General features: G+C 36.1%; 1 protein-coding gene and 2 pseudogenes across 2 annotated transcripts; 2 read left to right on the forward strand and 1 right to left on the reverse strand.

Moving 5' to 3' along the window:
* Positions 1-20,123: 20,123 nt before the first annotated feature.
* Positions 20,124-20,717, forward strand: LOC149151855 (berberine bridge enzyme-like D-1 pseudogene; annotated as a pseudogene).
* Positions 20,718-20,857: 140 nt separating this feature from the next.
* LOC149151856 (12-oxophytodienoate reductase 1-like) lies at positions 20,858-22,619 on the forward strand (annotated as a pseudogene). Its single transcript, XR_016262400.1, has 3 exons — positions 20,858-21,267; positions 21,559-21,738; positions 21,938-22,619. The product of XR_016262400.1 is annotated as a 12-oxophytodienoate reductase 1-like (transcript).
* An 8,277-nt stretch (positions 22,620-30,896) lies between these two features.
* LOC149151857 (uncharacterized) lies at positions 30,897-34,351 on the reverse strand. Its single transcript, XM_089438087.1, has 4 exons — positions 34,089-34,351; positions 33,579-33,932; positions 32,718-32,942; positions 30,897-32,623 (listed from the first exon to the last, which is right to left on the reverse strand). Exons 1-4 carry the CDS (start codon positions 34,150-34,152, stop codon positions 31,200-31,202), a joined length of 2,067 nt encoding a protein of 688 aa, XP_089294213.1. The 5' UTR covers positions 34,153-34,351; the 3' UTR covers positions 30,897-31,199.
* Positions 34,352-72,089: the final 37,738 nt, after the last annotated feature.

Consider the following 72,089-nt stretch of genomic DNA (forward strand, 5'->3'; position numbering starts at 1 on the left):
TATTTTCTTCATTTTCCATTATTTTCTTTCAATTTCCTTTTCACATGCAACCTTTGACCTTTCATCTCCCTTTTCTCCTAATTTCCATTATTTTCATAAATAAATGTGTCAAAAATGTCATTTTGTCTTTCCAAAGCCTTAGTCATTGCCTTTGTCAATTTCCTTAGCCATAATAAACCAAATGAACACCCCCTAGGATGTCTTGCCCAACATTCAACTTGGAATAAGTGTCCCATCAATGGTGGTTATTATTTTTGTCTTTATTAACTTTTATTACATTGAATCTTCACTAGAGTTGTTACAACAAGAAGGCCGACAAGACAAATTCCTTATGCTCCAATTAGTGATAGGCCAGAGCTTGGAACAATTCCTTGGGATTTGTTGACAAAAGGTTACCAATTGATCCTCGGAACCCCTCAGAACCCTTTTTATGAATGAGGCCTCTATTTTTTTTCATTTTCCATTATTTTTCTTCAATTTCCTCCTCACATGCAACGTGTGGCCTTTCACCTCCCTTTTCTCCTAATTTCCATTATTTTCATAAATAAATGTGCCAAAAATATCATTTTGTCTTTCCAAAGTCTTAGCTATTGCTTTTGTCAATTTCCCCATAATAAACCAAATGAACACCCTCTAAGATGTCTTGCCCAACATTCAGCTTGGGATACATGTCGCATCAACCATGGTTATTATTTTTGTCTTTATTAACTTTTATTACATTGAATTTTCACGAGAGTTGTTAAGAGCAAAAAGGCCCAACAAGACAAATTCCTTCTACTCAAACCAGTGAAGAGCCAGAGCTTGGAACAATTCCTTAGGATTTGCTCGAACTAGTGATGCGGCAGAGCTTGGAACAATTCCTCGGGATTTGTTGAAACAATTATGAACCCATTCCTTGGAATTTGTTGAAACAATTATGTAAAATATACCAGTGATGGGCCGGATCTTGGAACAATTCCTTACCATCTGCTCGAACTAGTGATGGGCCAGAGCTTGGAACAATTCCTTGGAATTTGTTGAAACAATTATGGAACCATTCCTTGGAATTTGTTGAAACAATTATGTAAAATATGAGGATGGACTAAATATTTTCAGTACCCCTCTGTAAAGAGTGAAGCTGGATTATTGAATATTTTCAGGAACTGTGGTTTTTCATATACTCTTCTCTTCTTTTTCCTAAAGACTAGACGAACACCATGGAGGGTGAAGCCGGAATAATATTTAGAGGAACTCCGTTGAGAGGGTGAAACTGGAATAATATTTCGAACACTCTGGAGGGTGAAGCTGGAATAATATCCGGGGGAACTCCGTTGAAAAGGTGAAACAGGAATAATATTAAGAACTCCGTTGAGGGTAAAGAGACTACAAAGGTGGTTGGAGTATCTTAAAAATACTTCGTGGAGGCCAATCGAAGGTCAGACACATATTCTTCGTGGTGAAAATGCTAAAAAATTCCAGCCAAAATTATCACAAGTCATCAGAAAATTAAAATTCAAGACAAATATCTATGCATTTTATTTTCATAGAGAAGATATTTAATGTGGTTAATCTTTAAATTAGTGATTCATCTTTAAATTATTCAAATTAATTGTTAAATTTTAAAACTGTTAATTAATTAATTAATAGGGTTGATCTTTAAATTAGTTAAATTAACAACTAGTTTAAATTAGTTATTAAATTTATTAACAATTAATTTTTAATGGTTACCTCTGGATAGATGTATTATTGCTATTTTTTATTGTTATTTTTTTAGGATTGATTGATTTTTTTACCTTTGTTCTAAGGAATTCTTCAATATTGATTGATTTTTTTTAACCTTTGTCCTGAGGAGTTGGTTCGAAACGTCGACCAAATCCTAATGATGTGATTAATCCGAAAAACATTGTTGCGTCATTTTTAAATTAGTTATTGAAGCATCGACCAAATCATAAGGATGTGATTAATCCGAAAGACATTGATGTGTCATTTTTTAAATTAGTTATTAAATTTAAAAATGGTTAATTAATCAACTAATATGGTTCATCTTTAAATTAGTTATTAAATTTATTAACAACTAATTCTTAACAGCTAGTTCAAATTAGTTATTAAATTTATTAACAGCTAATTCTTAATGGCTACTTGGGGACCTGATGCATTATATTCTTCAAGATTGATTGATTTTTCATTGCTATTTTCTTTAGGATTTATTAGGAGTTGGTTTGAAACATCAACCAAATACTTTGGCCTGAGGAGTTGGTTCGAAAGATTAACCAAATCCTAATGATGTGATTAATCAAAAGACATTGACGCATCATTGCTATTTATTATTTAAGATTGATTGATTTTTCATTGCTATTTTATTTTACGATTCACTGATTTTTCACTTTTGAGGATGAACCACATTAGTTGGTTCGAAACATCAACCAAATCTTAATATGTGATTAATTCAAAAAACATTATTGTTTACATGATAGATCACAAAAATCTACAATGACAAAAATCTACAAACTAATATATATGTATATAAAATAAGTGGTATCATACCCTTTCACAAGTATATTTACTTTCACTTACACTTTATATTCATTTTCACTTTAAAACGAGAAATGAGAATAAAAATTCATTTTCACTTTAAAACGAGAAATGAGAATAAAATGGCTGGTACCGTACCATTTCACAAAGTATATTCACTTTCACTTTAAAAATGTGAATGAAAGTAAAATATTCACTTTAGAAATGAAAATGAGAGTGAAATATTCCTTTTACTTTAAAAATGAAAACAATTGAAATAGTTAGTACATTTTAAAATGAAATAGTTGGTACCATATACATTCACTTTCACTTGAAGGTACACTCACACTTTCACTCGAAAGTACATTCACTTTTCACTCTCATTTTTACGAAATATATGAATGTGATCGGTAGAATGATGGGACTGATCAAACAATTCCATGTACACCTGTGCCAAAGGACGAAGGATAGGCCGGCTGTTCATAAAAGTGACGACTTTACGCATGAACCGCAGGGCATTACACCTGTCCTATCTATTAATAGAATAGAGGGATATTTCATTGCCCTACAAGCAAGCACTCTTAGTGTATACATTAAAGAGACATTATCTCTTAGACCACTTCTACTTTAGAGCTATACTATAATAAATTCCCATCTCTTGTTGTATACATTAAAGAGGCATTATCTCTTAGACCACTTCTACTTTAGAGCTCTTTTATAATAAATTCCCATCCCTTATTGTATACATTAAAGAGGCATTATCTCTTAGACCACTTTTACTTTAGAGCTATTCTATAAAAAAAAATTCCAGAGTACATTCACTTTATATTCACTCACTTTAAAAATAAGAGAGAATGAGAGTGAAATTTCACTCTCATTTTTAAAGTACATTCACTTTATATTCACTTTTTTTCACTTCCATTTTTAAGGTATTTTCACTTAAAAAATAAGAAATGAGATATTCAATTTCGCTTTAAAAATAAAAATTGTCTCATTTCAAAGTACATTCAATTTCATTTTAAAAATGAGAATAAAAGTGAAATTCATTTTATATTCATTTCATTTTAGAGAAACAAGAATGAGAGTGAAATAGTTGGTACAATATACCATTTTACAAAGTAAATTCAGTTTCACTCTCCATTTACTCTCATTTTTAAAATACATTCATTTTATATTCAATTTCACTTTAAAAATGAAACTGAGAATGAGAGTGAAATTCACTTCTATTCAATTTCATTTTAAAAATGAAAAATGAGAAGGAGAGTGAGATAGATGGTATCATATACCATTTCACAAAGTACATTCCCTTTCACTCTCCATTTACTCTCATTTTTAAATTACATTCACTTTCACTCACTCACTTAAAAATGAGAGTGAAATAGCTGGTACCAAGTACATTCACTTCCACTTAAGTGGGTTCAAACCATTTCACAAGTACACTTACATTCACTTTCACTTAAGCGGGTTCAAACCATTTCACAAGTACATTGGAGTTCATACCATTTCACAAGTACATTCACTTTCTTCACTTTCACTTGAGGAGTTCAGGAAGAGGAAGTACATTCACTTTCTCAAGAGACAAGTACTTTCACTTTCACTTAAAAATGAAAATGAAAATGAAATAGGGTAGGGCCACCAGTGCTTGAACGGGTCCACGTCAAGTGGCCCTCTTGCCACGCTGGCACTTCACCCTTCGTACGACACATGCCAAACGCATGTGGTGGCCGGTTGACATCATATATTCACCAATGCGACAGGTGGAGGTGAGGTTTAGGGTTTGTAATGCGTACAACTGTGCACCTTGTTTTGTGTTGCGTTCATTTCTATTTAGGTCTTGTTATTTTCTGTTCGCTCTATCGGGTAATTCCGCATCGGTGCTCCAATGGTGCTCACTGCCATTACAGTTGTTAGTGATGCAGGTAGTGGTTTCGGTTTTGGTGATGCAAGTGGTGATTTATGGACCAACAGAGATGGTCATGTTGGAGGTTGGAGGTTGTTTTCGTCTGTTTTGTCTTGTCTTTTCGACTAGTTTTTCTTCCTCGTCTGGTGGTATGGGCTCGTTATTCGTTTGCGTTTCTCCCTGTGGCGGATTTAGTTTGGCTTGGTATTGGACATGATTGTTTCGCGCTCTGAATGGATTTTTCAGGTTTGTAGTTAAATTTATGAGCTTCAATTTCACATTTTCTCTGCATTTTTGGGGATATGGTATTGGACATGATTGTTTCGCGCTCTGAATGGATTTTTCAGGTTTGTAGTTAAATTTATGAGCTTCAATTTCACATTTTCTCTGCATTTTTGGGGATATCTAACCATTTTGATGTTGTCTTGCAGGTTGTTGCAGGTTGATGTAGTCTGAGCTACTATTTTGGGAGCATCTGGGGTTCATATGGCTTTCTGGCATGGAAAAAAAACAACAACTGGACATAGAAGGTAGGACATTGTCCTACTAGCCTGAATACTGTGTTTTTTAACACATTTAGCCGAAATTGGATTATTGTGCCTTTGTTATGCTTGTGCATGTGTTTTTAAACACTTTCACCTGTGTGGGTTTTGGCTAATTTATGGGTTTTTAGTTTTGTGGGTTTTGGGTTTTGGGTTTTGGGTTGTGGGTTTTCAGTTTTGTGGCGTTTTGTGTTTGGGGCCATATCTTGTGGTTCTTTGTCTAGGGACGTGCCTCAGTGGTTTTCGCTTTCGACATGAGTGGCTTTTTCTTTCGACATGATTGTTTTCGCTTTCGGCATGAAGGTTCGAGTCCAAAAGGTGGGTTAATTTTGTTTTGGGAATGTTTGATGGAAGTTTTGCAAATTTTTAAGGGCGTATGTTTTTTTAGATATTTTTTTATCACTAATTTAAACTATAAACAAAATAACGAGGAAAAACAAAAAGAGAATTTTAAAAACATCTTTAGAGGTTGTGAAATTATTTTCGGCTAGAGGTCAAAAGATAACGATAACAAGCCATGAAGATAACTAAGCTATACAATCAAAATTGTTAGCTATCTAAGTTGCCTTCTGAGAATGGGATATGTTGGAGTGGCATCGATGGGCTCTGGTCTTGTGTGAGTATTGGTTTCTATGTGAGTTAATGAAGTGATATATTTCAGCGTTCAAGATGGAGCTTAAAAACATCTTTAGAGGTTGTGAAATTATTTTCGGCTAGAAGTCAAAAGATGACAAGCTATGAAGATAACCAACCACAGTCAAAATTGTTAGTTATCTAGGTTGCCTTCTGAGAATGGGATATGCTGGAGTGGAATCGATGGGCTCTGGTCTTGTGTCAGTATTGGTTTCTATGTGAGTTAGTGGAAGTGTTATATCTCAGTGTTCAGGTTGGAGCTTGTCCAATTGAAAAAGGATATCTTTTTGGCTTCTGTTTGTTTATATTATGATTTTTTGTTTGTTTATATTATGACTTAGTGGAAGTGTTGTATATCTCATGACTTAGTGGAAGTGTTGTATATCTCAATGTTCAAGTTGGATCTTGTCCTTTTGAAAAATATATTTTTCTTTTTGGGTTTGGTTTGTTTAGGGTTTTGGGTTCTATTTGTTTAAGTTATGAGCTAATGGAAGTGTTATATATCTCAGTGTTCAGGTTCAGGTTGGAGCTTGTCCTTTTGAAAAAGATATATTTTTGGGTTATGTTTGGTTATTGAGGGGAGAGCTCATTCTACCTTCTAGTATGAGCTCATGCTTGGTTCATCTCTTTTTATTTAGTGTTTCTTTGGAATACTTTTAGAAGCATGTATTATTTTCTATCATAATGGTTGGGTCATAATCTTTCATTGCATTATGGATTTTGTCAAGAAGCTTTGCACTGTTTAGCCCCACTCTCATGGCTTTACTGTACATTAGATGTACATCAGGTTTTCAAGTCTATTAAGATGCACATTTCAGATGCACATTTCAGGTTCATTCATCACTAGAGCTATTTATCTTGCCTTATCAAAGTGCAAACCATTCTTGGTATGGTGTGTTATTTCTTTGTTGGAGACCTGCTTGGTTTATCTATTTTTATTTAGTGTTTCTTTGGAATACTTTTAGAAGCATGTATCATTTTCTCTCATAATGGTTGGTCATAATTCCATTAAGAGCTAAATGTGATAGATTTTAGTGAATTATTCAACAGTGAGTTATTATTCAACAGTGAATGTGTTTGTAATGATCCTAATTACAGTGATAATTTTTTATCTTTATATGTGCAATATATAGCCTCTCTTGAAATAGCAACTATCAATATATAACCTCTCTTGAAATATTAAAACAAATATCTTCCACTGGATAGATATTATAGATCTCTTTGTCTCTTGCTAAATCCCCTCATGCTCTGTTTCTCAATGGTTATTAGCATCTTATATTGGTAACTACTTTTCATTTATGTTCACTTATTTTCCTTCCTTATTATGTTGCCTTTCATCAAGTAATTACCAAATTAAGTAATTACTACTTTTTCCTTTGCAATGTTGTTTCAAACTGGATTCAATTGATCTTTACTTTCTATTATTTTTTCTTGAATTTCCTTTAGTGAGAATAAAGATATTCTTTTGTTTACTACCTCTGTGAGCAGACATAGGGTTGGTTTCTATTGCACTTCTCAAGCACATGCTCTTAGGCAGATCTTTCCTTTGAAAATGAAAATGGTCCATAAAGCTGATGGGGTCCCCATGGTGGAAAGAGTTACAGTGAAGCTTCTACCTATTATTCAACAGTGAATATGTTTGTAATGATCCTAATTACAGTGAATATCTTCTATTGGTAACTACTTTTGATTCATGTTCACTTCGTTTCTTTCTTCATTATGTTGCCTTTCATCATAATTCCATATCATAATTCCAATTCGAATTCAATATAGTTTATAGTTTAGCTTCTACTATAAAACCAATCAACATATTGCATCCTTACAAAATTCACATTACGATGTGGTTACAAAAATTAATTCATGCCACCCCTATGCCTGAAGGCCTCCATTTCTTGCATTGACCAGAATTGTTGAGTCTCTTGCCTGACCCAAGTATGGTGGACTACCCAAGATTGGCTCATTAGGATGTGCTTGAATGTTACCATATCCTTGACTCCAATTTGCTCCTTGTAGCCATGGAGGGACTGAGTAACCCAAGTGTCCACTTGTGTTACTAACCCCAGCACCGAGTGCAGGTGTCATAGAAACACAGTTAGGATTTAAACCTACACTAGTAGGAGTATATTAGGTGGGCGCAACCCCTGGCTAATAGTGGAGGACTTGGATGTTAATCAACACTTGGCATGATGGTGTGTGCTTTGCAATGTGGTCTAGCATCTTGGACATCATCCTATTTGCCTCAAACTGGCTTGGACCATAGAATTCCCCACTTGTCACCGCTCCTCCTCTTTCCAACACTTCTTGAACCTTTCTTGCCTCCCTCTCTTGCCTTGCCAATTGTTTTTTATGTTCCTTATCTTCCCTTGCTTTTTGTCTTTCCATCCTTTCCTTTGATCGAGCTTCTGCTGCTACAATCCTTGCAACTCTCTTGTCCTTGGCCAACTCCTTATTTCTCTTTTTAGTTTCCTAAATTTCCTTTTTTTTTACGTTCAGACTCAAACAATAAATTCATATAATCTTCAGATGTGAGCAATTGTGAAATCATCCCCAAATGAAAACAATCTACAGTTGAGTTCCTTGTGGAGGCCTTCACTCTCTCTACTAGTAGCTTTAGGAATGCACCAAATAATCTCTGATTTATCCCATGCTCCCTAGGATCTAACACTTGGATTTCAACCTCCGGTACAACTGATTGGCCCCCATTATTGTCTTCTTCGGGTACTTCATGCTAAATAGACTCCTCTTCCAGTGAACCATTGTCCACAAAATAATGAACAAGTTCAGTGTTCAACTCTGATGGTTGTGAAGGCATGTCCATGATTTCCTTATTGGTGGTAGACACATTATGTGTGTTGATATTCATCATGGCCTCTACCAACCATGAGGGTGGGCTTACTTGGGTTGGCATGCTCAATTGTTCATTGCTTAATCTTGTTGCATTATCATTTGATATAAAGTTTGCATTTTCATTCGCTTCATCAACTGCCTCATATGGAATATCACATGCAGAATTGGCATGTGGTTAGTGGGTGTGACAACCTCCATGACATTGACAGTTGATTCATGACTGAACTGTGTCTCACTCACATGTTCATCATCATCACCACATAAGTGCCCTTCATAAAGGGATATTATACCTTCAGCAGTAGCAACATCTTCTTGGGCATCAACATGGTCTTGTAAGTTCTTTTCTTCTTGACTTTCCACATAAAATGCTTGGCTACAACAAGTATCATGCCTGAGAGCATCAACATTAAGTAGCCATATACCAATCCTCCTAAATCCAGCCTTTATATTAGAAGGTGTTAGAGCCCTTTTAAATGTTTTACTTGCAAGCTCAACTAGCTCAAACCTCTTTACTTCCATGATCCAGGTCCAGGTGTGACAAAGGACCCTTCCAAGACCTTTTACTTTGGTTATGCGTAAAATTTCATTTTTAAAAGATCCTAGATGAATACATTTTCACGTTGTAAAGAAGAGGAACATGACATTCATCAACACATGAAAACATAAGTCATTGATAGCGGAGATCGTCTAGGAGGGACTACGTCTCTGGGCCCTAGTGTCAAGATGGTGTAGGCCACTGCGTTAAGTGCTATCAAGAGTGATGATGTACATAAGAGGTGATTTTGCTATCATACAAGGAAAATGCCCTCACGTAGGAGTGGCTCCAAGAGATGTTCCTCTATAGGAACTCTTAGTCAAAAAGGACTCCTATCAGTATGACATAAAACTCATGCATGATGATAATGAGCATCCCATCGACATGGAATAAAAGGGATCTCAAGGCAAACATACATGGTGATACATGAGAATCCCATCAACATAACGACAAAGGGATCTTAAACAAAACATGATGACTCATGAAAACAAGTACATCTCACAAATGATACCACATCACATCAAGCAAGAATCATGAAAACAAGATCCCTCATCAAACATCAAACAGGGATCTGTGCAACACAATGCATAGCAAAAGAAGTACATGAACACACTGCATATACCTCACATCCAGGGGCCATCTGAAGAAAAGGATGTCAAACTGCTGAAGTTAGTTGTACCATCCATCTCGCAATGCCGAATCTCATGGAATGGTTGCTCGCACATGAATGCCTCACACCTACACTGCACTTAGAAAAGTGGCTGAAAAATGAAATGAGCAAATGGAAAATCTAAATGCACCATCAGATTCATGGCGTCGAATAGTGCAAAATCGACTGTCAAATTTCTGAATTCTGAGAAAGTGAAAATCTGGGGCTCAAGGAATCTTTTAGATTCCCCCTAGATTCCCTCCTCCGAGTCCTCTACAAATCAGCTACTCATATCGAGAAGCTAACTGCACCATCAGGTTCCTGTCGATGAGAGGTGTAATATCGACATAAAATTTATCCAATTTGGACACTGCAAAAATTTCACCCTCTTGAGAATTTCGCCCAATCATGATTCCATGCCTGGGCATATTAAGAAAACTGGGTTTATAAAAAAAAAATTGTAGCGGACTTTTCAGCCTTCCAAGTCAGCAAAATTCAACCAAAACTTTTCTTGACTTTTTCTCCCTCATATGAGCTCGGATTGATGAACCGTTCACACCATTGCAATTAGGATGACGAGATCTACGCTCTGATCCTAGTTCGAAAGCATTATGATCACTTTGATTTTTGAGCTTCCATAAACCCTGTTTGTCTTGTGTGTGTCTCTGGAGTCACCTGGATCAATCCTCCCCACTGAGGAGATTTTGGTCCTCCAAAAGCATGAAAAATAATTTGCATCTTCTCTGTACCTTGTCTGCATCACAAGCGTCCTAAAATGTCTCACTTCCATCTCCTTCACCTTTGTTCTTCAGAGCCTTAAGTGGTGAGCCGACACTTGCAACCTTTGCAACTTGTAGTACATTGTTTTGCAAATTACATGCTTGACTTTCATGACCAACTAATGACCCACGAATCCCATACTTGCCACAAGTTTATAACACATACTCGGTGGTCAAGTTTACATCAAGATGGATGCAATACCCCAACTACGAAAACAAGGCCAACATATCATTGTTGCTTCAACAAGTGATGGAAAACACTTCATCATTGCAACACATGATTTACAAAGATAAGGCCAAACACTATTGTTTCTTTGACAAGTGATGGAAACATGACATCACTTTCACAGTTTAAAATGCAACTCAAAATAAGACCAGACATCATTGTTGCTTAACAAGTGATGGAAAACACATCATCACTTTTACATTTTAAAATGCAACAAATGATTTACAAAAGCACGACCATGACAAGCTAACATATCTAGAAACCATTTTTCACTTATCACTGTGAATGGGTCATCCCCCTGTGGTGGTTTTGCTTGTCGAACAATTGTTTCACCTAGTTCATGCATCGACACTTTGTCTTTAAGGCGTTTCTCTGGATGGAGCCTCCAACATGTGGCTCTTTGATGGCCACTTCTATTGCAATGACTGCAATACATCTTCTTCCCCTAGATCTGCTTAACATGTTTCTTTACTTGTTGTTGAGAGGGTTTTTCATGCCTCCTCCTTGTTTGTGCTGCTATTATTTTCCAGCACTTAGAAAATGTATGGTTATGTAATCCACAAAAGGTACATGTTTTTCGATGCCATGTTTTACGCTCATCATTAACAACATGATTATAATCTAAATGAAAATTCGAATATTGAGAGTGGTTATACCTTTCCTTGTTGTCTCTGGTGTAAGTATGGCGATAAGATCTTGCCTCAGCTCTTTCCCTGCAATGGATACTACCATGGGATGATGGGGATTTGTTCCCATCATTCTCTTTCCTCAACGATTTTGACAATATCTCAGAAGAATCTAACACCTTCGAGCATTCTCCTTCAGTGTATCCCAAGCCTGCAAATCAATGTTTATGCGCAACCTCCAAAGGTTGAGTTATGCCTTGGTTATCAATACCAAGTTATTTTTCCTCCTCGTACCTCTTCCTGGTAAGGAGCCTTATGTTTGTCCCTATAATTGGTATCTCCACATCTCCAACAGAAATCATACTATGTGACGACGAAAGTGAAAGGAAATCAACATCTTTTACCTCCTCTGTCGATTTGAAAAGAACTGATGAGGGCCTCTCATCATCTGTTGTTGGTGGTTTGCTAGCTGTCTCGACGCATTCCCCAACTTCTTTTTTGACATACCCAAGTCCTGCCTGATGGGGTAATTCTTCTACTTTGATGGGATTGACAATGCCTTGGAAATTAATGCCCAAGCCTTTCCCTTCATATCCCATTTTCTTCAATAGTTTGGTGCCAATTCCTGTGGTATGATTTTCAAAAATAGTGAAACATCATCAAGAAACATACATGAATTCAGAGAATACTTTTTACCTCACATGGGTCACGCTGCAACTTTTCCAAGGCATCGTCCTTAGCTTGCAGCTATTGTAGCAAACTCTGTTTTTCCTCTTTCTCTTCATGTAGAAGCATCTTCAATTCAATGTTATATGTTTGAAGACTTTGGTTGTTGTGCTTCAGTTCTTCCAGGGCCTCTTCCGTGTTTTGCAACTGAAGCTGCAATCGCTCCTTTTCCTCTGTCACTTTCTGTAGAGTTTCATACATTATTTCCACCCTTTGGTAAATTTTGAGCATAGTCTCGTACATCGCTTTTTCATCCTCAGTTGTTGCACATTCCATTGTTCATGCTTGAAATTCACATCCATGCAAAGACCTCTCTGATACCACTTGATCCAGGTCCGGGTGTGACAAAGGACCCTTCCAAGACCTTTTACTGTGGTGATGTGTTAAATTGCATTTTTAAAAGAACCTAAATTAATACATCTGCATGTTGTAAAGAAGAGGAACATGACATTCATCAACACATGAAAACATATGCCATTGATAATGGAGTTCGTCCAGGAGGGATTAAGTCTCCGGGCCCCAATGTCAAGATGGTGTATGTCGTTGCATTAAGTTCTCTCAAGAGTGATGATGTACATAAGAGGTGATGTCGCTATCATACAAGGAAAATGCCCTCACACAAGAGTGGCTCCAAGAGATGTTCTGCTACAGGAACTCTCAGTAAAAAAGGACTCCTATCAATATGACAAAACTCATGCATGATGATAATGAGCATCTCGCCAACATGGCATAAAAGGGATCTCAAGGAAAACATACATGGTGACACATGAGTATCCCATCAATATAACAACAAAGGGATCTCAAACAAAACATGATGACTCATGACAACAAGTACATCTCACAAATGATTCCACATCACATCAAGCAGGAATCATGAAAACAAGTAAGAAAACAAGATCCCTCATCAAACATCAAACAGGGATCTGTGCAACACAATGCATAGCAAAAGAAGTACATGAACACACTGCATATACCTCACATCTAGGGGCCATATGAAGAAAAGGATGTTAAACTGCTGAAGCTGGTCGTACCATCCATCTCGCGGCGTCGAATCTCATGGAATGGTTGCTCGCACATGAATCCCTGACACTTGCACTCCACTTAGAAAACTAGCCGAAAAATGAAATGAGTAAATGGAAAATTTGAATGCACCATCATATTTGTGATGTTGAATAGTGCAAAATCGACTGTCAAATTTCTGAATTCTGAGAAAGTGAAAATCTGGGGCTCAAGGAATCTTTTAGATTCCCCTAGTTTCCTCAAAGATTCCCTCCTCTGGGTCCTCTGCAAATCGGCTGCTCAGATCAAGAAATTGGCTGCGCCATCAGGTTCGTGTCGCTAAGAGGTGTAAGATCGACCTAAAATTTGTCCAATTTGGACATTGCAAAAATTTCACCCTCCTGAGACTTTCGCCCAATCATGGTTCCACCTACAATAAATTAATTAAAAATTATTGCCTTGATTTCCGTGCACGCTCCTACTCCTCCATGCCTGGGCACATTAAGAAAACTGGGTTTATAAAAAAAAATTGTGGCAGACTTTTCAACGAGGTTGGTTGGCGCCTTGGTGAGAAATAGAAATTAGTTGAGGAGGGTTCGGGTGGTCAATCCTCGCCGCTCCCATTTTAACACATTACAATTTTTTTTTAAACTGCATATGGTCATTTTGGGGGTCGGTTCCACATTGGGCGGTTCACCCCATAACCTTCGTAGCATGAATTAAATGGCATTGTCGTTGGCGTGTTTAATGGTTTGTTTGACATGGGTTGTACATGGGAAGCTACATGGTGGTAGGCTACTCCACGTGGCTAGCACCGGCTCAATACATCCTCATTAACATGATTAATGTATATCCTTATGGAGAAGTGTGGGGTGGTGGGGGTGGTGGCCCACCACCTCCTTTATATATATATATATATATATATATATATATCTATATATATATATATATATAAATTTTTAATAATAATAAGGCCATTTTGAAAATTCCAAAATTTAACCGAACGAGTCAAATTAAATAGGCCACAAATTCACCTGGAATCTGGCTCTAGTTGGCCGGATTTCGTCTGCCAAAAAACTTCCAAATTGTGTCTCCATTAAGCCTGCCTAGTAAGCAAAAGTTAACCAAAACTTTGACTGGCTCGTTCTCCCTCATACGAGCTCAGATTGACAAACCATTCGCACTGTTGTGATTAGCACGATGAGATCTACGCTCTGGTCCTAGTTCGAAAGCATTTTGATCACTTTGATTTTCGAGCTTCCATAAGCCCTCTTTGTCCTGTGTGTGTCTCTGGAGCCACCTGGATCATTCCACCCCTGGATTATTTTCCATCCACGAAGCTCGCTTGATCCTCAAATAATTCTTGAAAGGCCCAAACACACTGATGTCAAACGGTTGCAATCCGTGAGTGGTATGAGCCGGTAATGTTAACAGGTCAATGCCAAAATTGTTGGCCTCCTCGATTGTCTGCAAAGCCATGTGGCTTCCATGGCAATCTAAAATCAATAGGTGTCCATTTTCAGGCGAGACACCACCTAGTACAGATGCAACAAAGTGACAAAGCCAATTCAAGAATAATTCCTTTGTCATCCATGCATGGGGATGTGCTGCCATGCATGCACCTGGTTCACAGTTCTATATATAATTTTTTAGTTGTGTTTTACTTTGAATAGGTAAAATCCTGGGATTGAAGAACCAATTGCATTGACACAAGAAAGAATAGTGATCCACTCCCTGCTCTTAGGAAAAATCTTAGGCACATTTCTACTCCCTCTTTTGGTAATTACCCGCATACCACAATTCCTTCCTGCCTGTAAGTCTATTTCATCACAGTTCCATATATGGCCTGGGGCATATGAGTGTTGCTTATATGCAGCAGAAAGAGTGTTATAGAACTTGAACACAATTGCAGGGTGTAGATTTAAGGCCTTGTCTCTGTCAAGGCCCTCAATTGTACATAGCACAAGGTTTGGATGCCTTTTTTAAATCCACTCCACCATGATTTACCAGGAAACCCATCTTTGAAGGGGTTTGGCCTTCCCTGACAAATTTGAGCTACTGTAGATTTAAGTTGTATAATCTCTAACCCATGTCCCAATTGGGCCATCTCCTTACACCACTCAACTACCTCAGCCTCCTCCTCTTGAGTCATAACTGTAACAGGCCCTCTACGCTTCGTATTAGTCACCCATTTATCCAATAATGTATGTTAGAGGAAAAAATACCATGTTTTTTTACAGAGGCATAGATTGAATTTCCCTTAAACTCGATTTCATCAATTGCAGCTAGTATGTCTTTCTTTGTCCAGCCTCTAATGGCACTGATTTTCTTTGTTGAACTTGCACCTTGCACTTTGGTTGAACATGACTCTGTGGTTGATGGTGGGATAACATGATCTGCCACCATAGTGTCATTTTCAATGACATTACTGGGTGCATTGGGAGCATTCACATCACCCTCCCTATCATCATCTGATGAATTGGATCACAGTTGGGACCCCCTCGCCTCCTCCTATTCCTTGTACGATCTGCAATAGAAACTCTTGGCATGGCTGCAACAACCTGCAAAGTTGCCACCAAATTCTGATTTTAAAAAACTGTATTAGAAAACAAGGAAATTCATTAGCCTTTGCAATTAGTGAGCAACAACAATCAGTGCTTTATCTATATATTGTAACTGAATACATCTCTGATCTAAAAATGATTATTGGAAGGGTTTAAACTTCTTTATTTGATTCTTAGATGATTTTTATGAGTTGTCAGGAAGAGCTATTCCTTTTTAATTTTGTAACAGGTTTGACATAACACAATTTCTTTAACCCAACTATTTTTCTGTGTCCTCAAATGATTGTTCTTGGCATTGATTTTATTCCTAGTTGGTGAAAATATGGGTTATGAGGAAGAGATATGCCTATCTCTTTTTGTAACATCTTTGACATAATACGGTTTCTTCAACCCAACTAGCTTTCTGTATCCTCAAATTATTGTTCTTGTCATTCATTTTGTTCTTGGCATTCATTTTATTCCTAGTTGGTAAAAATATGAGTTATCAGGAAGAGCTATTCCTTTTTCTTTTTTGTAGCAACTTTGACATAACTGAGTTTCTTCAACCCAACTAACTTTTTGTGTCCTCAAATCATTGTTTCTGGCACTCATTTTGTTCTTGCTATATTTTTTATTCCTAATAAGGGTTAGCATGTTTTTATGTAAGGGTTCTTAGTTGTAGTCTCTTTATGTATTTATGTAGTTATTTTGATTTCAGATTCACCTCAGGCACATATTTTTTTAGTTTTGTCATTCTTCACTCACTGTTATACTGTTGGAGGCATATGATCTCAATGAACATTAATATAGGTCAAAAATTATCCTTGTTGTTCACTGCTTAGGGGCAATAGCTCACATTGAGTTTTCTGTGTGCCAATCAACTTTGATTCTTTACAGATTTATGGGTTTGTTGGCAGCATACAACACCTAGGGGACCTCCTTGAGACTGGAAAATTACCAGTCCAATAGAGAGGCGTAGTCTTGGTAAGTCTAGATGGACTGTAATTATTAGGCAGGTCCACTGATGTATATTTTCATGATAGCACTCTGAAACCTTCACTTTAAGTTTATGCAGAATTTTGACAGACCTTAACGGAGATAATATAACATGTTCTCACAGCTATTACAGTTTGGGTTTTCCACACCTAATGGTGCATATATGCCTTCAATGTTGCCCCCACTGTGGTGTGATTCAACCTCAAATAATATTTGGTTTGGTTCTATTATGCGTTATCTCTAGTTCTTAGAATCTATTGGCTCAATAGTTGTTAGATGTGTTGCAATGTTTGGTTTGTTTGATACTTATTTTGATTTCAGATTCACCTCAGGCACATATCTTTTCAATTTTGTCATTATTCACTCATTTTTATACTGTTGGAGGCATCTGATCTCAACGAGCATTAATATAGTTAAGAAATTATCCTTGTTGTTGACTACTTAGGGGCAACAACTCACATTGATTTTTCTGTGTGCCAATCAACTTTGATTCTTTATAGATTTATGGGTTTGTTGGCAGCATACAACACTTAGGGGACCCCCTTGAGACTGGAAAAGAGAATTTCTAAACCAGTGGGTTTGTTATTCATTTAGAAATGCATAGGTGACCCCAACATAATCTTCATTCTTTGGATAATAGTGTCATGTTAAAGTCTTAAGAAACTAACGCTTATTAGTGTTGTTAGTCCTGCCTAGAGCAACAACACTTACTTGACTTCTTGACCCATAGAAACAAGCTTTCAAAGAGTCTATTGAAGTTTATTTCTTGATTTCACTGAAGAATGATTCTTACATAGCCAAATGAACTAAAGCATTATAAATGCAGAGCAGCCAACACCTAGAGTGTACCTAACCGGGGTAAGATTGCCCAGCTTGTCAAAATCACAGAAGAGGTTTATGTGCATATCAATTTGGATCTATGAATTTCTCTTGAAAACTATGTGGTTTCATTGTATAATGAGTAATATACACACAAAAAGACATATCAAGAATGCCCCTCATAAACCCACTTCAGATCAAAAAGCCATCAAACATCATCAATCATACATAATCCATTAAATCAAAATCACAAAACAAATCTCATATACAACACATACATAATTTAGTCTTATATCAATCAATTACATGCATTATTGAGTCATTGTTAGTTAGACTGTGGAGTCTAATAATATTCCGTGCTTTTATCCTCATTATGTCATGTCGAGGAAGAATCGATTGAAACGAATCTACGTGATATCACCACCCTAACTCACTCTACTAACTGTTGTTAGATGTGTTGCAATGTTTGGTTTGTTAATATTTATTTTCATTTCAGATTCACCTCAGGCAGATATATTTTCAGTTTTTCCATTATTCACTCATTGATATACCATTGGAGGCATTTGATCTCAATGAGCATTAATATAGGTAAGTAATTACCCTTTTTGTTGACTGCTTAGGGGCAACAACTCATGCTGAGTTTTCTGTGTGCCAATCAACTTTGATTCTTTACAGATTTATGGGTTTGTTGGCAGCATACAACACCTAGGGGACCCTCTTGAGACTGGAAAAGAGAATTTCTAAACCAGTGAGTCTGTTATTCATTTAGAAATGCTTCTCTAACCAGAAAATGAATCTACTTGACATCAGAATTTTCTCTTTGAAAGGATGTTCTTTGTTATTATAGTAGTCTAATATTAAGTTGCAGGGGTCAAATTTGAGGTTATAGTGGCAATGAAATTTGTTTCTAAATTAGTAATGAAATGGGTTGTAATGGGTTTAATTTACCCTTGTTTCTCAACAAAAATAACATTATTCATTATTCAACAAAAATGGTAACATTATTCAACAAAAACATACATGTATGTCTCCAGCGACTGATGAATAGAATGAATGTAAAACTGTGCACACACTCTGTTTGTAGGTCTCTGGCAGCTGATGAATATAATGAATGTAACAATCTGCACACACTCATTTTGTATGTTTCCAACAACTTCTAAATTGAATAAATGTAACAATGTCTGGACACTTTGATTGCATGTCTCCAATAGTTGATGAGTATAATGAATGTTTGAAATGAAAATGAGTGAGCGTTGATGCTTTTAGAATTTAATTCGTAGGGAAGATTGACATGGATTGCCATCTCCCAAATTCAAATATGTGACATGGATTGATTTGTACATGATCAAATGGTTGATAATCTTTGATGGTTAATCCATGTGCTTTCCTATTTTTAATTCCTGAATTAAAAAGGCTGATGTGTTTAATACTTGAACTCAAAGGGTTGGTATCATTTATTGCATCCTCTTAACTAATTCTTGAATTGAATGTTGTCATTTATTGTCTTTAATCCTAAATTGAATGTTGTCATTTATTGTCTTTAATCTTGAATTGAATGTTGTCATTTTTGTGACACACATTTCACCTATTCTTGTGCAGGTATGCAATGGGATGTGTTGCTCCAGTAGAAATCTCTAAGTGACTATTTGATAGGATAGGTGTACTCCTGAATAGAATTCAATGGAATGTTTTGTAGTGTGACTTATTTGGTAATTTAGAGCTAGAGATATTTGAGACATAATGTCTTGCCAATGTGTGATATTAAGGTTTGATATTTGACACTTGTTGGCCCAAACGATATGTGAGCCAATTTTAGAATAAATTATATAACTTATATAACTTAATATAAACTATTTATGTGCATATTTATGATGATTTTTTTATGGATGTGTGGGACCAGTACTATAACTAATATTGGTAGAAGCCTCTCCCCTAGTTGGTAACATACCATTTCACAGTGTCACTTTCATTTAAAGAGTTCAATTTGTGAGTCCATTTTAGACTAAATTATATAATTTATATAACTTAATATAGCTTTATTCACGGTGTCACTTTCACTTAAAAGAATTTAATATGTTCATCCATTCTGGACTAAATTATATAACTTATATAACTTAATATAAACTATTAAAGGAGTTCAATATGTAAGCCCATTTTAGACTAAATTATATAATTTATATGAGTTAATATATTAAATTATATAAGTTATATAATTATATTAATTTGATGTGTAATTATATAAAATATATTATTAAATTATATAAGTTAATATATTAAATTATATTAATTATATAATTAATATCATATAACGGTAAATTATATAACTTATATAACTTAATATAATTATATTATTAAATTATATAACTGATATATGTTAATTAGGCCGATAGGCCTTCCTTTGAAAGGGACTTTCGTCGTCCCTTTGTTTCTCAGGCTAACACGTGTCGTCGAGAATCGAGCGGGCATAACCGCAGAGTTCTGAAAGCGAGCGGTCATACTCCTCGTGTATTCATGGATATTCATGAAGGCGGTTCTGCGGCTATTAATTTCAGTTGGAGTTTGAGAGAGTTTCATGGAGAATCAAGCTCGTCAGAGTCCATCTGTCGTCACGGTCTTCAACGTGGACAGGACGGAGCGAGACACAGTGACGAAGCTGGTACACCAATGGGAGTCGATCACGCCCGCATTGGAGGAGAACTGTATTGGGTACCCAATTAAAAGGGGGGCAAACGGATGTTCAGCTGATCTTCAATGGAATGTATCTGGGACCCCTCCATGAACTCCTCGACATAGTGAATAAGAGCTTTCCGAAAATGGGCATGGTCAGCAGCGACTGTAAAGAGACGAGCTGGATAGGCTCCATATCCTACACTGCATACACAAACAGGGCCAAGTTATGCAACAGATACGATTCCAACAAAGGTTACTTCAAAGGGAAATCGGATTTCATCAAAAGCCCTATTCCGCCATCAGCATGGCATGGAGCATGGAAATTCCTGGAAGAGCTGCCTAGAAATTCTTATGTTCTTCTCGATCCTCTTGGGGGTATAATGGATCAAATACCGCCCTCTGCGATACCGTTCCCTCATCGAGCAGGGAATTTGCACTCGATACAGCATCAAATCACGTGGAATGATCCGAGCGAAGATGCACAGTCAATTGCTTGGATTCAAAGGTTATACCAGTATATGGCTCCTTATGTTTCCAACTCTCCCAGAGAAGCTTATGTGAACTATTCGGATCTTGATTTGGGTGTAGCTCCCAATGGGACGGCCACCATTGAAGAAGGGAGGTTACAGGGTGAGAAATATTTCGTGAATCACTATGATAGACTTGTGAAGGTAAAGAGTACCATTGATCCTAACATTATTTTCAGAAATTCTCAGAGCATTCCTGTCAAAAAGTGAGAGCCGAGACGACTCGGCGCGTAGTGTGTCTGAATATCGACCGTGCTAATCTAAACGCTTATGGGCTTCTAATAAAATATTTATGAAAGGTCATCGTCTCTCTGAGTCCTGTTTAATTTTCAAGCTCTCTCAGTCCTGTTTAATTTTCACTGCTTGTATTCTCAAAAGCCCGGGTAAATTTCCTATACATACCGAGACCTCGCCTATGACTATCCCGATATCTTTGATGATACCTATCGAGACCTATTTCACTATTCTACTGTGAGATTGTCCTGAGACTTACGGGAACTCTATGGTTATCCCCGGACCTGCGTTATCCCAATACGTATCTTGTTAACTGGGATCTCTCTTGGTAATCGAAAAATATAACGATTTAAACCCCAAATGATGATGACCATGATGAGGTGTGTAACTAACAGGTACCCAGATGCGCCTGGAATTTGGACCGAGGAGCAGGTGCAAGCCTGGAAACCCATTGTCAATGGCGTCCATGAGAAAGGGGGCATTTTCTTCTGTCAGATTTGGCACACTGGAAGGGCTTCCCATGTGGGTAAGTATCTATGCTCTGCATTACATTGCTATCCATTAATTCCTTTCATGTACCCACTTGACAGATATGTGTGGAGTGAGTTCTGTTGATTTGTTTCCAAAGCATGATTCCCACTATATTAATAATAGCACTGTATGTTGGGGTTCATTTGGCCATGGCATCTCATAATGAAAATTGGGTAGCGACAACTCTTAATTCTTGCCCTAATAAATTTGCATTAGATCAGTTTTTTTGAACAATTGTTGTCAGTTTCTTTGAATAGAAATGGCTGAGTGGGTCTATGAAATGCAGATTATCAACCCAATGGCCATGCTCCCATTTCATCAACAGATAGAAAAATATCGGGACAGATTTTGTTACCCAACGGCAAAGATGTTGCAAATTATTCCACTCCTCGAGCTCTAAAAACAGAGGAGATTCCTCAGATTATTAATGACTTTCGTCTTGCTGCTAGAAATGCTATTAAAGCAAGTGAATGTTCTTTAATAAATCGCAAATTTGGCATTTAGATATTTGCACACATAGTACACAGGCTGTAGGAAAAATCTTTACCCAAGAAAGAATTCGAATATTTTCTTAATAGGTCACAGGGCTGTTTTCTTCCTCGGAAGGCAAATAAATAGGGAAGTGTGGTATTTTTCCATTCATAGTTTTGATGACATTGTGGCAGGTTTTGATGGTGTGGAAATTCATGGTGCTCATGGATACCTTCTTGATCAATTTATGAAAGACATCATTAATAACAGAGCAGATCAGTATGGTGGGACACTTGAGAACCGGTGCAGGTTTCCTCTGGAGGTTGTTGAAGTAGTGGCAAATGAAATTGGAGCAAAGCGAGTGGGAATACGACTCTCTCCATTTGCACAATATCTAGAATCCAGTGACTAAGATCCTGAGGCGCTGGTGCTTTACATGGCCGAAGCCTTAAATAAATACAATATCCTGTATGCCCACTATGTAGAGCCCAGACTGGTAACTTCATTTGAACCTGTTGCAACAAACAAGAGTCTGCTTCCAATGAGGAAGGCGTTCAAGGGGTCATTCTTGGTTGCAGGGGGTTATGACAGAGAAGATGGAAATGCAGCAATTGCAAGCAGCAAGGCTGATCTTGTAGTTTATGGTCGAATTTTTCTGGCCAACCCAGATTTGCCTAGAAGATTCGAGTTAAATGCCCCTCTCAACAAATACAACAGGAACACTTTTTACATACCTGATCCTGTAGTTGGCTACACAGACTATCCATTCCTGGAGTGAACTGTCCATGGATATAAACTTCAATCACATCCTCCAAAAGAAACCCCACCCTCATTGCTATTATTTAGGTTAGAGAGAGACTCTTCAATACAATTCTGAAAACCCATCTGTATTTTCAGTACTGGTTTCCTTCTCATTCATGTGGTATATTGATATCTACCTTCAGTAGTTATTTCTAGATGAAGATATTTAGCTATTGTACTTTTATTATTTCAAATAAATATTTTTGATACAAAATTTGTAAGTGTTTATTATTTGTTTCTTTCATATTGAAATCTATATTGAGTAATGTTGTTCTAATATGGAGGGTTTTTAGTTATTGTTTTTTTTCAAATAAATTAGGTTGATATAAAATTTTCCAGTAGTTGTTGCAAACTTTTCATCTCAAAATCAAAATGTGAATATCTAATAAGCATCAAATTCAAATTATACAGGGAGAGATTTAAATCAAAATGTGAATATCCAGTAAACATCAAATTCAAATTATGCCTGGATAGATTTGAATAGCTATATACTTTATCCATTAAAAAAATCATATAAATAATATTAGTACCAAACTCTGTTGTTTTGTTCTCGTTTTGTTAAGATCTATTTATGCAATTCATGTAATTACAGTGTTTAAATTTCTCTTCATAATTTACAGTGGTTATATTCCCCACAGAGTTTTGTATGGCTGTGAATGTAATCAGTAAATAGGTTGGGCGTTTTCCTTTTCCTTGTAGTATACGTATATGCATTTTGGTATTTTATGGCTAAACACTTGGTTTGAAATAGTTCCTAAACCAAATCTTGCATGTACGGCATGTAAATAATTCCATTTCTGAAATCACAAAGGAATCTTGTCTGTGCAACGAATATGCATACAGTTTTTAGACTAGATCAAGAGCCTACTACAGACCAATACCCTACTTTTACGTTCTACCATTTTAGTTTACACACGCATTAATCAAATCAGCTGAAGTATTCCCTCTGGCATTGGACAATTGTGGACTCTCAACAAGTTTCTGACCAGTCACAACAATATATCAGGGACTATCCTAGTGGAACTTACTAACTTATCCTCACTGTCGTGGCTTTCTCTTTATCACAATATGTTGCATGGGGAGCTTCCAAGAACGACAATATCATGGAAAGGTCTTTCTCAGCTTAACCTTGCCAACAACAAGATCACATGATCAATTACTGCGTGTGTCACTTGGGCTGTTGCCTGTTCTTAACAGCCTTAACCTCTCAAACAATTTGCTTTCAAGGGAAATGCCCCTTGAATTAGATAACCTCAAGTTGAGCTTTCTTAATGTGTCTGGCAACCACTTGTCTGGCTCTGTCCCTGTTGGTTACAATAATCTGGCATATAGACATAGGGTATTGATTTCGGTTATTGTTGTGGCCATAGTAGTCTGCTTGATTGGTATAGGTTTCCTCCATAAGAGACACAAGATTTTCGTGCAGGTTAACACAAGTACAGAGTCTTGGAAACTCACATCCTTTCACATGGTTGACTTTGAAGTGTCAGACATTCTAAATGGATTGACAGAGTATCATGTTATTGGAAGTGGACATGCTGGCAAAGTCTACAAGGTGGCATTGGAAAATGGTAATATTGTTGCTGTGAAAAGGATCTGGAATAACGAGAACCCACGATCTGTCCAAGAAAAGAGATTTCAAGCAGAGATAGAGCTTTTAGGAAAGATTAGGCATACCAACATTGTAAAGCTGCTTTGTTGCATCTCTGGTTCGGATTCTAAGTTGTCAGGCAAGAAATTGATTGTGGTGGACAGGTAAAAAAGAATAAACAGAGGGTTTTTATTTCCCTTTTTGAGGCTAGATCTTCAAGGTAGAGATGTTCAGTGCTGGGCTTCTCATGTCCATTTATACTTACTGCTCCTCTGTTCTAAAGAGATGATCAACTATTTGGTGAGTGATACTTTGGGCATTTGTAACTTTGTAATGTCTATCAAACTGCTTGAGGCGAACCTGGGACCTCTCTATGGCAGATCTCTGCACTATTGATGTGGACTAAGAGGAGAATATATGCAGGAAAACCCATCGTTTGCTTGACTGGCTGTAACTGTCAAAATGTGATATGATGGGTATCTACAATTTGTACAGTAAATAATGTTCTCAACGTGCATGCATGCAGGCCTAATCTGGAAAATTTCAGAGATCTATTACGTTCCAGCCATGTAAATAAATAGAAAGGATCTTTTATAGATTGAAGGATCATTTCTCTGGTTTGAGTTTGACATGTTTTGGCCTTTGTGTTTGTGAAATGCATCTGGTGCTTTTACGTTCAGTGGGGGATGAAAGGATATGTGTAGCATTGTAAATAGGTAGATCATATAGCAAATTATGTACAGAATGATCAGTTTTCTTGCTGAATTTAACATGCTTTTAGCCATTTTGTTTCTGAAACCAGAATGATTATTGCATTAAGGGCACTGGTTTTGTTACTGGTAAGCTCAGTATTGTTATCCCAGCATGGGATTAATGGTGTGTATGTTCACTACAATACAACAGCTGGGCCTGTGGAAGGCAAGCTTAATGTGCATTTGGTCCCCCATACACACGACGACGTGCGGTGGCTGAAGACCGTTGATCAGTACTACGTAGGCTCCAATGACAGTCTTCAGGTCTTATTAATTCCTCTATTCAAATATCAAGCCTTATTCTACATTAAAACAGTTTGTTGTAATGCATCTGAATGAAATGTATCTACCATGAACTATGAATCATATCTGCAACTGGCGCAACCTACCTGTGTGAGGAACATATTGGATTCTTTGGTCTACTCATTGCAAGAAGATCCGAACCGTAAATTCGTTTATGTAGAACAAATATGTTTTCTTACCAAATAAATCATCAACGTCCTTATGAATAATGGAGAGTATATATGTATACTGAAATGATTTATAACTGATTTTGCAGTACCCAATCTCTTCAAGTTGATATATCTGACCTGTAGTGCTTTGAATTCAAAAGAGGAAAAATTGAACAGCTAAAACTTCTCTCAAGCTGAATGGACCAATTGTTTCTCTTGGTTTTCAGAGCAAAAATATGCCAATCAATCTTATCACCCTTCACCCACTACTATTTGTCAACTCATTCATTTGATCCCCAAAAAAAATCCTTTTCCTATGTGAAGGAGAGAAAAAGACACCCCTGTACTATGCGGCAATCCAGACCCAAAATGTTTTGGCAAGTTTGCAAATCCACATAACATGCCTAACCGTTATGCATCTCCCAGCAAACTACACAACGTGCATTTGTAAGGTCAGTGCTACATAGTCTATCTTTTGCTGCTGAACCCATACGAAGATTGACCCACCTAAACATTCTAATCTCAAAATACATGGATGGCTAGATACCTTGAGGCTTCAAGGGTCCTCAACCACCTTGTTTCGGTATCCTGAATGTTCCATTCTTGTCAAGGCGATCTGCATATTCTCTATCCAATAATGAAGGGAAATATTTACTGCCAAGAACACAGTGTTGCTATGCAGATAGACTCTAGATTCACTAAAGAGTTTAGGTAAAAGAAGTGAGGTGACGAGATGGGATTTGTACTCAGTTCTAATCTAATTTCATTAAAAAATTTAGGGACAGTAAATAGGGTGATGGGACTTATATTAATTTACAAATTGAGGTTTCTCAATAGCCATGCCTTAGAGTAAACTTGTAACCCATGTATGGAATCTAAACAGTGGATTAAATGCAGTGAACATAAACAAATAACCTGGTTCTGGACAGTCTGATCTGGTTCTAGATAGTGTATTGAATGCATTGAACACAAACAAATACCCTGAAAGAACCTCGTTCCAGAGTATGATCTGGTTCTAGACAGTGTATAGAATGCATTGAACATAAACTATTAACCTGAAGTAACCTGGTTTGATGTCTATGCTCATCATGATAGTGCAAGGATGCATAGATGCGTACACTTAAATAGTTAGTTTGATACATATGTTAAACATGGTAATGCAAGGATGCACATCTTCAATTAGTTGGTTGAACTCTGCTTTAACTGTAAACCTAGATGAATCTATTTCGGTATGAACTAAATCCATATTCAATCGACTCTCAAACTAATTCTGTATGAACTTTACTTGAGATTGTTGAACTTCTACGGCTACTTTTATCATTCATGAGCATCACATCACCTCACTGCCTGCCATATGACATTCATGTGAATAGTAAACCATCAAAGGACACACCAGCGGGTAGGACAAGAGGATTAAGTACATTGAATGGGAATGGATAACTAGGTTTCATATTTATGTGAAGCATTATAATGCAAGGATGTATATTTTAAGAGGTTTAAATACATTGAATATAGGTATAAGAATACAATAAGTATTGGTTTAAGAATATTATAATTTGACTTTCTAATCACACTATTCAATTACGGGGCCTACCTTATTTCCATCTGGTTATGGTTACCGAGATACACACAATAGTAAATGTTGACATAAACCAAGTAAATTATATTACGGGGCCTACCTTATCTCCATCTGGTTATAGTTACCGAGATGAGAGAATGAGTTAAAAACATGGATCGATGGGAATGACTGTCAGTTGAGAGGAAATAAGACTTGCAGGCACCACTTGTGGTGCAAAGGCCTGAGAGCAATAAATGCCACCAGGACAACTGCGGTTAAACAATATACATAAATTAAATGTTCCAAGATACATAAAGCAGTAGATACATAGAACTTTCCAATACGCAGAGGCACTGAGACACATAAACCAGATGTCCTTGGATACATTATTAAAAAAGAAAAAAGTTCAGTGAAACTTTTTGAATAGACTGAGACAAAATGGGCAACTCTTATCAGAAAGGGAACAAAAACTTCCACATTCCCTCTTCCAGTCGCAAGCCAATGGGTAGACAACAATCAGAAATGGATTCCCCTATGAAATCAACTGCAAATTAGCTCCAAATCAGTTTCAACAAAGGACGAGGTTATTTATTCACCAAATCGTAATAAAATATTCAAATGTCAATGAGGACTATCAAGTCAGTAAGCCAACTTCGCTCATTTTCTCGCCAAGCCAAGTCGAACTCAAAGGACTCTGAGTTAATCAACCAAGTTATGCAACACTGTTCACAATTGCTTGCTAACCTTTGTCCTTTATTGTAGTCCCAAATGGCAAGATTCCTTCTACATTAAACAACAAAAACATGTCAGCATTTTAGCCTTTCGTCACATTCACATACTTGAGTTTTATATCATTTGGATGTTCAGCTTTGGAAGATGCTCCAGACACTCATAATGGGTTGCACACTGCTATTAATCTGTATTCTAATACTCTCAATTGCTTAGAAATTTGCAGATATGGACAAAAATCCAAATGATAAGAAGCCATATTTTGGTTTTTTTATCCAAGTTAAAAGATATTGTATGAAATCATGACACATGGTTCTTTTTGTTTTCGGCTCGTCCACATAGTTAACCAGGTATCCCATGGAGTTGCAAATTTGTATTTTCCAGATTCATTTGTCCTTTGCAAATTTCTCTTATCTATTGCTATTTACAATTTAAAAAAAAAAACTCTTGGGAGTTGAAAGTAAGGGCTTCTGTATTTCCAAATATTAAAGTTTTCAATTTTAAATTGTTAATGGTTTCCTTCTATATAAAATTATAATGATAGTGATATATGAACATCCTTCTTGGTCAAGTCATGTTAAGGTTACTTTTATGATATTTATTAAGTTCAGTTTAATAGATCCTTGTAATGTGTTTGGAACTCTATCCTTGGGGATGGAACATGAACTCTGTAAGGGCCATTTCAACTTTAGTGGGTTACTCTCAAATTTCTATATCTTATTTTCTCTTCAACTAAAAATATGATTCCAATATATGAAGTTAAAGCTCCTGGATTTAAATTTTCAAAATATGATTCCAACTTCCAAGAAATGAAATTGAAGCTCCTAGAATACAATTTTCTTTGGAGCCCAACTGCATGCTACTATCACTAGAATAACATTCGCACATAATTTTTTTCCAACATGTTGTATATTGTTTCCACCCAGATGTAGAAATCCCAAAGACTCACCCCAAGTCCAAGGCGAAGATGTGATAAGGAAAAACTCTCCCCAAAACAACAACAATGTGAAAACCAATTGTCTCTGTAATCACGCACACATGTAGTAATAGGTCACATTTTTGGAGTTGATTGGGTTTATCTTTTATGTTTTTAGTTATGTTTTTTTGTTGGGATTTTGGAATCAACTAAGTGGGCTTTTTGTCCCTTATTTCGCTGTCTTTTAATAGACTTCTATGGACCCTTTCTGAGGCTACATGCACAGGTCCTAGAGGTCATATTTACCCTACTTCCTTGCAAGGGTTTGGCCTTCAAAGAATACAAGGGAAAGTTGAGGCATCCATTTGCACAAGACTATTTTTTGGTTCATCTATAGACGAGGCGAAGTTTCCTTGCAAATTGTTGAGGTTGATATGAGGCTATCGTGGGTTTATATAAGGCTAAATGAGTAGTAAATATATTAATTTTAAAATCAATTACTTATTAAAAAAAATATTTTATATACAAGTTGGTTATATAAGCAATTGCATTACTTATTTTAAGAAGATTTTCCAAAATACTTTGAAAAATAGAATATATGAATTTAAAATGAGTTTCAAAATTTTAATAATATTAATTTTCATAATTAATTAAATTATTTTTATTAAATGAATTTTATTAAAAATAATAATAATAATATTTAGGAAAAGCATCTTACAATTAGTTAATGTTTTAGTTGTAGTGTCAACCAGCAATGTAAGTGATTTGTTTTAATATTTGCAAATCACAAATTTCTATGCTTTTCATTTACCATGTAAAACGCTGTAATTTACTTTTTATTTAAAAAAATAAAATGTGTTGCCAATAATCTAATGAGTTTTAAGTATGAACGCGTTCTAGACTTAATATATTGATATGAATGGTTTGGTTTTGGTTTTGTTCTTTTAATATCAAATCGTGGTTATTGCCTTGGTCACTAGTGAGCTTTATATATGCTTGACTATCTATAGAAGTGTCTTCCTTTTAATAATCCTATCGGCCTCTCTTTGTACTTTTGGGACAATGGCTAGTATTATATTACTTATATAATTATATTAGTTCATATAATTTTATATGTAATTATATTAGTTAATATATTAAATTATATTAATTATATAATTACATTAGTTAATATAGTTATCTAATTATATTAATTAAATTTTATATGTAATTATATTAGTTAATATATTAATTAATATAATTTTATATATTAAATTATATTACTTATATAATTATATTAGTTAATATAATTAATATAGTTATATAATTATATTAGTTAATATAATTAATATAGTTATATAATTATATTAGTTCATATAATTAATATAGTTATATAATTATATTAGTTCATATAATTAATATAGTTATATAATTAATATAGTTATATAATTATATTAGTTCATATAATTTTATATGTAATTATATTAGTTAATATATTAATTAATATAATTTTATATGTAATTATATTAGTTAATATAGTTATATTGTTGATGTTATATTAGTTAATATAGTTTTATTTAAAAGATGTGCATATTTTTGATGGTTTATGAATATTTTTTAATGGATGAATGGTGTCACTTTCACTTCACTTAAAGGGAGTTCATACCATTTCATAAGTGAATAGTTCATAGACACTTACCATTTCACAAGTATATTCACGAGTTCAGGATAAGGCAATATAAATATTAAGGACCATTCCACAAGTACATTCACTTTCCCTTAAGGAGTTCAAGAAGAGGCAACTTAAGGAGTTGAGGAAGGAAAGATTGTTCAGGAAGGAAAGACAATATTTATAGGCACAAAGTTATTATTCGACAATATTCGTAGGTACAAAGCCAAGCCATTACCACAATATTTATATCCACACATTAATTATGGAAACATTAAGCTAATATAACAATAACAATATTTATAATTCGATTCGACAATATTCATTAAACCAAGCCATTACCACAATATATATCCACTCATCATATTATCCAGATATTATACTTTATAGTTCATCTCATGTTATCCGTTCATCTTATTTATTTGACTTTATAGTTCATTTCATTTATTTTATCCAGACTTTATAGCTCATCTCATCATGTTAATAACATTTCATGTTATTCATTTTATTAGCAAAGTGGGAAAAATTAGCAACAACAGCTATTGGACCCAAGAAAACAAACACCGATATATATGTAATGAAGCCTTGAGTAAGAAGATACAGTATTACAACAATCAGCTCGCATATGGTATTAAGACAAACAGCTCGCTGATCTTCCCAGAACTAAAAGGAGGTCCACATAACCTATTAGTTATGGAGATACATATGTTTGACATAAAGATATACAGCATCAAGTTGAGCTTTACAACATGATCAAAACAATCCACAGTTGACTCCAACAACATTATCAAAACAATCAACAACACTGCTTACATCTATGACTGTCATAAATCTGGCATAGAAAAGAACTGTCATAAATCTGCCATTTTTTTCTATGGTTCTGACATTATTAGTAGCAGGATTATTTGTTCATTTCGGCCAGATCTGGACTCGTTTTTTGAAATGTAAATAAACACATCAACAGAACCGAAAACATAAAAATTGCAGTACATCAAATTAAATACAATTATTAATTACTGTAACTCACTGGATAAGCGTTAGATTCACCCTTGCTAAGCTCATCAATTTTCTGCTCATGATCCCGTACAGTTTCTTTTCCTCCATATCCAATCTGTGAGGAAATGGCATTCTTTGCAGTGGTGGCTGTCTCATAAATCTTTTGGGTATAACTTTTTCCTTCACCTGTGTCGTGCTCATCTTCATACTTTTCCATCATTTTCCCCTGTGGTTTCTCTGCCCCCAGAGGATCTTCTTGTTTACCATATCCAAGCTTCGAGGAAACTACGTTATTGGCTGCAGAAGCTGTTTCATATATCTTGTCTGTGAGGTTTTTGCCCCTTTCCTCCTGAGCCCCCTCATCATGATCTGCAGAAAGCCCATCTGTTTTCTTCTCGGCATCCTCCTGCACAGGTAATTGATGCTCGCCATATCCGAGCTTGGACGAAATCACATTCTTTGCTGCAGATGCTGTGTCATAGATCTTGTCTCTATAGCTTTTACCACCTCCGTTATTTTCATAATTATCTTCCTCTGCTGATGTTTGAATCGGCTTAATGGGCACCTCATCCGCAGATTCATGATGTTCACCATATCCAAGCTTGGATGCAATAGCGTTCTTTGCTGTCGAAGTCACGCCATAAATCTTCTCTGTGTAACTTCCATCATGCCCGGCCCCTTCTTCATCTTCTCTTTCTTTATCATTTGCATTTGCAGGCGAGTCTGAGAGTGTTCCACCCAAACCCATTGCAATTCTGTCCTTCAATCCCTGAGCCACTCCTATGGCCGTTTCAACTACAGAAGTGGCAGCCTCCAAGGTTGCAGATCGACCAGTATTTTCATTAAAATTTTCGCTGCGGTCATCTCCGGCTCTTAAATCCTGTGGTTCATCTGAAACATTGGAATGTCTATTAATGTCTGTGCCCTCAAGCTTATTCTCTGCATATTTGAACTCATTCGAGCCGGATTCCTCCGTATCTCCATGGGTGGCACTCGGACTCTGATCCTTTACAGTGGAATCCCCGGATCCGACGTCAGCGGCCATATCCCCTTTGCTGGAATCGAACCCGCAAACTTCACCAGCTTGTTGAATCAGTTTCTCCATAACGGGTTCTTCATTTATAGCTGGCTTCATCACTCCGGCAGGAAGTGGAGGAGATTTAGCAAAGGTAAAGCTGTAATCAATTCTCTCCGTTTCATCCTGCTCATCCAATACATTTTCTTGCGCTTCTTTTCGCCTGCTGTAGTTAGGAAGTGCATCAACTCTAGTTTGAAGAGTTAAATCTGGTGTTGCTGTACCAGTATTACCAATATCTTGGACTTGATGCGTCATGTAACCATCTGATTTCTGCGCATCGTAATCTGGATTGCGAGCAGTGATACCATAAACAACTTCTTTCGACTGCAAAATCGGAGCGATACCTGCCGATGACTGACCTGCGACCATTAAATCAAGAAATTACACTATTGCAATGCGTTCAATGACGGGAAACATAAATTCGAAGTGTAGTGTGTAGAGCTATAGATATACCTGGAGCTGCAGGCACATCTTGCTGTCTTCTCGCCATCTCTGCAGGAGATGTAGCTCTATGATCACTTGCGACACCTGCAAGCATGTTCGGATCGCGGGACGTGCATTGGACCTCAGTCTTTGGCGCTTCCGGTGCTTCCGGGTCCCTGGCGAGCTGAGTACCATTTAACAAAGTTCGAGCAGAAAATGCATTCAACTCAGGCGATACAGGCGATGGATTGGCCACTGCAAGAAAAAACCATGCTGAACAGCATTAATACTATTAAAATATAGAAACAGCATTAATACTATTAAAGAATTATCGAAACAGAGAGAGAATTTCTTACAAGATCTGAAACTGTGCTGAACAGCATTAATACTATTAAAGAGTTATAGATCCAAAGAGCAGAATTTGAGAATTTCTTACAAGGTCTGAAACCTGGCTGAACAACATGAATACTATTAAAGAATTCTGAAACAGAGAGGAGAATTTGAGAAGTTCTTACAAGGTCTGAAATCATGCTGAACAATATGAATACTTTTAAAGTATTATAAAAACAGAGAGGAGAATTGGAGAATTTCTTACAAGGGCTGAAACCATGTTGAACAACAGTCTTACTATTAGAGAATTATCGAAACAGAGAGAAGAACTTGAGAATTTCTTACAAGGTCTGAAATCATGCTGAACAACATTAATATTATTAAAGAATTATATATAAACACAGAGGAGAATTTGAGAATTTCTTACAAGGTCTGCTATAGAAATCAGACGGATTCAAATCCCTAGCTTTTTCTTTCTTACAAGGTCTGAAATCATGCTGAACAACATTAATATTATTAAAGAATTATATAAACAAAGAGGAGAATTTGAGAATTTCTTACAAGGTCTGCTATAGAAATCAGACGGATTCAAATCCCTAGCTTTTTCTTCCTCCTCTTCCTCAGTGTCCTCCTCTTCTCCTTCTTCTTCGTCTTCATCATCATCAAAGTGATGGTGCTCTTCTTCCTCTCTGTGCTCGTCTCCGTGGCCATCAGCGGGCTGCTTCTTCTTCTTCTTCTTCTTGATTAATTTTTTAGCTTTTTCTTTCACCTTCTGCAACATGGATTTCTTATGGGGGTGATCATCCTCATTTTCACCGTGGTGCTGATCATCGCTCATTTCTGTTGCCGTGGTATGAATCGTTGCAGGCGCCAATGGCCTTGGCCATGGCTGTTGCTCCAGCTCGTCACGTTCACCTAGCCCGAGACAATTATAACAAATGTAATTAAACTTTTGCGACACATTTCTATTCAAGAACGCCTAAATCGATCTAGAAGAAAACCTGAAAACACGGAATATATAAGCGTGCAAGCTATAAAGAAAAAGATCAGTTGCAGAAGAATGTATGGTACCGTGTATGGTTTTCACTGGATTCGCCGTCTTTTCAGATATTCTCATCTCTGTGAATTGCGCCATTCGAATTCAAATTCTTCTGAAGATCTCCCTTAATTCTAATTCTTCTGATATTTTCCGTCCTCAAATTACAGGTACCAAGCCAAAACAATACAGATATTCCTACACAAATTCCCTGACAATTAACTTCGGCTGGTTATACATATGATTCAAACAAGCCGCTTTCCTGGTATATGAAACTCATTTGGGGGGAATTTATAAGGACGCAGGTGTTGAGTGCTCAACACAGTAGATATGCGATCTCATCACGCTCCGTTTTTCCAGAGAAGAGTGGACACGTGTATATTTCGGTAAAACTTGTAAAATGATAGAAGTGACACGCGTTCCGTTAGTCTACACGTAGTGAAGCCAGCGCTCTCAATAATTTATGATATGACGGTGGTGTAAGGCGTCCACTGCAAACTGAGGAAAGAATCCACAAAGCTGCTAGTCCTGCTTTTCCTGGTTGCGTTGGTCATCTTTTGGCTGTTGATCTCTGGAAGGCACTGTGTTTAAGTATTATAACTAGAAATTGCTTTAAAAGGTAAGTCAGATTCCAGTGATCTTTACAGATGTTGACCTCTGAAAGGCACTGTGTTTAAATATTATAATTAGCAATTCCTTCAAAAGGAGGTGCGCCAGGCTGATAATTAAAATATAATTATAATTATAATTATAATAAATTTTATTTTTATATATCAAATTAAATACATTAGATATTTACATTTGATAAATATATTAAACAAAAGTCATAATGTGCATTGTGTAGAAAAAAAAACATATATATATAAAACATTTTTGCACTAAAAAGTATTGAATTTTGTTAAATATTACACTTGTCAATTTATAATTTTCTATATAAGTTTTTTGGAACAAAGTTTGAAAAGAGAATGCATTTTTACTATATAAAGTGTTAAAAAATAAAGATCCAAATTATAAAGATGAGATATCACAATTAAAATAATAATTGAAATAATGAAATGATGAAAGTTGACTGAGATATAATTTATCACTTATTTTATTAATAAAAAATTTAAAACCATTGTGAAAGAATATTGATTTTCTAGAATGGACAATTTCTACTAAGAGGAAACAATAGGTATATATTACTTTTGTTTCATTTTGGGCATTCTATGGATATCTTGAAAGAGATGCACCTACGGCAGAGTTTGTGAAGGTTGTGTGCCTCTAGCAAGACTTGGAGTTGCAGAACAAGAGTGCAAGCCTTCAACTATTGTTGTCTCTGATACAAAGAAAAGAGACAGAAAAGCATGTTCAATATGTCCAAGTTGTGCCTCAATAGAAGGAGCTATTTGATCAATGTAAGTATCATGAGTAGCTCTACTTAGCTATCTCGAAAAATGTCCAAAAATCACTATAGACCTTGGAAAATTTTCAAACTTTAACTTTTCGTTGGAGACTTCGGGTGTTTATCAATTATGAAACAAACTCTGGAAATTTGTTTTTATCTCTAAGAGATATCTTAGCCCAATTCATATTAAGGACAAATTTGCCTTTCAAATGATTGGATATATATATATATATATATATATATATATATATATATATATAGAATGAATTAGGTGGGCCAGCTTCAATGTTGGATGAAAGAATGATCTACCCATCAATGTAATTCTCTCACTAGGATTGTGCAAAGCTCGATCTAGCTTAGGCATCCATGTAATTCTCTCACTAGGATTGTGCAAAGCTCGATCTAGCTTAGGCATCCCTTGCGATAGTTTAATTCTTCCAAAATAACTCTTATTTCAACCCCTTCCCATGAAATTTAAACCCGGTATGATGTAATTCTTCCAAAATAACTCTTATTTCAACCCCTCCTTGTGAAATTTAAACCCTATAATATAGTGAGGACTAAACCCCACACAAATATATACTTAATTGTATCTTAAATTTATTTGACAAGTTTGATTTTGGATTGATCCAGTAAAAGTTTTGGAGTCAAACTTTGTATTCATTTGATAGCTCAAGTTTGATTTTCTTGGCTTCACTAATGTTTCCTTTTTCTTATATTATTGATTGGATTTTATTTGAAAACACAAAAATATTTTTTAATATCTGAATCATTTTGATTAAATAAAATAAATAGATATTATCTCTTAAAATTAATTTATAAATATAATAAATGTATAAATTGTTTGCTTAGTCATATATGATTTACAGTTTTTTCTAATTAATAGTGTAATGAATATATTATTGGGTATTTAGTTGGTGGTTAATAAAATTTTGAATGTGAAACATTTTACTGAAAATGTGGCAAATTTTGATGAGGGTGGTGTGGAATGTGACATATTTGATTGAAAATGTGACAAATTTTGTTGAGATTGGTGTCTCATTACAAATTATATGTTGCATGTTCCACCAATACTACATGTATCATATTTTCTAACAATTTTCATCCATTTCTTTTCAATTTTACTTTTGGTTATTCATAATATTTTCTAATTACCTTCTTACTAGTTTTGAAATGTACCCTAAAGTACTATTATTGATAGACATAAGTTCTTACCTCTATCATGGGGTGTTCAATGAATGTTATTAAGGGGTTCTCATTACACTATTTTAACATTGGATTTGTCTTACTCTTATTTGTTAGAATTTCTTTACTCTGATAATCTTCAACATATCAATTATGCATTGTTTTGTGCACTACATTTTCAATATTTTCTCTGTCTACAAAATTTGACAATATTCATCCTACTAAAAGAAAAAGTTATACCAACGACAAGAAATTGCACTAACAAAATAAGACACCACCTTATCACTCATATTCAAATCCATTCATATTCAAATCCATAGTGAAGGTAGTTGGTATTCCTTTTCAAGGCCATGATTTCTTTTCCAAACTTATCCATTTTCAATTAATATTTTTTTATGTTTTACTAAAAAAATTATTAAAATTAAAAAAAAACGTGACGGATAAACTATTTGTATTTAAAAATCAAACATAAAACCTTAGAAAAGGATACAAACTCATCATCAAACCCTACTCATAGGATTTTCTACTTTTCCTTAAAAAAATGCCAAAATCTCATTACATCCTATCATACAACATATACTTTTTATTTTTTCACACGTAAAACTAAAAAAAGTCATCATCGTTTCAGTCTTCACAATTCACTATTTTATAAATGAACAAGAATTTTCTCTATCAAAGATATATTAATTTAACATTAAGTATAAATATTTTTTAAATAACTTAGTTTATAATGCGCCTTTATACTTTTATTTTTTATCCATTTTATAAAAGCACTTTGATGCAACATTGATATAAGAATTACTTTCCTATTTATGAAGTGTGAATTGCTAAAAACTAAAATACTACTAATCAAGTAAACACTATGCTAATGAAGAGGTATCATTGGCACAAACAAAAAAAACAATGGCATTACCATGATAAAATCAAATAAACATTGTAGTATCTTGATAAAAATTATTAAAAAAAATCAATCATACTTATTGATCAACATCATACATTTTATGTTGAAAATATAACTTCAGATATCTCTCGAGTATCAAAAATGAGGTTTGCGCTAGGGATAACACCATGTTTGTTTTTCATAACATTTTCCCATAGAATTACTCAAGCTCATTATCCAGCATATCAACATCCAAACTTTAATGGATCATCAACTACCAAGATTGCAAGCTCTATAGTTATTTATTTTTTTTGGCCCATAAATCATTATATATTTTGCACACAGTTTTGTTTCAAATCAGGCATGTTGAATCATTGTTTAAGGTTCTACTAACATATTCAATGCTTGATTTCAGTGTTGAGAATTAAATGAAAAATATTATCCAATTGATTTGAACAAAATGGCACAAAATAATGGAAATATTGAAGAGGATACACAAAATGTAGTCATAAGTAGTTGTTATGGCTCGTCCTTCAAGCTCTTGCAGCAATACATTACACTTCATTACACTTTAAACACAACACAACACAATAGATATATGACAACTAAATGGGAAGCTTCATATGGTTACACACCTTTGTTTGTTCATGTCAAGCAACTAATCAATGCCTAGAGAAAATCCACTAGTCAAAATGTGAAGCAATGAAGAAGCACAACTTTCCGATCAGAAAATACAACAAGCTATGATGGTGAAACTACGTACAAACTCCATTAGTGATACATCAACTTAAAAATCATGTAGTGCTTCAGGATATGCCTCCTCTCTAGCTTCTAGGGTGAAATTTCCTCTTTGATCTCTATGGTGAAAGGATGTCATGGAAGTGCATTGCATCCTCTAGTATTCCATTTTTGGTGTTTCCCTCTGTCCAAATGGATTTATTAGGCATGTATTTGGATTGCATGCATGCCCATTCGTCAACATTTTAGCATCCATTTATCAGTCAAATGTCAATTGGCCTCCACCTACATTTGTTATGATATTCTTGTTTTACCTTCCTTTAATTGATGATATTGAACCACAAAAAGCCAAAACAAAAATCCACCTTAAATCACCACAAAATAATTAGAAACAAATACTTTTGTTTTTTAACAATACAAATTAACTACATAATTATATATGGTCATTTGTTAGCTATTGGTCTACCACTTGGAAAATCAAACCAATAACATAAATTAGAAATTTAATTATTGTGAATTCCATAAAATACCATATTTTCTTTCAAAATGACAATAAAACCAAGAAATAAAATAATTCATGAGATGATAGATATGATGATGGTTGCGTTATGATAGATGTTCTTCTTGAAAGATCTAGTTCACTTGATCATCATTCAGTTGAGGAGTCAACCATATTTGGTGGTTGTGGCTCATTCTCATTATTTAAAGAGGAGAAGTCAAATTTTGCCAACTTCGTGCCCAAAATTGAAACTTTCTTGTTGATTCTATCCACCTTGTCCATTAAGTCAGCAGATTATCATTTCCTGCTTAGAGTCCACTATGTTAGTAAGAACTATTCCCATGAGAGTTTTAATATGCTAGTAAAGATTTATAATTTGAATCTAGGAGGACAAATGTGCTCTAGTAGATCTTCCCATGCTAGTTATCCATTCATTTGGTTCTCAATCCACTTGCCTATCTAGAATAAACCTTCTAGCTTGTCAGACTTGATCTTCCTAATTAGATATTCTATCTGAACCACTTCAGAGATAATTTCTTTATATCTGGTCATAATAACATGATCTATTAAATGGGGTAAGGTTTGGACAATATTGAGGGGGGAGGTTAGAAGCAGAGGAGAGGCCCGATCATCCTCTTCTCCCTCCATAGTGAGCAAAGGAGAGGTGATGTTTATCCATGACCCAAGGATACCAAGGAGGGGATAAGCAGAGGTGGAGAACCTAGGATGGGAAGGGGGAATCGAAAGTAGGGCCTAAATAGAGAGAAGAGGTAGAATAGAGGCAACAAGAATTCTAGGAGGGGAGGAAGTAAGGGTAAGGAGGTGATCAAAGAAGGATTACCCAACTTAATGTTGAATAGGGCTCACCCGATTGAGAGAAACAAGTGATTTATGGGGAAAGATGAAGGGTAGAAAAGATCAAATTGAATACATAAAAGGCACACCTCGCAGAATTAGGAGCCTCAGGGAGGTGAGAAATAGAAAGAAGATAAATAATTTACAACTCTTATATAATACTAATAGAAAAATTTCTACAATTGAAGGGTTGTTCATAACAAAAATGAAAATTACATCAAACATAAGACTCCTTTTCCAATTTCACAAAAAAGTAGAGATAGTGCGCCCCAGGCTGAGTACTTTCCATATGGAAACTATTGTTATGATTGCATGCAAAGTTAGCTCCATCATAACATTGACATTGTCTTTCCTTCCTTCTAAACTAATACTTTTTAGAAATAGAAATACTGTAAAAGGTTGGAAGAGTGTAGAATTCAATAAGCCACAGAGAGAGCATCAACTCGCCCTTCTTTATCTCCCTTACTCCATCTTATGTCATGATGATCTCACATTGGCCACCATATTTGTCGCTCAGATGCCCCTATGGTATGTATGTAGGACAATTTTTCATTCCCAAATTCCCATGCAATAAAGGACATCACTGCAGTGTTATCCCATGAACATACAAGATTTCGTAGTAGGTTCCTTTGTACTCTAAGCCATGTAGAGTGCCATTTGGTGGGAACATTTCCACCCCATATTAATTTGATGGCAGTCATGTTAGTTCATGGAGGTCATTATGCCTCGTGCACCCACCTTGGGGAGTTTTTTCCTTTTCTGCAACTCCTTTGCAAATTATTCTTAGTGTGTCAGGAAGAGGTTGAAGCCAATTTTTACCCAACATATTTTATTTATAGTGTATACCCTCATTGGCAAGTTTATCTGCTACCTTATTCCAATTCTATGAATATACAATAGAACATGAGATGCAATTATTGCTAAGAGGACCTTGATTCTAATTAAGTTTATTATTAGTCTCTAGTTATTAAAAGCCTTCATGGTGTTGGAACCATTTTGTAGTTTTTTTTATCATTGGAATAATAGTTTGAAAATTCCTGCAATTATCACTTTTTGACCATTAAGATGGTTAGCTATTATTAGACCTTGCTTCAGGGCTAATAGTTATGCTACATCGCTGCCACCACTACCTAAATTTCCCACATAAATGTGAATAATTTGTCATGCTCATCTCTAGAGACCCCTCTAATAATACCAATATTAGGATTAGATGCTTGGAGGCTCCATCAAATTTTAACTTTAAAAATCCAGCAAGAGGTGGATGCCACTTATCGGGACTTAAGGGAATGGGCTAGGGTTGAGTAGTATGGAAAATTATAAGGGATTTGTTGAGCCCCAAAAGTGTGAGAATGCACGATTCTTTGGAATTACACTCTCAATATTGGGTAGACCATGACATTGTGAGGAATTTTTCTCTTACCTTTCCCATAATGGATCTCCAAATAGTATCCAAATTTATGGTTTGATCTTTAAATATTATTTTATTCATTTCCTTCCATATTTTCCATGTAATAATTCATGGGAAAAGGTGTCAAGCTCTATTTTATATAGCACTAATAAAGGGTCTAGAGTTCCATTGTTCAAGTGTTGAATGAATACTAGTGTTAGGTGGACTAATAACTCTTGCAGACAAGACGGATCTCCCTAGACCTCAGAGAAATCTAGTTAACAAACAAGAAAGAATGACTACCTTTCCCTAACTTATGGTTGACTAAAACAAACAATATGAGAGAGGTCACTCACTGTTTAATCGAAATGCCTAATGAAGTCCCTTTCAGTGCCTTCGACCATTCACTTCTCCTCAATGCTTTAGAGACCATTCTAGCACTTCCCACAACTTCTTCATGATGTCTTGAATGAGATCTGCATAGACAAAAACATACAAAGGATCAAAGCATCTAATAGATAGAATGAAAGATAAATTAACTAATTAACTCAACATATATCATAATTTGAATCAATAAGAAATCATAACTTATGTGGGTGATCAAGGAATCCCACAAATGATATCAAAAAAGACATAATTGGGAAAGAACAATTGATTTTGTATTAATTAAATAGAGAATAAACTTACAATCTCAAAGCCTTGATGTTAGAAGCCTCTTATCACAATCTCCAACCCTCTCCTTGGATGAATAGCCTCCTAGCCTTATTTCTGTAGCATAAGCCTACCTTCAAATAGAGAAAGGAGGAAGTTTGGGATCCATTTCCATGGGATGAGATCCGCATATGGTGGAATAGGGGTTCCACAAAGAGAGGGAAGTAGGTCCATGATGGGAGGGATCAAGGATGAACCGACATCCATTCGACGCTTGTTAGTTGGGAAATATTCGACTAACAACTCTTCTAGACTTTACTTTTTATTTTTATATGCGTTAAGTAATGTGTGCAGGCCACAATGTAAGATAGAGTGCACTTATGTGCAATTTCTAATGGAATCTTCTACGTATGCACAGAAATTTACTAGGGAACCGTACAGAGGCCAAAAATAGGTTTTAGAGCCTTGGGATCGAGGAATTTAATTCTATTTGGGATATTTTAGATTCTGGCCTTGCAAGGGGATTCTTTGGAACACATTGAGGGATAGAGAAAGATCCAAACCGATGGTCATTTGCCTAATGCGAAAAAAGGGCATGTAACAGATTGTCCCCTAAAGTGCAAAGTCATAAGAGATGTTTGATGACTGAAGTGCTTCATCATGCCAAGGTTTGGGTTAGAGACTGCAATAGGAGACTTGAAAAAATCAATCAAATGCTACAATGCAATATATATAATCACCGCTGAGGTAGGCATTCCCATACTTAGAGTATAAATGTCTCAAAGAACCAGTACATAAATACATCTGAAGATCCATGTTAATAGACGACATAGTATGGATGCAACCTTCAATGTATCTATGTTTATAATCATGAATATTTAATAACCCCACGTATCGTGGATGGATGAAAATAGATCCATGGTATTGATATCCATCTCTCGGTCCGTTGTACGAATCTAGCCATGCGAGTGAATCTCTCATAGTCGAACATGGTAGAAATGACTTGATTACCAGTCAATGATGTGAACCATTAACAAGTGTGAGAGAAACCACCAATAATGACAATGGCTCTCAAGGTACTTCCAGTACAATATATGAAGTGTGAATAGATGTGTTGATGTCGAACACTCATAAAATCATTCGATCAAAGGTCAATGATGAGAACCTGTCATTGAAGGCGAGAAACCTGCCATTAAGGCATGCAGGCTCCAAGGTATTGAAGGTTTCTAGATCAACTTCCTATATAATGAACTAAAGTCGATAGGAAGAGAGCCGTCGTAGGAGGGCCCACGACATGAAACTCATGTCAAGTTTTGAAGAACAAAAGTTTGGAGTAATCTAGGATTGACTCAGGGATGATCGACGTCATTGAAGGCTATGAATGGCAAGGTAATTTGACTGAGGTTGGACTCCTATTGAACATATTGGCGACAAGAAATTTTGACTTGGCAGCATTTGACTCAAAAGATAATACCCAAACCAATTGAAGACATTCAATGAGGTATGTTCAACTGAGAGGAAAATGGATTTCCCAACCCAGACACAAAAAGTGACAGAGTGTCATGTTCAAGAATGACATACTACCTTTTACAATACAAAAACAAAGGTTCTTTCCCACTTTTCCCCCACCATTATTGACAGGCACCTCTTTATTTTTGGAAATCTTAAGGAGGATAACGTATGCTTTTCCTTTAAGCTCATCATTCAGATGAGTCCTTCGGATTATTTTTAACAAACCCTGGGAAGGAATCATTCAGTCTCGCCATGCTTAATGGGTCCTGCATTGTTTAAGTTTTACGAGTCTATTGAAGGGGTAACTCGATGTATTTTCATGTTTAAAGAGTTTGAAAAGACATAAAAAGAAAACTCGTTCAGTTCTTTCAACGTAAATTTTAATGAGCTTGAAGGAAGTAAAGCTCAGTGTTTTTTAGTTTTAGGGAGTCAGGAAAAGACATAAGTAAACTCCATAATGTCCTTTTTCGTAAATTGAGTCTCTCAAGCCCGAAAAAGGGTAAAATAATATGAGAGAGAACTCTTTTGACCGTGATTAGTCAACGTATACCTTTTTCGTAAGTAGTCTAGTTCAGTCTATAAAAGGGGTAAACTTATATTGAATAGACGATTGTTCCTTTACTTTTACGTGTTTGAACAGTCAAGTACTCAACGATATTTTCATGTTTAGGGAGTCTAAAAAGGGCATAAATATACTCAATGCCAAAATAATTCATTTTCGTAAATAACCTATGATCTTCATCCTTAAACTCGAAAATTATCATCACTACTAAAAAATATAGTCAAAATATTATAAATTTGTATTTTAGAAGCTAATAGGCAAAAAATAATATTTTAATAGGCCTAAAAACGTATAAAAACCCAAAAAAGCAAAGACGTTTTACCATTTGTGTTTTTTTACCTTTTGAGAGTGATAGAGTGCATTTTCACCAAGAACTCTAGAATTAGATTCTGCACAAATTGTTGGATCAAATCGCGAGCCATCTTCTCCAGGTAAATTATCTTTTCGATATCTTCGTTTTCATGGTTTTTATTTTTCATTTGATCGTGTATTTTGGTTTTTTGGAGAGGGTTTTTAAATGAAAAATCGCCCTCGGTGTGCGTAGTTCACCCTTATGGCCTTCGCACATCGACTGAGCTTTTTACATTAAAAAGTGGGATGTGCATAGTTTCTAAACCTAGAACTACGCACATCCACACTGATCTTCTCTTGCAGCTATGCACAATGGCAAGGGAATTGAAAATTCAAATGACAACGCCCAAATGTCTTGCAAAAGTTTACCACAATTATTTCTAATGATCCTCCATGTTTTTTTGCAGGGTTTTAAGCCAAAAAAATGGAGTAGAGAGAGTGTGAAAATGAAGAGAAATATATCGTTGCTCTGAACCATCCAGAGATAATATATGCAGTGACAAATTGTGGTTTGTATAAGTTTTTCACTATTATGGGCATGAAGGCCCAACTAGACTTGCTAAAGTGGATAGTGAGAAAGTGGAATGTACAAGAAGAATTCTTTGTGATTAGAGACCATAGACTCACTATCAATGCTGATGAAATTTACTTCTTATTTGGGCTCCCACGACATGAGGTGTAAATTTCTCTTTATGGACATAGGCGAGGTGGTGAAACAAATTCCACCTATCTAGTGCAACATTGCTTTCGAGGAGCTTCTCTCAAGGATGGGAGAATTGATATCAAAACTATAGAGAGGCTTCCTTTGAGAGATATTGAGTTCAGTGTTGCATGACTATGTGTAAGTGAAGCTCTTCACGTGCTTACAAAGGCTCAGATGAAAACTGCCATGGAGTGTATGCAACCTACAATATTTAGCTGGTGCGACGAGGTAGTTTCCAACTTGAAAGGGCAACTAACTAGAGTCAAAACCAAAAAAATCAAGAATTTTGGGTATGGTGCCTTTTTCATCTTCTTTTCTCTAGAACAGATCCCTCTTCTTGCCCCATAGGTAGCCATAGAGAGAAGAGGACCCGAGACCCTCGCATGCTGAAGTGGGTCATGTTGATGGCACACCATGGTGGTGGTGAAGGACCAAAGATCTTATATACTCCTAATTTATTTGGGTAGCTGGAAAATAAAATCATCATGATTGAAGATTTTCTATATGTTGGCATGGATTACACAAGTGATCGAGATATGCCACTGCCTATTAGAATGCAATGGGGCGATCTAGGTAAAAACTTCACACTTTGATTATTTTTGAATTTTTTGTTGTTTTTTTATTATCCAAAACTAATTGTCTTAAATGATCATGCAGATGTGGGCCCGGTTAGGCTGGGAGGGCTACGCAGATATAACAGGTGCGGTGAGCACTCCCGTAGTGTAGAACCCAAACACAGTAGAGGCATTCACTGAGTTGGAACATAACCTAGAGAGGTTGACTTTAGACATCTCAGATGTCGAGATTGATGACTTGCCTCTCCGCTATCAGAGGCACACTATGGGGATTCTTAGATCTATTAGTCTCTTGCTACAATGAGTGTCACATGCTATTGTCTGCTACCATGACCATCATGCATAGCTGCTAGTCTTAGGGCTATATTTTTTCTTTTTGATGATGTATCGACATGTCCAAATAATAAAGGCCATGAGGCCTCATGTCTTTGGATGCCATTTTTGTAAAAACCACACTTTCTACAGACATTTGAACAATGAAAGCTACTAATTCTATTTCAATCTATCTTGTACAATATATAGATGAATATTTCTTTTGATTTCTTACAGATGTTTTACAAATTCCAATTTAACACATAATTAGCCAATGCATTAGTTAGTGTGTTTAAACTTCTTGGAATGTGTTGATATTCGATGTAATCAAACTCTCTCTCCAAGAGACGAAGCCGCAAAAACATTCTTAACATTGAAGCACTTCTAACTGAATAGAAATCATTCAAAGGTAATACTATGATTTTAGAATCTAACCTAATGATCAATTGACGAATGCTAAATGAAATGGTGTTAGATAATAACTCAATCACTGTGCTATACTCTGCAATGTTATTTGTTGTTCGACCAAGGCATATTCCATGAATAGAAACTAACTCATTTATGGGTGAATAAATGACCCGGGCTGCGAAGACAAATTTCGAGTACTACGAGTAATGCCATCAACAAAGCCAATGTAATTTTGAGGGAGCATCGACATCTGCAAATCAAGTGTAACACAAAATAAGTAGGAGAAGTAGTAGAAAATCATAAAAAGTTTCTAAAAATCGCCACACATAAAATATGATACAACAATATACAAATTCTTCACTGATAAATCTAAGCATAATATTTCTTCAGGTAAATACCATTTATGGGCTTTCCTAAAGGAGTGTCATCATAATCGACTAGCTCATAGGCCCCTTCTTCCAATGCACATTTTACAATATAAGGGCCATGCCACATGGGCTCGAATTTACCAGCGCATTACTTATCGTGCTCTTGATCATAGACCAAGACTAAATCCCCTTCTGAATACAAGTGAGGTTTTACATTTTGATCATAATGTGCTTTAAATCATTTCCTTTGGGCCTCGCTAGCTAATGTACCATCACAACGAGTCTCGTCACGTCGTGCTAAGTATAGGAAATGTTCCTCCTCTGTGGAAGTTGCTGGTAATTATTCAATTACTAGTTTCAAAGATGGTATTTCACATTCAATAGGTAAAACTTATTCCACACCGTAAACGAGTTGGAAGGGAGTAAAACCAGTCAAAGTTTTTGTTGTTGTACGATATGCCCACAAGGCTGGAAAAATCATTAGATTACAATCTCGTTTATTAATGCCGCTAATTTGTTTAATCATGGTGGTCAAAACCTTGTTAACGGATTCTACTTGGTCATTTTCCCACGGGTAATATGGAGTAGAACTTTCATGACGTAGGCCTAGCTTTACAGTAAGATCGGTCATCATAAAGTTTCGAAAATGGCTACCATGGTCCGCGACGATGGCTTGTGGAACTCCAAACCTATAAATTACATGATTGAATATGAAAATGGTTTTTGTTTTGCCATCATCCTTATATTTGTTGGAAATAATACTGAGAGGGGGGGGTGAATCAGTATTATCAAGTTCTTTTAATAAATATTCCTTATTTATACTTTGAATTATTTTTGCATGTCAGTACCATAAAATAATGAGCATGAACAAAGAAAACAGATAGTCACACCAAAGAACACCAGATGTAAGGTGGAAACCCAATGTGGGTGAAAACCACCTGCTGCAATATGTCTCTATCTTCTTTCAAATTAGAAACTCCTTTTACAATGGTTTTGTACTGGTGCAGTCCTTTACCAGTACGCAGGCTGCAACCTGCAGAGAGCTACAACTCTCTCTCATTTTCCAGTCTCTCCTGGAAGGGAGCTACAACCCCCTACTTCTTTTCTTTCAAGGACCACTTTTCATAAATTTTCAAACTGGATCCATAAACATCAAGAGATCATCAAGTACAAGTAAATCACCCAGTCAACTGCAGTAACCAGATCAACAATAACAGTAAACTAAACCCAGAACACCTTATCAACAGAAAAATTCAGCCAACAAAAGATCTTAAGACAGATACGCAGTTTTTCTTTATCTGGCCTGCGTGGCTCCGCACTTCACCTTCTGCTCCCCTGCATATACCCGCAGAGAGCCTTCTGCTGCACCGCGTACCCACGCACTGTTTCTTCAATCACGCCGCGTACTGTTACTGTAGGTACGCACCCACAGATGCTATCACGCCGCGTACTGCTACTGTAGCCACGCACCCACAGATGCTATCGCGCTGCGTACCTACGCACCTGCGGCTTCTGAAGCGCCGCGTACTTTCACTGTGCCTACGCACCTGAACCTCTGTCGCGCTGCGTACCCACGCACTGCGCCTTCTTCTGCTCTGCGTACCCACGCACTGCTCCTTCTTCTGCTCTGCGTACCCACGCACTTGCACCGTTAATCACCTGTGTACCTCTGATTAGGGCCGAATTGGCAGTCCCCCAGTGTGCCACAGATAGTCAGATGCTCAGATCTGATCATGCGCTCGAGAGATCACCCTTCATAGATTCACTTTCAACTTCACTTTTATATAGATCAAGCTTTTAAAACAATAACCCAATATTTCAGATCTTAAGATATTCAATTTGCAAAAGATACTTAGCCAAGTGATCTCCTTTGCTTTATATAGGCAAGCTCTTCCTAAAATCATGGATCAATACCATAGATAACCAATACAAGGGGCCCAAAAACATGGGGCTCAATAATAATAATAATATAAAACAATACCACGGGCCAAAACCAAAGAATCAAGAACGGTGGGCTAAATACCACGGGCCAAACATAAGAAACCCCACGTGAACGCGCTTCTCTGCCTTGAAGTAAGTGAACTGGGGGTACGCACCTTCTGAACGGGTGACCTGCGTGTGTGGTCGCAGTCCCTTCACGGCGTACCTACGGGTACGCACCTTTTGAACTATTCTCCTGCGTACCTCTTAATTTCCAACATTTTGAGAGCCTGATTAGAGCATTGCCACTTGAGGGTGTTGCCATCAAGTACAACATCTGTATCATAGAACCATACCAGAATCATAATGCCAACAATCTCCCCCTTTGGACTTGATGGCAACCTCAAAATCTTCAACGTCATTCTCCCCCTTTGACATCAAGGGCAAAGGGTTATGCTCCCCCTAAGAACATGCTCCTCCTGAATATAAACCAGATCTGCAAAGAAGAACCATAATTCACCAAACACCATGAAAGAGATAGAGACATATTGCAGCAATATTCAGACCAGCATCCATGATCTCCTTCTATACGTCCTCCATAATGCCAACAATGCATTATATGCTCCCCCTGAACCTGTGCCATTCGATCTTCAACCAATCCGCAACCCAGCACATGTACGTGTATGCCCTAGATAAGCCATGTGTACAACCAACTATTCGAAGAGATTCAACAAGATGATGCATCAACAACCCCCAGCTTTTGCTTGAGGTATTCAAAGGTCTCCCTGGGCAATGGTTTGGTGAGTATATCAGCAACTTGTTCCTTAGAAGGAACATACTCCAACTTGACCTTTTGTTCAAGTACTTGTTCCCGGAGAAAATGATACTTGATCGGTATGTGCTTGGCCTTTGAATGCATGATTGGGTTCTTTGAAATGCTGATTGCACTTGTGTTATCACATAAGATAGAGATAGGTGGTGTACAAGTGATTTGAAAGTCCTGCAAGGTCTGCATCATCCAAAGGAGTTGAGTGCAGCAACAACATATTTTGCTTCAGCTGTAGACAAGGCAATCGAACTCTGTTTCTTGCTGAACCAAGATACTAATCTGGAACCCATAAAGAATGCACCACCACTTGTGCTTTCCTGTCATCCACGCTTCCTTCCCAATCTGCATCTATATAAGCATGAAGTGTGAGATCTGTATCTCTAGGATACCATAAGCCATAATTTTGAGTCCCTTGAAGATATTTAAAGATTCTCTTCACTGCCTGAAGATGAGTTTCCTTCGGATTTGCTTGAAATATTCCAACTATTCCCACTGCATGCATGATGTCTGGTCGGGTACCTGTCAAATAAAGTAGACTTCCAATCATAGATCTGTAGGCTGGTTGATGCACTGCTGCTGATTCATCATTTGCACTGAGGCTACATCCTGTGACCATGGGTGCATATACTGGTTTTGCATCTTCCATGCCATATTTCTTCAAAATCTGCTTGAGATACTTGGTTTGAGACAAAAAGATCCCTCCTTCTTTTTGTTGGATTTGCAAACCAAGAAAATATGTCAGTTCTCCCAGCAAGGACATTTCAAATTCTTTTTGCATCACCAAGGCAAAGCTTTGACTCATAGCTTCTTCATTGCTGCCAAAGATAATGTCATCTACATACACAAAAAGTATTAGCAATTTGTCATTTTCAACTTTTATATAAAGATTGTTGTCTGCTGATCCTTTTGAAAAACCTTGTTGATGAAGATATTTGTCCAAACGATAGTACCAAGCCCTTGGAGCTTGTTTGAGACCATAGAGAGCCTTTTTCAATATGCATACAAGATTTGGATCATTTCCAAGAATGAAACCATCTGGCTGCTCAATGTATACTTCTTCTTCCAAGTCTCCATTCAGAAAGGCTGATTTCACGTCCATTTGACATACTTTGAAGTTTTGAAAGCTTGAGAGAGCAAGGAACATTCGGATGGCCTCAAGTCTTGCAACAGGAGCAAAGGTTTCTTCAAAATCTATTCCTTCTTGCTGCGCATACCCTTTACAAACAAGTCTGGCCTTGTTTCTAATTACTTCTCCATTTTCATTCAATTTATTTTTGAAGACCCATTTTGTCCCTATAACATTCTTATCCTTTGGTCTAGGAACCAGCTCCCAAGTGTTGTTCTTTTCGATCTGCTCAAGTTCTTCATCCATTGCTTTCACCCAACATTCATCTTTGCATGCCTCTTTCACATTTTGTGGTTCAGTAGAAGAGAGTAATGCCAAATAGCTTGAAGCTTCTGCAACTGTTCTTCTTGTTTGTACACCTGCTTCTTTCTGCCCCAAAATCTGAGATTCTGGATGATTCTTCTGAACATATCTGGATGGAGTCTTCTCTTCTATCCTTATCTGCTCCTCTGGTACTTCTTGAGGTTCTTCTTCTTCATCATTCTGTCTTTGAGGGTAGTCTTCATCTTCTTCGATATCTTCATGATTTACTTGTCTAGGAATGTATCCCTTCTCATCAACCACTACATCAATGCTGTCAACAATTCTTCCAAGTCTTTTATTGTAGCACTTGTATGCTTTGCTGTGTGGAGAATAACCAAGAAGAATGCCTTCATCTGCTCTAGGTTCAAGTTTGCCAAGTTGCTCATCAATATTCTTAATATAGCATTTGCTCCCAAAGATTTTGAAGTGCTTTACCGGAGTCTCACCATACCAGAGCTCATGAGGAGTTTGAGTGCTGTTCACCCGGACATTTGTTTTGTTGAGAATAACAACTGCAGCATATGCAGCTTCACCCCAGAAAGTTGCGGGAGTTCCAGACTCATCAAGCATAGCACGAGCCATTTGTTGGGCTGTTTTGTTCATTCTTTCCACTACTCCATTTTGTTGAGGAGTTCTAGCTGTAGAGAATTCTCTTCTTATCCCATGTTCTTCACAGAAATCGAAAAATTCATTTGAGGTAAACTCCCCACCTCTGTCGGATCTGAGGCACTTAATTTTGTATCCTGATTCATTTTCAACCAAGGCTTTAAAGGATTTGAATTTTTCGAATGCTTCATCTTTGTGCTTCATAAGTCCTTACCAGACAAACCTGGAGAAATCGTCAATGAATAATATCAAGTATTCTTCTCCTCGAGGTGTCCTTTTCCTGAATGGTCCACATACATCTGTATGTACAAGCTCAAGAGGCATGCTAGCTGATCCTTCCTTCTCTGGAAAGTTAGTTCTAGTTTGCTTTCCAAACTGACATGATTTGCATATAGTGTTGTCTGGAATTTTGATATCTGGAAGACCGCGAACTGCCTGATATTTGCATGCTTTCCTTATTTGTGAAAAGCTTAGATGCCCCAACCTTCAGTGCCATAACCAGTGTTCATCATCCTTGCTTAGATAGCATTGTTGTTGTCCTTCTTCAAATATGTATAGATTATTTGGAGTTCTCTTACCTTTGATCACCGTTTTACCTGTATCAAGATCACGAACAAGACATCCATTTGTTCTAAATATCACCTCGGTTCCTTGATCACACATCTGGCTGACACTTAGAAGATTATGTTTCATTCCATCAACATACAAAACATTTCCAGCTTTGACCTTTTCTTTTAACTGAGCAGTGCCTTTTACTTTTATAGCTGCAGGAGTATCATTTCCAAAAGAAACTTTCTTTCCCTTTTCTAGAGTAGAATATGATTCAAGTTTTTCTTTATCACCTGTCATATGCTTCGAACATCCACTGTCAATGTACCATAGATTTTCCTGTCCCTCTGCATAAAATGCTATCCCACATCTTTCTGTTTGTGGTTCCTTTATTCTCCATGTTTTGGTGCTTGAGGCTTGTTCCTTTGCCTGCTGAAACCTGCTCCTGCATTCAGAATCTTCATGACCAAAATTATTGCAAATAGAACATTCAACTTCATTTTAAAGAATCGAAAAGTTGTTATAGGTCCTTTTTGTAATCCCGGTCATACTTCCTTGTTTTTGAGCTTCTCTAGTCATGATTGTTTTATATGCAACACATTGAGCTACTTTGTGACCAAAGTTATGGCAAGAGAAGCATTGTCCATTGAAGAAACTTCTGCGGTTATCAAATCTTCCAGCCAAATGATTGTAATTTCTATTTTCATTCATTCTTGAAGCAAATTGAGAGGATTTTACCTGTGGCTGGTTGTAGCTTTTGTTCATCCTTAAGATGGATTGCCCCTAGTTTTCCTGATAGTCTTTGTTTGTAATTGGTCCCTGCTTTACCTGGTGATCTTCATTGTGCTTTTGCTCATTCCTTCTTGCTACATCAAGATAACTCTTTGAGGTGGATGCTTGAGAAGTTTCTCCATTATACCCTAGACCTATCTTGTTTAGTGGAGAACGTTGTACATTGATGATCTCATCCAGAGTTTTAGATCCTTTGACAAACTTAAGATTAATAGCCTTTGTTTTCTCAATCTCTTTTCTAAGACCAATAATTTCACCTTCTAACTTTTCAAGATATTTTTCTTTTTCATCAATCTGAAATTGTAGAGTATCAATGATCATATTCTTTTCTTCTATACATGTCTTGAGTCTAGAAATTTCTTCATGAAAGCTATCCACATCTATAGCATCCATGTAATCATCATCTTCAAATGCCATCAAAAGTTTATAGTCATTACCTCGTTCATCTTCATCACTATTTGATAGACCATCACTATCTTCATGAGTGTAGTAGCTTTTCTTATTTGCATTCTGTTTCTTGCTCCATCTAACAGGTTCCTTTCCTTTGTCAATCTTATCCTTATGAGGACATTTCGCAGCATAATGACCTACTCTTCCACAAGCAAAACATTTAAAAGGTAACTTACCTCTGAACCTTCCAGTACCCCGTTGAAGATTTCTGACAAAATTTGATTCTTCTTCTTCTTCTGGCACGTGACTTGCTTCATAGTAGTCTCCTTTGCTTGAAGCTTTGAAAGCAGCTTCTCTCTTGTTTGATGGACCTCCCTTTCTCATTTCATAAGCAGTTAGAATTCTGTGTAGCTGAGACATAGTAAGAATTCGTAGATTTTCCTTTTCTTCTATTGCAGATACTTTAGATTCAAACTTGGGGGACAATGATCTTAAAACTTTTTCAACCACAATAGCCTCTTTTATTTCTTCACCCAAGTTTTTCATGCAATTAACAATCTCGTCTACCCGAAGAAAATAGTTAGCCACACTTTCATCATTATACATTCTGAGATTCTCATACTGAATCCTGAGGGTTTGAATTTTAGCACGCTTTACCTGTTCATCTCCTTCATAGCTCAAGACAATCTTGTCCCATATTTCCTTTGCGGATTTATATTGCATAACCTTTACGAACTCTGTTTGAGATAAGCATCCTAACAGAGTATTTACTGCTTTAGCATTTGTTTCATATTTCTTCTTCTCCGCCGAATATGTAGGAGTAGCTGAAGGAAAAGTGTAGCCTGTATCTATGATATCCCAAACTTCTGTACCAAGAGATTGAAGATAGGAAGTAACTCTTACCTTCCAATAATTGAAGTTTGTCCCATCAAAGATTGGTGGCCTGATTGATGCTTCCCTCTCATAGTTGCTCATGATGAATGATCTTCCTTCAAGCGATCAAGCTTCTCTGAAGAACCTGCTCTGATACCAATTGTTGGAAATTATACTGAGAGGGGGGGGGGGGTGAATCAGTATTATCAAGTTATTTTAATAAATCTTCCTTATTTATACTTTGAATTATTTTTGCATGTCAGTACCATAAAATAATGAGCATGAACAAAGAAAACAGATAGTCACACCAAAGAACACCAGATGTAAGGTGGAAACCCAATGTGGGTGAAAACCACCTGCTGCAATATGTCTCTATCTTCTTTCAAATTAGAAACTCCTTTTACAATGGTTTTGTACTGGTGCAGTCCTTTACCAGTACGCAGGCTGCAACCTGCAGAGAGCTACAACTCTCTCTCGTTTTCCAGTCTCTCCTGGAAGGGAGCTACAACCCCCTACTTCTTTTCTTTCAAGGACCACTTTTCATAAATTTTCAAACTGGATCCATAAACATCAAGAGATCATCAAGTACAAGTAAATCACCCAGTCAACTGTAGTAACTAGATCAACAATAACAGTAAACTAAACCCAGAACACCTTATCAACAGAAAAATTCAGCCAACAAAAGATCTTAAGACAGATACGCAGTTTTTCTTTATCTGGCCTGCGTGGCTCCGCACTTCACCTTCTGCTCCCCTGCGTATACCCGCAGAGATCCTTCTGCTGCACCACGTACCCACGCACTGTATCTTCAATCACGCTGCGTACTGTTACTGTAGGTACGCACCCACAGATGCTATCGCGCCGCGTACTGCTATTGTAGCCACGCACCCACAGATGTTATTGCGTTGTGTACCTACGCACCTGCGGCTTCTGAAGCGCCGCGTACTTTCACTGTGCCTACGCACCTGAACCTCTGTCGCGCTGCGTACCCACACACTGTGCCTTATTCTGCTCTGCGTACCCACACACTGCTCCTTCTTCTTCTCTGCGTACCCACGCACTTGCACTGTTAATCACCTGCGTACCTCTGATTAGGGCTGAATTGGCAGTCCCCCAGCGTGCCACAGATAGTCAGATGCTCAGATCTGATCATGCGCTCGAGAGATCACCCTTCATAGATTCACTTTCAACTTCACTTTTATATAGATCAAGATTTTAAAACAATAACCCAATATTTCAGATCTTAAGATATTCAATTTGCAAAAGATACTTAGCCAAGTGATCTCCTTTGCTTTATATAGGCAAGCTCTTCCTAAAATCATGGATCAATACCATAGATAACCAATACAAGGGGCCCAAAAACATGGGGCTCAATAATACTAATAATATAAAACAATACCACGGGCCAAAACCAAAGAATCAAGAACGGCGGGCTAAATACCATGGGCCAAACATAAGAAACCCCACGTGAACGCGCTTCTCTGCCTTGAAGTAAGTGAACTGGGGGTACGCACCTTCTGAACGGGTGACCTGCGTGTGTGACCGCAGTCCCTTCACGGCGTACCTGCGGGTATGCACCTTTTGAACTATTCTCCTGCGTACCTCTTAATTTCCAACATTTTGAGAGCCTGATCAGAGCATTGCCACTTGAGGGTGTTGCCATCAAGTACAACATCTGTATCATAGAACCATACCAGAATCATAATGCCAACAATATTCAGGCATATCCTCAACCCATTTCGTAAAATAATCTACCTCAAGGATAATGTACCCATGCCCCCTATCTGAGTGGGGGTTACATGTAAGGAAAACAATGCCCCATTTAGCAAAAGGACCAAAAATAATGATTGGGTGAAGAGGAACTGGGTGTGCACACATTTTTCAATCGTATATCTGACAATTGTGGCATTTCCAGACCGCATTTATATAGCCTTTGAACATAGAAGGCTAGAAATACCCCGCACACAGGATCTTTTGGGTAGAGGCAAACCCTGACATATGACCGCCACAAGCTCGAGAATGGAAGTCATTCAATTCCTTTCCAGCTTCCTCATGAGTCAAACATCATCTGAAGATGGAATCAACATCATGACGATAAAGTGTATCACCAACAATAGTTTACTGCTAGGGTTGGTACTAAATACGACGACGATCAGTTTGACTCAATTCTGGCTGAAATGTTTGGGTTTGAAGATAAATGATGATATCTCCATACGAGGACTCTAAAGTACTGATCAAAAAGAGAGATTCGTCTAGAAGGGAATCCTCTTCCATGATTTTCGTCTCAGTATAGGGGAAGTCACATAATAATTCAGAAAATACTATCGATTTCTTAGATTTAGATTTTATGAACTCCAAATATTCGAATTCCTACAGGATAACTATCCATTTGAAATACTTACCCCGTAGCAACTATCTTGTAAGAATGTCAACCATAGGTTTGTAATTGGAAATCATGGTAGTTTTGTGCAATAGAATGTAGTGTCGAAATCGCTTGACAACTTGAATAGGTGCCAAGGCCAATTTCTCCACATGTGCATATTTTGCTTTAGTTTTAGTAATATTTCTACTCAAGTAATATATCACATACTCATCATTCAATTCGTCTTCTTGAATTAAAACCATGCCAATAGTGACATCAGATGCAACTATATACAAAAAATAGTATCGATGATAATCGAGAGGATGCAACAACAGTGTATGGGTCAACGCATGTTTAAGTGCATCAAAGACTTTTTGAGCCACTTCATCCCAGGTAAATGAGATGTCCTTTTTCAAAATTCGAGTAAAACCTTTAGTTAACTCGACATAATTCTAGATGAGTTGACATAGAAAACTTTATTTCCCTTGCAAACTTTGGAGTTGGTGGAGATTTGAAGGACGAGGCAAATTTAGAATAACCTCACAATCTTGAGTGGATCGACACAAATGCCTTATTTTGAAACTAAAAATCCTAGAAATCGATCAGATTGCACAAAAAAAACACACTTGTGAGGATTCAAGTGTATATTGTAGTTACACCTTCTAATAAAGTTAGCTCTCAAATGCGTTGATGATCTTCCCTTTTTAGAGAATGAGCTGGTAAGTCATCCAAATAAGGTTGCACAATATACTTGATATCGTGAAATGTGTAGGACATAGCCCGTTGGAAAGTAGCACCGACATTATTCAATCTGAATGGGAGTTTTCGATAAGAAAAATTCCCCCATGGACAGATTAACGCAGTTTTATGTTGATCAACTGAGAGTATGTTGATTTGGTTGTATCAAGAAAATCCATCCATGAATGAAAATATTTTGTTTCCAGCACAATCATCAATGATTCAATCGATATAGGGGGTAGGATAGTTTCCCTTTGGAAAAACCTTATTGATATCCCTATAGTCAACACATACTCTGATGGTTCCCTGCTTCTTGTTAATAGGTACAATATTGGACACCCAATCAGTCAAGGGAACTTGGTAGATAAAACCTACTTTGAGCAGTTTCTCAACCTCAGCTTTAATTGCAATAGCCTTTCGTGGATTCCCTAGACATAATTTTTGTTGAATATGTTTGCATCCGGGTAAATATTAATCTCGTGCACAAAAATTCTTGGGTCAATTCTTAGCATTTCCTCATAAGACCAGGCAAGAATGTCGTAGAATTATTGAAATAGGGCTTTGTGCGTTTGAATTTCTTCAAGTGAGAACGAAGCACCGATGTGAATATTCTCAATAATTCTTGTTTTGATTGATATATCAATGGAAACCGTTGTAGATATGTTTCCCAAATTCTTCTCAGATTTAGTTTGAAAAACTTACATGGTCCATTCCAAATTATCTATGATCTCACCTAAAAACATAGTTGAAAAATCATTCTCAATTTTATCAGGGTTAGGGAGAAAAGATGAACGATGATTATAATCGTCTCAGGGCATTTCATCCAAATTCATGACCTCCATAATACTTTCATCCGTCAGAAATGTATTTTTGAAAGGATAAGGAAGTGAAATTGGTTCTAACCAAGGTAAAGGAGAATACTCATCATTAATCGTATTCACTTGATCAATCTTAGAAGATGGTGGGTCAGAAAATGATTGAAATGCTTGATAAGATAATTCAAGTGGGCTCAAAGGCACCACGTTTCCATAGGAGTTCAATTCATACTTTGAAGGCACTATCCACGGATTAGAAGATTCCATAGTGCTTGATGTAATCATGTTAACCTCAGAAAAGGTAGAAGGAAATTTTGGTGGATGGAATGCAAAGGTTCCCATCAGGGATGAGTCTTTGAGAAAATCAACACCAATATCCTCATAAGGAGTACTCGTTTTTCTAACAAAAGGTATGCTACCTGTAGAGTTAAGGTCGAAAGTGTAGTAATACAACTGGTCTACTTTGACAATTTTCCTTTTATGAGAAAATTTTATCATACGGAAAAGTGATGAGACCACTGCAGACATAGCGTAGGTCCAACTTTGACTAAGAAAAAGGTTATAATCGAGTTTAGCATCAACAACTTCAACTTTGATCACGGTTGTTTTACCCTCTAACTCTATGGGAAAATCATTTAAGATTCCATAAGGGTGAAAACCTCTTCCATCAAAGGTTTTTAGAGTGGCAGGTGACTGATTGATAGTTGGATAACTTAAGGCTTTCCAACAAGCAATCGACATGATACACATAGAAGCTCCTTTGTCAACAATTGTGTGAAACACTTGTCTAGTTTTAACAAAAAAATGAATCTGAAATGCCAGTCGATGCGTGAGTCTACGTATATGAATTTAGAGATCAAAGATAATAATATTAGAATCCTGTAGATCCATAGCTCGAATAGCTGACAATAGTAACTTTATTTTTGTTGGACATGTTTGTATCACCTAAAGAGGTGACATTGTTGAAGGAGACATAACCAGGTCTTCAACAGTGTTGTAATTCTGAGAATATCTAGCATGTGGGTAGAAAGATGATTTTTGAAGAACACCTTTGGAAGGTGGTCGAATCATCATGTCAGGATTCAGTTTCTCGATCTGTAATGGTTCATAAGGAGGAGGAGGAATTGAATTGGAAGGTTGAGTAGATGAACTAGTCTCGTTCCCATTGACTATAGGACCCTTAGATCTGTAATATTTTGATATTGTTGCTACCATAACTTGTTGTGAATACATCATCATGATATCTTGCGATGTGGAAGAGGATGTGTTATGTGAAACCATTTTTATATCTTGAGAAGGAAAGGGATTTATAAAAATGGTGAGAGTTTGAGAACCTTCAATGAATTTGGTAACCTCTACCTCATGTGGGAATTCCTTCGTATAATGATCCTCATTAACTATTAGGAAAGGATAACGAGGTTTCATTTTCTTGTCAGTAGGTTCATTTTTAGTGGGTTCTCCTTCGAAGAAGCATTTTGTTTTTTTTAGCTTTCCCCTTATTTTCACCTCTAGATGATTGAGTCTTTCTAGTAGATGATTCTATGACATTATTTTGAGAAACGACTTCTGGAGAAAGGATTTCAGTGGGTGAATCTTGTATGGACAAAGTCTGAGTACTTTTAGAATTTTTCTTTTTACCCTTAGATCGTTTGCTACCAGAACCTATTATACCATCAGTGACATTAGATTGTGTAGGAGTTGAATCTGTTTGATCATTCAAAATTGTTGGGCTGGATAAATTCAGGATTTTCTCATACAAGGTGCTAGATTGGGTACGGACTAAGTCTAATTACTAGGCATGAGAAATTACTTGCTCTTCCATCATGACACCTCCTTTAGAAACATCATTGGTAGTAATGGGAAGTAATGGCTTCGTAAACCATTCAACTAAAATATAATCTGGAATAAAAACTTTGACTAACCGACGCCTATGTCTCCATTCATGTATATGATCAGAAATGTGAGTGGGTTTTGATTTTTTTAAGGAAGTCAATGGTTCGGTACCAGTTTCGTATCAAATTGGTAGCTAGAAATGGGTCAAAAATGTTGTTGCTAGAGAGTTAAAGTTATGGAAAGAAGTGTGAGGTAACTCAATGTAGCATTTGGATGTTAAACCGGTTAAAGTTCGTTGCAAAAGGCAAAGTCAGATAGAATCATCGATTAAGGAATTTGATGCACACCAAAGATGACATGTCATCACGTGATTGGACGGGTCTTCTCTTGATTTTCCTTCAAACTTTGGTATGTCACTTAGTAAGTTGGTGGGAATTTCCAACCAAAAAGGATAATAATAAATAGGATTGTTCATTAGTCGAGATATATAAGGTAAATATAGGGTTGCAATGAACGGTAATTTCCAGTTAGGGTCTTGTTGTAGAGTTTGATAACCTTGGTCGTTGAGTCCAACTCCTGGAGGAGGATACCTAGGATATCCTGGAATAGCCTGTGCGGTTGGAATTTGTATTCCACTAGGGTAACCAGGGTGAATCATATCAAGTTGAGGTTGAACAGGGACTTGATAAGTATGACCAAGGTATGGTTGACTCTGGAAAGGTTGACTTTGAACCATTTGACCCAAGTAATATTTCCCCTATATAGGTTGAGCTTGCAAAGGTTGAACTTGAACAAATTGACTTTTAACAAGTTGAATTTGGATAAATTGACCTTGAAAAGGTTGGCTTTGGAAAGTTTGACCTTGGAAAGGTGGACTTTGAAAAACTTGACCTTGAAAAGGTGGAACCTGGTAAGCCTGACCTTGAAAATGCGGGATTTGAAAAGCTTGGCCTTGAAAAGGTGTTTACATTGTTCCTGTACTAGGTTGTTCGATAGGAATCTGTGGTGTAGAATGGACTGTAGGAACAGTTTGATGAGTAGATTCCCGAGGGATAGCCTGCATAGTTTTTGGAACAAGTATTTGGGGGTTAACTTAGACAGTGATCTGTGATACTCCTGGGATAGGTGTCTGAGGTGAACTTAGAAACAACTGCTGAATAGGTGTTTCAGGTGCACTCTGAACAAGTTGTTGAACTACTTGGTAAATAGGTTCTTGAGGAATTCTTTGGACAGTTTGTTGGATAGGTACTACAATAATTTGCCTAGGCATTTGTGGAATAGACTGTCCAGTTGATTGAACGGGTTGATAAACTAGCACTTGAGGAGAAGCTGGAACAAATTGTTGAGAAAACGCATGGTTCCAAATGATATTCATCCTAGGGTAAGGAGTACCAACCAAGGGTTGAGCCATAAAATATTGACCTAGACTGGGCTGAGGTATCTGGCCATAAGTTCCAATAAAAGGTTGTCCTCAAACTATAGGATAAGATCCAACAATAGGTTGTCCTGTAGGTAGAGGATAAGGTGGTTTCACCCTAGGTAGGTAATAAGCATTGGATGGGGTTCCTTGAGGATTGCCTAAGTTACCAGATATCATGTGAACATATTGAGCTGACGACAAAGGTGCTTCAGGAATGGATGTCATGATTTGAACAATAGATGTAGATAAACTAGATGACTAAGTAGAACGTTGAGGAGAAGGAGTAGCTCCTGAAAAAGTCCTAGTAAGTGACTGGTATCTAGGATGAATTGACGGACCACCATACAATAGTGATTACAGGGAGCTGGTAAACATAGATGAATCAGTAGGTTGGATCCCAAGAGAAATTTCTGACATGGTTCTTCTTGGTGAATAAAAAGGAATGTGGCGAGGTGGAAAACTCAGACCTAAAAAGTTCAAAGGGGTAGAATACTAAGGGTCAGGTTGGAAAGGATCAAAAGGAACTGTTGGATCACAAGTGGTAACTGGAGTACGGGATGATTGTTCTTCCTCATTCTGAGTAATATCTTAAATACTAATCAAACCAGGAGGTAATTCAGTCATAATTACAAGTTTCCTTCTAGGTGAAGGTGGAGAAGAAGTAGGAGCTATAACAGCCAAAGGTGATTTAGGTTGAGAAATATCAAACTCAGGTTCTTATACTTCTGGTTTGGTTAATTCTGTGTCTAAAACTTCACTAGTATCAAATTGACTTTGAACAAATTCGATAACTTCTGGACCAGAATGAACTAAGCCTAATTCTATTTCTTGCGTTGGATTCACTTCGGTTTCTACTGTCTCAGATTGTAAAAATGTAGATGTTCCAGGTTGTTCTAAGGTTCCAGATCTTGTTGATTTTGACCTTTCAATTTCAATCTTTTCCAATTGACTAGGTGTAAATTCAGGGGCTTTACCTTGCATTCTACACGAATGCCTTGGTGAATCAGCCTGGATGAAATTTTATCAAACCAAACAATATTCACAATCTAATCCTAAGGTATCTAAAAAGTAAAAACAAACAATTAACACACGCTAGAAAATCTAAGGATTCAAATCATGCAAACAAGCTTTTCACAGTGAAATCACTACTTGGCGATGAAATCCAACATCACAGAGATCAAAGTGAAAAGCGGCTAAAGATAGAGCAAGTGGAACGAGTTACGCTGACAACCTGGTTAATGTACACGATCTAGTGCAAGAAAAATTCATCTATGCCTTCTCGAATGAAGTATACCCTCCAAAAAGGTCCAAGTGAATCTAGCCAACATATGTTCCAGGTATAGTAGAGACTTACCCTCCACTGTTACCTTGGGTATAGCCCTAAGATTATGGTCTCCAAGGTTACCACGTAAAACAATTTAACATGTGGGGATAGCCGCGGATCGGACATACACGCAAGCACGGAGTAACAAAGTTCAATCCCCTTGAAAGTTCCTCAACATGGTTAATCTGAAGTTTACTTGCAAGTGACTCCCAAGTACCTTTTGACACCATTTTTAATATGTGTAAATCACTCTACCGTAACCAATGAAGTGGGGTTGATCACTCCACTAGGTCTAATATGATATCGTGCTTGACTCCTTTGTATGGGGAGCTTCCCAAAGAAAAATTAGAGTAAATTGATTTACTCCCTATTGCAAGATACTAATGTTTGTTTGCATCTTTGGAAAGTTAACTCACTTCCCTAGTCCAAATCCTTTTAACCTGATCTAATGTAGGTGGAAAAGAGCCCTAAAATAATAAAAATATCTAGATTTATTTTATTAGCGTTGATTTTAAGAGTTGATATGTACACAAAGGTAATTAACATGAAATTGATGGAATTATGACTTGACGCAAATCCTAATGCAATCAAAAATGAATTTGTAATATTTTCTTTTCAATGAATTTCTAACCAAGGTAAGGAAAGAGTCTTTTCATTTTTTCAACAAAAACGTAAAAAACTCTTAAATCCCACTAAATCCCTTTTCCTAAATGTAGATGTCCAATTTCAAATTACCCAAACACTGAAATTAACTTTTAAAATTTCTCTTTTCCCAATAATCCCAAAACAAATCAAGAAACTTTTCTCTTTTGACATACAATCACTTGCAAATTTGCAAAATGCAAGAAAAACCAACCAACACTAAAATCATTTTTTCTTAATGAATGCTATGAATTCACTTACAGTGAAGAGTGCAGTTCAGAAACACTTCAGCAACAGAAGAAAAATGACTTTTCGTTGTGAAACTAGCATAAGAAGCACTTTTCATAAACAATAGTCATTCTTGTAAATCACTTCTTTTCACTCACAAAACAATCTTTCACAAAAGAGAAAAATTAACACACAATCTAATATGATCGAAAGAATAAAGACAGAAAGAAAGAAAAGCAATACCAACTGATCTCTCTTTTGATACATCGGACACGCACCAAATGAGGCTTTACCCCAATTTGTAAAAACAAGAAAATTGCAAGCAAACCCTTTCACAACACTCAAGCATACTGACAAAGACTCAAAAAAGGCATAAACAAGTGTAACTAAACAAGAAAAATCAAAATCTCTATACTTGATGAAGAGAAAACTGAAGTTTTAAAAATTCGAGGTATGTGCGTAGGTCATAGACTAAACCAGTGTGCGTATGCATTTTTGCAAAGAGAAAAGTGTGCATAAGTACGCTCTGTGCCTATAGCTAAAGTACGCACAACAGGAAGTTTTAGAAAAAATAAAAAAAAAAACAAGTCAAATAAATCACAAAATACAGATTTTCAAAATTTTCAAACACTTAGAGAGGGCTTCAAAAAAAGGATCAAAGGTCAAAAGAAAGAGAATGGTGGAGAGTGAGACATTCCCCAGTGGAGTCGCCAATTTGTTAAGTGGGCTAATCCCTCTTGTGGACAAGATGGATCTCCCTAGACCTAAACCTCAGAGAAATCTAGTAATAAACAAGAAATAATTGTTGCCTTTCCCTAGCTTACGATTGACTGAAACAAACAATATGAGAGAAGTCACTTACCATTTAATCGAAATGCCTGATGAAGTCCCTTTCAGTCCCTTTCAGTGCCTTTGACCATTCACTTATTTTCAATGCTTTAGCGACCATTCCAATGCTTCCCACAACTTCTCCATGATGTCTTGAAGGAGATATGCATAGGCAGAAACACAGAAAGGATCAAAGAATCTAATAGATAGAATGAAATATAAATGAACTAATTAACTCAACATAAATCATAAATTGAATCAATAAGCAATCATAACCTATGTGGGTGATTAAGGAATCCCACAAATGATATCAACAAAGACATAATTGGGAAAGAACAATTGCATTTGTATCAATAAAATGGAGAATAAACTTACAACCTTAAAGACTTGATGTTACAAGCCTCTTCTCACAATCTCCAACCCTCTCCTTGGATGAATAGCCTCTTAGCCTTATTTCAGTAGTGTAAGCCTACCTTCAAATAGTCCTCCTTAATCCTCAGGACTCTGTTAGCTTTATAGACAAAAAGGAGGAATTTTGGGATCCCTTTCCCAAGGGATGAGATCCACATATATTGGGATAGGGGTTCCACAAAGAGAGGGAAGTAGCTCCATGATGGGAGGGATTAGGCTTGAATAGGCATCCATTCGAAGCTTGTTAGTTGAGAAATATTTGACTAACAATGCTTCTAGACATTACTTTTTATTTTTACATGTGTTAAGTCATGCCAGAGGGGCTTCACCCATTGAACCTATGACATAGCACGTGCATTCATGGCATATTAAAAATACCCTTAATTTGACTACATATTGGAAAATACCTCTAAAAATTACATTATTTAACCCTATACCAATACGAACCCAATATCTCTTCACAATTTAAAAAACCCCTACTTTCACTAGATATTGTGGGTAGCCATTTTTTCATTAACATTTTTTATACCCCTTTATATTTTTTCATTAAATTTCAGCTCCATTTTTTATACCTGCTTATATAAAAACTCTTTACCCCCTATTATATGCTCAATATATGTCATTTTTCCTCAATATATATCCCCTAATATGAATGAATGTGGTACGATATTGCTCCCCTGGTGAAGCCCCCATGAGTCATGCACACATACCATAGTGTAAGATAGAGCACACTTATGCGCATTTTCTAATGGACTCTTCTATGTATGCATAGAAATTGACTAGGGAATTGCGCAGGAAGCCAACAATAGGTTTTAGAGCTTCGTGATCCAAGAATTTCATTCTCTTTGGGATAGTTTGGATTCTAGCCTTGCAAGGGGATGCTTTGGAATACATTGAGGGATAGCGAAAGATCCAAACCAATGGCCATTTTCCTAATGTGACAAAATGACGTGTAACAACTAGTCTTGTTCCTATTTGATTGTCTAAAAATTATGGCCAAGCGATCCATATTCTAATTTCTATGAAAATTCTCAACCATCTCTCTACTTTCCTAGCAAATGTTATATCTAGATGGGCCTTGAAAACCCCTTTTTTGGATATTTTCCCAGGTTAAGATTTTGTTTTGCATGACAATCTAGAGGAAGAGAGTCACTTTGGGTAAGATTTTGGAGTCCCGTAGCTTCTTTACTTCTACTGGGTTGTCATTCTATGCCTACTAGAAATCTGTAAGCTTCGTTTAAATTGAAATATCCTTGGGCCAATGGCCCCATTGAAAGATATCTTTCGAATATTGGATTTTATTTTTCTTCCTTCAAATTCTTTTGTGAGCACTACCTATGTTTCTAAGCTTATATTTGCTATCTAGTATGTGCATTTGTGCCACTACCTCCCTTAATGTTAAGATTTAAGTTGCACCTAATATTGCTCAACCATTACTTTACCTCACAAAATTAAATGAGTTTATTTAGTTCACACAGTCATCCTTCTTTTTCTAATTCGAGCCATTGTTGCTAACAATGCGGCCAAAAAAGGGGCGAAATTTCCATCTCCAAAAGCTATTATATTGAATCTGTTGTTGAATCAATTACAATATTAATTAATTACCATATATTACAATTTCTTCGCTTTTTCCATTTCAAAGAACCTAGCCATAATGCTACTAGTTTCTTAAGAATTTACAATCCCATTAATATGTTAAAGGTGATGCATAAATGAATTTGATCATATTCCTCGGGGAGAGTTCTAAATTCATTGTATAATTGTTTATGTGATGTATAATTTATATAATCCACATTTCCTATTCCCATTGTTTAATCAGCGTGGTGACGTATTGTAACATATTATTGTTAGCCACTTTATAACATCGTGAATGGCATGTAAAACATGTAATAATCCATAATGGCTCGCAAACATTTCCTAATCTAGTGGAAATAATAATACAAGTTTAAATATTTCCAAGTTAACCATGTTGTGTCACTTATCAAGAGTCAGCCCAAACTCAAGCAAAGTATAGAAAAATGAAATGACTATCTTGGACTTCTGAACTGCTCTACTTTTCCTTTTCCAAAGAGAGAAATATAATCGCTATGATTTAAGTGAATCTTCTATGAGTCATTGCAGTTCCTTCTACAGTGATTGAAGGGATTATGGCTTCAACCTTTCATCACTCTGTAATTTAATCTAAGATTTCTCTCTGCACCAATAACTAATTTTGGTAAATTCTCTTGTGAAGTGAAGGTGTTAATTAATGAAACCTCATTTGAGCTAGTTTGACTATCCTAGGAAGTGATGAAATTTCTCGCCATTTGTTTTGGTTATGAAATTCATATGGTGTTTGTTCAAAATAAGCTATTATAATATTTTGATAGGCATAATTTGGAAAACCAAATGAAACAGTAAGGTTTTCGTGAGAAGACACAGACAATTAGTCCGTTCATGTGTGATTATTATTGTAGATTTCTTCCCTTCCCTTTTTGGTCAAGATGTATATTTTAATCCATACTCGCAAATATTTTTATACTTTATCATTCTAGGGATGTATAATGAAAAACTATGTTATCATTAAATATTCCTATGCACATTTTGATGTAGGCCATTTATGGTTTTCTCTCAATTAGGAGTGGGTAGTTTGTCATGACCCCCTAGATGGAAAATGTCAACTATCAACAAAATAAAATAATATTGAAAACTATCTAACTTTGTCTATATGACTATTTGTATTACTTGTAAGTAGTGCATTTATTTTGAAAATGCATTTTGTGGTGAATTACTTACATGACTAGTTACATTACTCGTAACTAATGCATTTATTCAACTTCATAATAGACTAAATAAATGAAGTTATTCTATATGTAATAATTTATTTTAAATTAGTATATGTATAAGGATTTCAAATTACTAAAAGTACAAGGTAGGGATTTGAAGCTTGAGGTCTATTGATCTTGTTTCAAGTAAAAATAAGTTTTTTATACATTTAGAATTTATCAAAGTTTGTGTTTAATGGTTGAGATATATTTAAATAATAATTATGTCAAATTCACAATTATACTTAGGGGTGGAGGGGTGAATTAATATAATGAAAATATTTACATATTTAAACATTTGATCATCGTAAAAAATCAATCTCATAAACTAAATAAATAACACAAGATATATGTAAGAACCCTTACAGGTACCACAAAACTTATTTATATGAAAGATATTGTAGGTACAAACCAACCATCACATCAATCTGTAGGCACCAACCTATGGGAGGCACCAATCCTCTCTGTGTTTTTGTAGGCACCAACCTATAGGAGACACTAATCCCTTATGTTTCTTTGTAGACACCAACCTATATGAAACACCAATCCCCTTTGTTGCTTTGTATACACCAATCTACAATAGACATTAATTCCCTTTACTATAATGTTTGTAGGAACCAACCTACAAGGGACACCAATCCCCTTCGTTGTAAGGATTTTAGGCACCAACCTACAAGAGACACCAATCTCTACTAAGTCCTCTTACTACTTTTTCCGTCCCAAAATTGTTAGTTCCTTCTTCCTTCACCAAGTCTATTAGATGATTTTTCCTTCACTAGGTCTTCGTATTGCATATACCTTCACTAATTCTACTTTTTGCTTCTTCCTTCAGTAGGTCTACTTGTTTCTTCTTCTTTCACCAAGTCAACTTCGCTCAAAACTTACTGCTTTTGGATTCTTCCCAAGAATGAACTTGCACAACATGCCATGTATCCAATGTTGCAAATCTAGTTCTAAAATTTATACCATAGGTACATAAATATCTCTTCTTTTTCTCCTCCATATTTCATATTATGAAACATTTTAGAAACAAAGTTAGATAAAAAAAACTCTAATCTTACCATTTTGAAACATGTTTTAGGAGTATTTAGGAACATTGGCGTCGTTAGATCATATCTTTGAAAATATAGTGAAACATGGTCTAGAATTTCTACCACAGGTACCTTGAGATCTGTGATTTGTCTCCTCCATATTTCATAGAATGAAACATCTCAGAAAATTTTATAGCAACAAATTCCAAGCTAACTTGTTTGAAGCATGTTTTAGGAGAATTGAGGATCATTAAATTCCTTAGATCATGTCTATGAAATTGTAGCTAAAGTAGGTCTATTTTTTTTAGCACAAGTACCTTGAGATATCTCCTATGTCATCTCCAATTTTCATAGTCTAAAACATCATAGAAAAAATTTATATTGAAAATGCCAAGATGACCTATTTGAAGCAAATTTTAGAAGCCTAACTTCCTCAGAGCATATCTCCAAAATTATAAGAAACTAATGTCTATTTGGAGCATATTTTAGGAGCATTCAAGGAGCCTAGCATTCAAGAAGCCTAAATTCCTCATAGCACATATCCAAAATTATAGAAAACCAAGGACTTAAACTTTAACCATAGGTACATGAATATATTCTCTCTAGCTCCTTCAATTTTTACGGTTTGAAACATTCTAGAAGAAAAGTTATAGTGAAATTTCCAAGATTGCTCGTTCACCTCATAAATCACATTTTTGCTTCCACCTTTAAACTCTGAGAATTAACCTAAAAATATTCTTCATCTCCTCTTGCACACCTTATATATCTTCTTTCTTGGGTTCACTTCAAATGAAATCATCTATCCTTTATTTATAATGTTTCTTAATTCACTTATTGGATCAAATTATAAAATTGGTTGGGTAGGCCTACTTGTGATTTGGTTGGGTTATCCTGACAAAATATTTAATATCTCCTCATTTTTATGGAGTTATAGGGAGTTTCATATACCATTGGAAAGGTCTAAAAATAATAATTCTACCCATATATCCTATGCTCCAATTTGAGCTAGCTTATTCGAGAAAACAAATCCTTCAAAGATAGGGTATCCAAACTAGGCATCGAAATTCAAAAACAATATTTCCAACAATATTAATTTTCTAATATTTATCATGGACACCTATAGTATCCACATGTCTATAATTCTCCCTATGCCTAAAAATTCTCCCCCTTTGACATCAATGGAAAATGATTGCTTCCCTTGAAATAGTGACTCTCTTTATCTATAACACTTTTTTTGTATGCAACTTTTCTTCATGTCTATAACTCTTCCTCTATTTCTAAATTCTCTTAGTGAATGCAACTCTTCCTCTATTTGCAACTTCTCTTAGTTATTTCAACTTCTCACACCATATGCTATCTTTTCTGATGTTTACACATTATCCCCCCTTTAACGTAAATGGAAAAGGGTTGTTTTTACTTCTAGTTGCATTTTCTCCCCTCGAGATGTTAACATCAAAACAATTACTTCATTTAATTTTGTATTTCTCCTTTGTATAAAACTAGGCTCCCCCTATCAAGGTTATGTCTATTTGTACTTACATACAATGTTTCGTCTTATGCAACTTTTCTCATAAGACTGCTTCCCTTGTACTTGAACTTCCTTTCACTTCTTCCTTTCTGGATTCCTCCCCCAAGGATTATACTTCATTTTTTTTTGCAAATTAACTCCTTTTATTACAAAATGACTTCCCCTAATAGTAACTTCTCTTTTATGCTTTTTCCTTTTTCCATTAAAGGGTTGCCCCCCCTGAACATACACTTCTCCTCATCTGCAATTTTCACATCAAATGTTGTCCACATCCTGCAAACATTTCATATCATCATTCCTCTCCCATAGATCACATTCTAACACTTTCCATATTTTTAATCATACCTAGCACATATTACTTCACATGAAGCTATAATTTCTTTTACTTATGAGTTTTCATGGATATTACTCCAGTATAGTAGCTTTCTTATTTTAATCTCATAAAGGACATATACATTGTTTGAACACCTAATTGCATTTTCTAAAAATATTCCTAAACATGTTTTCCATGTTTTAATTCCCTTAGAATGGAATATGAGATGATACCCTTGATAAACCATTTGAATTACATTCAACAAATTTTCCTTTAAACCTTCAAAGGCAGGAACATTCTAATTTTTGTCATTCCATCATCATGAATAATTGTGCCTTTTCCAATTATCCTTCTTGAAGTATTATTTCCAAGAGTGACACTACCTCCTTTGATTTCCTTAAGGGAGAGAAATTTTATTTTATATCATATCATATGACTTGAACATCCACTGTCTATAAACCAGTGGTTTTTTTTTTTTTTTTTTTAAATATAGAGATATACCACATTCTTCCTTCTTCTCTTGCTTTTTTCTACATACCTTTATTATTTTTATTTCTATTTATGAGAATATATTCTTCTCTACTTTTATTTCAAGGCGTCAATGTACTTCTTATACAACCATGAGCTTTATGCTCAAAATTATTGCGCTTGAAACATTCAACATGATCTAATAAGGGGGGAAATGAATTGTAATTTATGACAAGATTCTCATTAAAAATTCTAGGATTTCTTCTCACGCAACCATTTTTTGAGATCTTCTATTCCTCATATATCCATTTCTTACATAGGCTTTGCAATCTATTTCATTATGACCAAAATTATTACATTTTTGAAAGAAATTATCATCAAATCGTTTTTTATACCTAGATGTGAAAACACCTTCTTAGTGGAGCGAATCTTTTGAATCCATTCTTGGGTCTTAGCTAATTTTCACTTCCTTTCTTGGTGATTTTTTTAGAAATATATCTTTGCTAGTCCTCACCTTATTTTTTGCTATTATTTTCATTGATAGATCTTCTGAGAAAATTAGCATAGCTTTCAGATTCTTCTTTTCATTTATTTTCTAATGTTATTGAGCTTGATTGTTTATTGACAATTTCATGATAACCAAGACATGTTTTATTAAGAGGAGATCATTGGAAATTGAGAATATCATCTAATATTTTAGTACCCTTTCCAAACTTCAAACTTTGATTCAATTGCGCATAAGCTTTCTATAGATCCTTCCTCAAGGAAACATACTCAACTTCTAGTTTCTTACAATGTCCTTCCTTTTCTTTTAACTGGATTTGTGACAACCCTTGAATTTAGCCCAAATTATTTTTTGTAATTCAAAAATGTGACTATAATGCTAACATGGACACAACAACCATGACTGGTTGATACAATGTGTTTTAAGGATCAATGGGAGGCTCCTAGACTCTTGTATTGCTTATTATATAGATGATAAACCACCTATACAGTGGATTCCAACTCCTAAGAGTGAGTAATACCCGATTTGAACCTTGGGTGAAATCCTTGCGAATTTTGGGTCAATTCCCTGTGAATCGTGTGTGAGGCCATTAGAATTTGTGTCTAATCCTATATGGATCAATGGAAGGCTCAATCGAAAAATAAATAAATATGGTTCTTGTTGTATAGCTGATAAACCACATGGATAGGGAATTCTGGGTCATTGTGGTGCTTTATGAGTAGTTGATAAACCACCTAGACAATGGACATTAGACACCTGTGGTTCTTGCTATGAAAAGATAACTAATAAAACATGTCAATAGTTGACTCCAACTCATGAGACTGAGTAATATCCCATCTAAACCTTGGGTGAACCCCTATGAATGAACTGAGAAGAAAGAGTGGGTCATTTTTGTTCTTACTAGTAGGAAATAATTGATAAACCACGTTGTTCTTACTGTAGGTAGAATTCATAAACCACCTTGGTGTTTGTTGTTAAAGGGAAGTTGACAAACAACTTGGATAGTGGGATTGATATTATAATTG

This window comes from Pinus tabuliformis, chromosome 9 (assembly GCF_031772625.1).
Source record: "Pinus tabuliformis cultivar Carrire ecotype Pingquan chromosome 9, CPIR1, whole genome shotgun sequence".
NCBI lineage: Eukaryota > Viridiplantae > Streptophyta > Pinopsida > Pinales > Pinaceae > Pinus > Pinus tabuliformis.

Coding starts and splice junctions, on each gene's coding strand:
- LOC149151857 (XM_089438087.1), bottom strand. CDS start 34,152: ATGGCGCAATTCACAGAGATGAGAATATCTGAAAAGACGGCGAATCCA. Junction 33,933..34,088: donor TCCAGTGAAAACCATACACG/GTACCATACATT, acceptor GTCTCGGGCTAG/GTGAACGTGACGAGCTGGAG. Junction 32,943..33,578: donor TGATTTCTATAGCAGACCTT/GTAAGAAATTCT, acceptor TTTTTCTTGCAG/TGGCCAATCCATCGCCTGTA.